Source organism: Rhea pennata, chromosome 2, assembly GCF_028389875.1.
Source record: "Rhea pennata isolate bPtePen1 chromosome 2, bPtePen1.pri, whole genome shotgun sequence".
NCBI lineage: Eukaryota > Metazoa > Chordata > Aves > Rheiformes > Rheidae > Rhea > Rhea pennata.
This window is the reverse complement of record NC_084664.1, coordinates 80,869,430-80,941,518: the sequence shown is the minus strand read 5'-3', so window position 1 is coordinate 80,941,518 and position 72,089 is coordinate 80,869,430.

The following is a 72,089-nucleotide window of genomic DNA, read 5'->3' as shown; positions in this document are numbered from 1 at the left end:
GAAGGTAATAGATTTTCATTACTTCGACTGTCAGAGCTATATTTAAAAAGAAGATAATTGGACAAGTTCTGTTATACGTTTTAGACAGGAAAGTCCAGGTAAAAAGCAGGACAAAGGATTAGACTTCCAAGATATTGAATCAAATTGCATAGCTGCTACAAATCTACCTCTCAATATTTTCATTATAGCTGTGTTTGTACAGTTTTTTTGCCATGAGTCACAGACAGGCAAAAACAGGAACCTGATGTTAAAAATTACAGCTGTTCACAGAAAAATAAAACGTACATATTCAGGTAAACTACTTTACACTAATTCATGTAAATAATACCTAACAGGGAAGAAAGAAATAATATTAGCACTGAAAAACTGAAAAACAGTTTAGATTTATATTTCATTTATATACATATTTTTGGGGAAATCAAATTTCCTGTTAGTATCACAGCTAGCTGGTAGGACCCTTTTGATAACTGCATCATGACCCTCTGAACTTTTAATTGTTCACATAATTATTACTGATGCTTAAAATATAAGAATTTTTTCATGACTTAGGCAGACACGAAATCCAAGTTCAGCATGTCTTGTCACAGTCTTCCTGCCTTGTTTTTCAACTGGTAGATAAGGATTTCCTTCTACATTTACTATTTATCATCAACCTTAAGCTCTCCATCCTCTTAAAAATGTGAGGCTGGGCAGCACGACAGGATTAGATACAAAGCCATCATAAAACTGAGTACTTTTTATACTCCAGAAAACTTAAATTTTTCAGTTAGCATAAAGCATGAATAAATAAATCTCATAAAAGAACTGCTATGGCTTGAAATCTGTATCTGTTTATACTGCCTTTGAAGGAAGTTTCTATCTTATTGCCCATGCTACACATCTTCAAGGTGAGATCTGGATGATCTAATGAATGAAGCTTGCCTAGAATTTGTACTTACATTATTAAATATATTTTTCCTTGACAGAGTGTTCTAGGAAAAAGATACAAAACTTGTAGGAGAACTTCTATATTTATAAAAAGTTATTCTTCAGGCAATATTTATCTTCTGGTCCACTTCATATTGAACAAACAACTACCTACAGAAAAAGAAACATGAGGGTTAGCAAGAGGCATAAATTTACTAGTTTTGAGGTTTATGTAACTTTTTTCCTTTCTCATGATGAAGTAATAAACACCCAGTAAAACTGCAAGCTGATTTGTACATTCAAGTGCATTTTTGTACATTCAAGAGCTTCATTATCAACTTTGATTCCAGAAAATACTGAAAGCATTTAAGTTTAAAAAGGTGTTTTGCAACAGTTCACAGTAATATAGCTTATCTCTATGATGTGAGCAAAAAGGCATTTGAAGCCATAGTGAATAGCCTCCAAAACAACAAAATGAGCAGTTCTTGTGTAATTGGCTGTTCAAACACAAGGTTCACACACCAGAAAGGTTCACACTTTATGACATTTGACTGATAAAATTCCTAGGATTTCTTGCCTCTTAGGTAGCGGAGACTGCAGCTGGAAGGACAAGGACAGGAACTTGAGCTTTGAACAGTTCCTTTGAGACAGAAGAAAGTGAAATTCAACATCTGATCGGAAAAAAAAAAAAAAAAAAAAAAAAAAGCCCTACTTGAAAATGCATGTTCTACCATCTTCTATCATCTTGAAGGCCCTGACAAACCAGTATTTCAGAATGTTCAAGTCTTATTCGATTGCGTCAAAGAGAAAATCTATGATTTCTATAATTCCAGGCTCTTAGTATTAAAAACATGGAAAAATATAGATATTCATGAGAGAGTTAAAAAAAAAAATCTGGATGTAATTCAATTGCCTTCAACATAGGAATTCCATCTACAATTCAACATTGCTTAAATATATGGAACAGTATTTGGAAATGTGGAAATGCAGCTGGATCTTATATTTGTCACTGGAACTGAAAAACAGCCACATACAGTGGAATGTTAATCTTATTTCCTCCTTTGTCTTATTATATGACAGCAAATGAAAAGATTTCTGAGTACACATGATATAAAGTAACACGATATTCTATCAGTTGAGATTTTTTTTTTGGCTGGGGAGAGATATAACTAAATAAGGAATAGCAGCTAGAAGCAATTATGTAAAACTCTGAACAGTATTCCCTAGAAAGCAAGATACATACATTTTCATGTCTGCTTCCATTTGGTGTGTTCATTTCAAATCCAAACACTTACCAATACAAATAAAAGTTCAATTTTGTTCAAACAACACTTCCTTGTACTACTTCATATGGTAACTGAAAAATACAGAAAACTCAAACAAATTTAACAATTATTTAGCAACAATGTAAATACTAGTAATTTACTCACAGTAATGGGTGTTTTCCTGATTCACTGCACGATGAAACTCTTTTTGCAAAGAATAACAATGTTTGTTTCTGCTTTCAGTCTTGAAAGCTTGTTTATGCAGAGCAATATTTCGTCAAATTCATGATTGGCATGTACTATCCTGTTGTATTTTGTCTGTTAAGCGCTTTTCAAAGATTTTACTTAAAAGATAGCAGTAGACTGCATCACATGCAGTTCTGCTGAGATTAACTGGTGTGCCCATTGCATTCACCCTATGGGCTCAACAGAAGTGTCTTCATCCTGTAAACTGGAATACACGTTACCTATGCACACACACACACGCACACACATTTCACCTTACCTACTGCAAAGTGACTGGTGGATGGATTCTTGCTTGATTCACTATGAGCTACACAATGTACTTATGGTGCATTATAGGGAAGGAATTAAACCTACTGGATGGAGCAAGGAGAAAGCTAGTATGACAGGATGACATTTAAGAAAGCCATGCACACAGAGATTGGTATTAAGGTTTTCTCTTACAAACTGGAATTTTCCACTTAAATTTGAGGAAGCGAAAGTCTGGGAGTGCCAACTAACCAAAGTGGGTGAATGTGAGCCATCAATATAATGCAGTCCTGCAAATGTAAATGTGATTCTGATCCAGAAGCATATCAAAAGTGATACAATGGTATTAATAGCAAAAATACAAGGTGCTGCTATGACCCCAAATGAACTCTGAGCACAGTTTCGGTTATCCACGCTCAAGAAGACCAATTTAAGCAGCAGCAGAGGAGCAGAAAACTATCAGCCTGATTAGGAGACAAGAGGATTCAATTTATAGAGGAAATGAGAAAAGTTCCATTTATTCACAGTAAAGCCCAGAGGGAATACTTCCCTGCCTGAACACAGGAGATGGTAACTCCTAGAAAGGAAATGAACTAGAAAGGAAACAAAGCTCATGGACAATGCTGTCATTAGAAAGAATGGATGCAGTTCAAGAAAGGTGCCTAAGTAATCAGGTTCTGGAGCAGTCCTGATGTAGAAGTAACAGAGGCAGAAAGAGCTGTCTAAGCACTAACAGGGTGATTAGATTAATTATTAATAACTATTAATAATTATTAGATTATTAAGTTCCTAAGTTTATGTTGTGTGTCAGGCCAAGACTAGGACTAAAAGCGTATGCCTAGCATGGAGTATAAGAACATATACACAGTTTCACCTGAGTTCTGCCCCATCCTACAGCCATTTGTCTCCCTGAGACTTTCTAGATGGAGATGATTTTGAAGCATTGAGTAATTCTGAACAGAATTCCTGTCCACAAACTTGTCCAGGCTCCTTTTAAACTCCAGCCAGACTTTCAACATTGATAACATCCTGCATCAAGAACTTTCTCTGGTTAATTAAAAGCTGTGGAAAGAACCATATCTTCTAGTTTGTTTTGAACTTGCTACTGGCTAACTTCATTTCATCCTCCCTGATCCTTCAAGAAGAAGTAGTAATGAATCCCTTTTCTACCCATCTCTCATGATGCATATACACCTTTTTTTCTCCTTCTCTTTTCTGTTATTTCTTTTCTGAAATGGCCAAAAATTTCTACCTTTAGTTACTTCTTGTGTAGAAGCTTATTGTGCTGATCTTTAATCAGAGTCCTTCCTCTGATCCCAGAAAAACTAGCTAAAACATAGCTTCTATGCTGAAGTTCAGAGCTACAGTCCACACATTATTTTGAATTTGGCCCTAAACAGAAGAAATTCTACATTATGATAGTAGACAAAAAAATGTAAACTTCTGAGGATCTTGAAATTTGCAACCTCTTATATCATCTCTTTATTACAGAGGATGAAGGTTTGGGGTCATGTTGTAGAATCAACATCTTACATACAGAGAGTAATGGTTACTTTGGAAGAATCTTTCCCTTCCATGTTGTTGCACGTGTTGCGTACAAGACTAGTCAACGCCATGTGCTCTAGGAAGGCAAGTTACTCATCAGATCTTTATGGTAAAGTCATCAGTGTTCCTTTATTACACTGAACACTCATTTTAGCCAAATTAATTAAGTGACAATACATCATAATGACAGAAGAAGAACAGATCTCTGTAAAGGTTTTGTTATGGCAAGAGAATCATCACTTATCCCCCATCTTACCTACTCCTGACTATTTCATTAAGTTTAACCTTGGAGAGAAGTCACACTAAGTCACACTAAGTCACACTACTGTAAACCAACAGTAAAATGTAAAATGGCACTAATAAATGCAGACTATCCATGGAATCCTCACGAGTCTCCCTGAAAGAAAGGCCCTTCATCTACTAGTTCAGCTGCTTCATCATTCACAGCACAGGAACAAAGTGTGAAACATATAGGAGTGCTGGATTTTTTGACTGGTACCTTTCGATTTTTTCAGCTTATAGAAGTGTTTTGCAGGCATAAGCAACATATTAATGAATTACCTCCTTGTGTTAGACTACTAACCATGTGTTACCAGTTAATCAGTGAACTCATAAACCTTTGAGGAATTTGCATCCCAGTTCCAATCAAAGATAATGTGCTTTTTCATTACCATTTCAATAGATCCTTTAGACAAGAATATAGTAAGTAAAACCACTAATCTGCAGCAGAAATAATAGATGACTAGAAACTAAAGTGAAGTGCTGGGTGATAACCCCCAGAGCGATGAGCTTAGTGAGATATGGAATGCCTTGGCACACTCTTCATTATGAAGATACATGATCAGATCAGCAACTGATAAGCAACATCCAATGACAAAATATCAAAGGGACTCTCAATGTTGTGATTGAAGAATATCTCCCTGTATTGTTATGTGCTAATTTAGGCCTTTTTCTGAACTCAAGAGCACCCTTAAGCAGGCACAGACTTGATTTCTTTCCTCTAACCCAAGAATTTCTCTTAACTGAAGTCATTTGTTCACCAACTGTGTTCACATTCTGTTTAGTACCAGTACGACTTTCCTCTTCAAGTTTCCACAAAGACAACTGACTAGAACAACTCTACAAACCTATCTGCAAAGGCACATACAGAGACACTACAGCCTGTCCTAATCCAGACATGCCTCATGTGAGCTTTCTCCTGTTCTAGCCAGCTTGTGGCTGCAATAGGATTGTAAGCTCTTTAAGAGAGCACATACATTTGGTCACAAGATGATGCAAATGCAGACTTGCAGCTCCTAAACCAAAGTGAGTTAAACACCTAGCTTGCTTTGTAAATGTGTAGAAAGGACTCTAGTCATGCAGCACCCATCTCTTCTTGTATAACTTTGCCCAAAGACCTATTTTTTTACAAAAGTATCATTTATCTACCTAAAGGTACTTAGCCTGCAAAGCAAAAGACTAAAAGGAATTTTTACACCTGTTAGGAGTTGCCAAATGCAGCAGGCCAACAGAGATGAGGCTGCCACAACTCCCTGTGTCCAGGTTCAGCCAGTAGCCAGGCTGGAAATGTATTCCCAATAGGTGCGTGCAGACACACACATACACACACACAATGTATATGCCTATACACCCACAGATAAAAACAGATAGAAAACATAGCATTCACGCAAGTATGAACAGCACAAGTGGTTGCATTCTGTCCACCCTTCTGGTTGACCACAGTAAAAGCCAGTTAGTGGAAAATATATACAAATATATAAAAGCATACAATAAGAAGCCCTCCAAAAGCTGGTCTATCCATTTGCACCTCCTGCGCGCGCACACACACACACACACACACACACACACACGTGCACTGTAGATCCCTCTGGTAACTGGCCTTATACGCTTGGTCTATCCAATAACATCCTCTGCTCTCCTAGTTGTCTCATGCACAGAAACACATATCCATGCCAACAAATTTCTGCGGTAGCTGGTCCAGACCTGTGACCTTACCAGTAGACAACCCCCAGACTCCAAGGTCTCTCCAGAAACTGCCTTGGACCCCCCACCCCCCCGGCCCTTCCAGTAGCCAGCTCTTAGACCCCTTTGGTCTCTCCAGAATCCAGCCCAGACTTACGGCTCCTGTGATACCTGGCTCCTGAGCCTCCTATCCTACTCACTGCCTAGTCTGGCTCGATACTCAATAGTGATCCCACCCTGACATACAAGCCCACACAATGTGCATGCACTCGAGCCTCTCCTGTTGCTGGCAGAATGAAGAACGCCTTCACCCAGGGGCGAAGAAGAAAAGGAGCTTAATAAGAGGACAGGACAGACTGCACTGATCAGGTGCAGGGCATGGCCAGACAAACGTACAGACCAGCAACCTGTTTACACAGGACCAGCCCCTTTTAGCCTCTTATCTCTCTGTTGTCCCATTATTGTTCCTCCCCACACCATCTCGATCCCTCTCTTCACCCACCTTTGGCTCCTTCCCTAGACGTCCCATAATTAGTCCTGTGCAATCCCCAAACGCTGTTCCCCTGCATCCCATGATGTGTCCCACACCCCTTGGCAGTCCCTCTCTTAGTCTGTAAGGTGCTGTGCAGAGCCAGTCCAGATGATGGGTGCCTCCTTCAGGCCATGGGGCTGGTGGCTCCCAGGATAGCCCCATCTGCTCAGCCCCAGGCATCCTTCTCCTGCCCATGGGAAATATCTTGCCTGATAAGAAAGTACACAGAATGTGGAAGAGGGGACAGGCTACTTGGGACAATTATAGGAATGCAGTCAAAAGTATGTAGAGATGTGATGAGGAAGGCTAAGGCCCAGTTGGAATTGAGTTTTGCAAGGGATGTTAAGGACAACATGAAGGGCTTCTTCAAATACATCAGCAGCAAGAGGAGGACTAGGGAAAATGTGGGCCCACTACTGAATGGGGCAGGGGCCCTGGTGACAAGGGATACAGAGAAGGAGAAGGCAGAAATACTGAATGCCTTCTTTGCTTCAGTCTTCACTGCTAAGGGCAGCCTGAGGGAATCCTACAGCCTGGACATGAGGGAGAAAGTCCGGAGAAGGGAAAACTTTCCTTTGGTTGAGGAGGAAAGGATCAGAGACCTTCTGGTCAGGCTAGACATCCACAAATCTATGGGCCCGGATGGGATGCACCCACGGGTACTGAGGGAGCTGGTGGATGTTATCACCAAGAACTCTCCATCATCTTTGAAAGGTCCTGCAGAACTAGAGAGGTGCCTGAGGACTGGAAGAAAGGCAATGTCACTCCAGTCTTCAAGAAGGGCAAGAAGGAGGACCCAGGCAACCATAGGGGTGATGGAACAGCTCATTCTGGATGGCATCTCCAGGCATATGGAGGAAAAGAAGGTGATCAGGAGTAGCCAGCATAGATTCACCAAGGGGAAATCCTACTTAACCAATCTGAGAGCCTTCTCTGATGGAATGACTGGCTGGGTAGATGAGGGGAGAGCAGTGGACATTGTGTACCTTAAATTCAGTGAGGCTTTTGACACTGTCTCCCATAACATCCTCCTTGGCAAGCTCTGGAAGTGTGCGTTAGAGGAGTGGACAGTGAGGTGTATTGAGAACTGGCTGAAAGGCAGAGCTCAGAGGGTTGGCATCAGTGGCATGGAGTCCAGCTGGAGGCCTGTGGCTAGTGGCGTCCTCCAGGGCTCAGTACTGGCCCCCATCCTGTTCAACTTCTTCATCAGTGACCTGGATGAGGGGACAGAGTGCCTCCTCAGCAAGTTTGCAGATGATACCAAGCTGGGAGGAGTGGCTGATACACCTGAGGGCTGTGCTGCCATTCAGAGAGACCTGGACAGGCTGGAGAGCTGGGCAGAGAGGAACCTCATAGAGGTCAACAAGGGCAAGTGCAGAGTCCTGCACCTAGGGAGGAATAACCCTAGGCACCAGTACAAGCTGGGGGCTGACTTGCTGGAGAGCAGCTCTGCAGAGAAGGACCTGGGAGTGCTGGTGGATGACAAGTTGACCATGAGCCAGCAATGTGCCCTTGTGGCCAGGAAGGCCAATGGTATCCTGGGGTGCATTGGGAAGGGTGTTGCCAGCAGGTGGAGGGAGGTGATCCTGCCCCTCTACTCAGCCCTGGGGAGGCCTCATCTGGAGTACTGGGCTACAAAGATGATTAGAGGGCTGGAGCACCTGCCCTATGAGGAACGTCTGCGAGAGCTGGGCCTCTTCAGCCTGGGGAAGAGAAGACTGAGGGGGGATCTTATCAATGTCTACAAGTACCTTAAGGGAGGGTGTCAAGGGGACAGGGACAAACTCTTTTCAGTTTCCTCGTGTGACAGGACAGTAGGCAATGGGCAGGAATTGAAGCACAGGAAGTTCTGCCTGAACATGAGGGAGAATTTCTTCCCTGTGAGAGTGACAGAGCACTGGACCAGGTTGCCCAGAGAGGCTGTGGAGTCTCCTTCTCTGGAGATCTTCAAGGCCTGCCTGGATGCAAGCCTGTCTACCTCTAGGTGACCCTGCTTGAGCAGGGAGGTTGGACTAGATATCTCCAGAGGTCCCTTCCAACCTTACTGATTCTATGATTCCGTGATTCTATGATTCACACCTTGTGCAGCTGTGTGTTTTCCTCTGAATTAGACTGATACTGACAATCCGCTCAAGTTTCCTTCCTGCCTAGTCATAAGATCTTAATGCTTTTAGATTAATTCTAGGTTCAGTTCTATGATGAATAAACCTCAATCATCTCTCTGAAGGCAGAAAGTGCATTCACCAATTAATCATTCTCTCTAAAGTTTAATTGCTATCTTTTTTTTCTTAGTTTTCTAATTCTTTTCATTTTACTCTAGAGCAGTTGAGTAGGATAATATTACAAGAAGCACACAAAATATTAGTGAAAAATAAACACAGCATTCTCACCGCTCCATGGTTGGTTATGACAATGACTAAAGCAATGCATCTTATACATGGTCACAATGATATGGTGTGAATAAGCAATCATGTTTTAAGAGACATTTCCCTCTCTCTCTTTCTCTCTGTAACCTATAACATTGCTGATATAATAAAAACACCTCAAATTCCCTATATTTTTACTGATATGTACAGAGAATAAATACATTGACTCTAAGTATTAATGTGATTTTTCTGTAATGATAATATTGACTCTCCAATTCAGCAAATAGCATGATTAAGCATGTTTTTTTCGCTTCAATCATTATTCTCCTCAGTCAAAACTGCTGACAATAGTTTTAATTAATTTTATATAAACAGGTTGAAAGAACATCAGAAAGTCAGGTCCTTAGAAAATGGGTAAGATGGAATTTGGAAAAATATGAGATCCTCTTCCTCCAAAGAAAAAGTACATGTTTATCTCTCATAAATACTTTGGTTCAGATTTCAACCTTTGCTACTGCATAGATGAATAAAGTGAAAATGCAATAGTAATAACAAATCACTGATTGACAACTTAATAAATGCTTGGCAGAAAAGTAGAGCTTTCCTTCATATTATACTGAATTCCATGAAACTTTATCAATTAGGTCTTCATGGAACCACTTTTAAAGGGTGAAGGCTGACTCATTTGCTTTGAAGTACTTAGATAATCCATGTGCTTCCAGGAGTATGATCACTTATCCAGAGATTCTGTGCAGACTCTTTTATCTACAGCCATACCACTAGCTGCCCTTTGGAATGGCGCAATAATAGCAGGATGTTTGAAAGCACCTTGCTTTTACAAAACAAATGTGAATGAACACTGTTAATGGTACAAGTGTACATGCATGTGTAAACAGTCACTCAAAATAAATCTCTTAACAATGAGTTTTGTTATTTTGGTGCTGACGCCAAAATACTTCAGTAAAACAGATTTTTGAAGCTGAGTTTGAAATTTTTAACACTGAGTTTTACCTTTCCATTCACTGAAAAAACAAGAAATATATTACAAAGATTTGGGATTTGGGTTCTATTGGAGCATCTTAAATGCAGAAAACACCTGGTGCCACAATGCAGAACTATGTCCTACAATTCAAAAAATTTTTTCTCCTAATAGCTCAGTATACTTTATTTCTCCTTTCCTCACCAACCATCACCTTAATGAAGTCTTATCATGAAAGAAAAAAAGCATTCTGCCTTTCTTTATAAGCAAGCCTTTCTTTATAAATATAAAAATAATTGGATATGTAAAAAAATAATTGCCTTATATTGCAGAAGCCAAGCAGTTCAAAAACTGTTGTACTTCACCCCTACTGAAACCAAATCTGTTCCCCGTTTGGCACAGGTGTCCTTCTGAGCTGCTAATTCAGCTATGTTAAGAGAAATCATTATTTTGCCAAATGCTCTGTCTGTCAGGACAACCCATGTTCATCTAAAAATGGTACCTTTAAATGTAAGAATATTGCTCCATGTCTTCCCCCTTTTGTGGATTTAAGATATATCAGCCATTAAAAGTATTTGATATTTTTCTGCTTCTGTTATTGTTTCATTAGACTTTCTCAGAGAACGGTTGTCAATATCTCAGCGAGTACTCTTCAACCTCTTTGCTACATTTACTAGCGTATCACTGTAGTGTTTCCCTTTTCCAGCACCTGGAGGATGGTTCTTTAGACAACGCTCTTCTATTGTACCTTCAGACATAGGAAAGGTATTCTGGTAACATTTTCTTGCAGGTGGCAGCACAATCAACCAATGTTTTCTCAAGGCAAGGCTGCTAACTGAAGCAGACAATCAACCACGAGGGACTAGAAAACTATTTGGAAAAAAAAGGGATAGGACTGCAATTTTCATAATCAGTCTTCGAGTTCCAGTTTGACATTGAACCGGTGTGAAGGAGCTGCAGCACCATGGTATGCTTCCTCTTTCTGTGTTAGGGCAGTCCACAACGTACAGTAACCAGGTACTCCAGACTTTAAATCCAGCCTCAGAGCAGCCTCATTTTAATCTGCAGAGTCAATACGACCATTGATAACAAAATATATTTTTACAGGTTCTCTTCTCTACAGCTACTGCAACTATTTCTTATTCCCCATTATTTAAAGCAGAAAGCATGAAGCTGACCCAACAACCTTCAGGAAAAAGATAAAAAAAAAAAAAAAAAACAAAAAAAACTTTAGCTTGTACTTTAACTTAGTGATTGCAGAATCATGTAGACTAGAAAAGGATCAGTGGAGGGCACCTTGTCTAAACCTCTGCTCAAAGTAGGGACAGTTTTTAATTTCATGTCTTGCAGTGTGCTTTGTAAATATGCAATTATCTCTCTGGAGGAGTAATCTGGTTTGCTTTCTTTTGCTTAAATATCGCTATTGACTGTTAGCAAAGCAATCTACATTTTGCAATTAAATATATTAACTAGGAATACCATATAATCTCATTATAGATAAACTGAATTGTATGAGGCAGGTTTAGGAGAGTAATACTCTATGGCAAGAAGAAAATTTTTTCTTATCTGATTTAAAAAATATTTAGTACTATTATGTTAAGTAAATAAAAAAAGCTCCTTTTTCAGTTCAGAGTCTTTCCACATCACATCCCCAGAGGTTCTCTGTTCAGGGAAACATCTAGGTTGAAAAGAATTATATTATCCATCAAAAATACTTAGAAAATATTAGCTTGGTCCTTGAAACAAAGATAAGTAATTCAAAACTTGCAGATAAATTAAGCTGAGTATGTAAATAAATACAGCACACAGTGACTTATGTAAGAACTTGATACAAGTATCTCAGAGAAATTTCTAAGGAATTTCTACATACCTTTTTGTGAGCAGATTGGTCTGTCCCACATGGTGTCTCAGCTGACCAGACCCAAGCCAGCTGTGAACCCTAAGCTCACCGGCTCCCCCCTCAGCAGCAGACACAGTTGCATGGCTTTGGCTTGGAACTGACGGACAACCATGCAACATGGAGAAGCCGTACGTAGCTGTCACATATTTTATGGATATTCCTGCTTTATTTCAGAAGATGTTACTCCAAGTCCCAACTGTTAACAGGCAGAAGAATAAATGCAAAAATTCCATCATGACCCAGGAATATCAGTTACTACTGAATGTTCAATGAGTTTTTTACCCTTGTGTATCCAGTTTTGCTTTAAAATGGACAAAGTACTTCCTAAAAATTCCTCAGAAGAAAATATTTTGCCTAAAAATTTAGGCCACAAACAGAACTATACGCTGTCAACGTACTGACAACCTCCTACACATATTCAATAAGAAATACAGCTCCCAGATGCGAACAGAATTAAGAGTCTTCACTGAAGATGTCTAAGAGTCTTCAGTAGAAGAACAACTCTAAGTCTTCCCTTTCTGCATCGAACACAGTAGTGTGAGAAAATACAAAGATACAAGAAGCACTTTTACAATGTTTTCAATGTCTCAGAATCCCCAAGAGATACCAATGATTCAGATAGACAACATCCAAGCAAAAGTCAACACACAATGCAGAACATTTCTCTTTGTGTTTTTTAAAATAAACAATATTTTCCGGTTATCTTCTCATTATTTTGGCTTATTTTGATATACCAGAAATTACAAACATTTCAGTCCTGACCGTTGTAGATGGAGGGGTTTTTGCTTCATGGCAAAATGCTTGAGGAAAACGCGGATTTGATTGTTATTATAAACAGTATTTTTCAACTTAATAATTATTCAGGAGACTAAATTCTGAAAAACTGTTTAAAATTAAGATTTTTAAAGGGTATGACTGTTCAATTAGAGAAAAGCAAATGACAACTAATGATGTAAACTCAAATGCAAATATAGTTCTCTAGTCCTAATTGAATATTTTCAGCAAATTCTTTAGTCAGTATTCTAATTCTGATACCCTCCGATTTAGTTCCCCCCCTTATTAAAAATATCACATAATCTACTTTTTAGATTGTAAGTGGTGGTACACTTACTTATAATTACTTCAACTTCCTTTTACCACTCATAAGATATTACAGATATTCAACTATCTTTTGACTTAAATACGTGATATCAAAAAACAAAAGTAGAAAGGTCATTTTCATTAAAAAGCTAATTTACATGACCTGATCATAAACAAAGTGAGTCATGAGGCCTTCCACTTCTGCAAATAGGTGAACGAAGTTGTATCCGTAATTACTACTGTGTAGTGAATTGGAGTTGCCTCCCGTCCTGACTGGCAGTTACATAAGCACACATAGTTGTAATTAAAGAGGAAGGAAAGTCATAGACATTCGGAGGAAGACCATAGCATTTGATTGCCATATTCTTATATTTAAACATTTTAAAGTAGATAATCTAGTTTGCAAAATAAATTATAACTGATACATGAAAAAATCTAGTAAAAATTCACATTTGGCTTCTGTAGCTCATTACAAATTCTGAATATGAGTGTCCTGTATGTCCTGTAATACTTTTTGTGTTAGAATTATTTCAGAAAGGGTGCACATCTGCAGCTTAAGCAGGGAATTTAGGTAAATCTGGGATTTTGAGGGGAATGGATTTACTGAGACCAGGAGTCCAGCAAGTCCCTAGGCCCACAGATGCTATGAACACCCATGATTTCAGCAGTGGGCAGGAGCAGCACTGTACTTACAAAGTACAAAACTGGTTACATTCTGCTCAGGAAGAACGGTTAAACTTGCAATGATCTTCACACTGCTATCTGTGAAGCACAATCTAAGACTTTATTTCAATGCATTTTCAAGGATATAATCACTGTTTCTATGATATGTTATCCTATAAACACAAACACAGGTTATTACATTTTATCAACAATCTGAGCAAGCCCTTCAAATTCAACATTTAACTCCACTGAATAACATCCAGCCACATTCCATATTTCTGTGCTACTTTATGAGCTTTAAACTAAATTGAGAAAGGCATACATACATCAGTTATGTTTATTTACTTAGTCATTTAAAGTTGTATGTAAAATATACATATTCTATAAACATATATTTGTCTGCCTGTTTTACAAAATATCATTTATCATATACTGGATATTTTCTACAAAAAAAATCTATTTATTTCATGAAAGTAGATGTAATATCTATATATGTGGAGGGGTTTTAACACTTCTTTACATACAATTGTAACAGTACTTGTAACACAAAGTAGGAAAAATGATCATCTAACAGATTTTGCTGAAATATAACACACATGAATGTGAAGGTCTATGAGAAGTGATCCTTTTTATCTTCCATAACATACCTTACAGGGGCAGGCGGGGAGGAGGCGAGGTGAGGTTTAAAAACATTTGAAATTGCAGGGGTTTGACTGGCTCCTTGAAACCCACAGGGTACATCATCTGCATGTTTAATGGGGCAGGCAGATTTCCGGAAGCACGCCACTGTCCAGCCAGTCCCTAAGACAATCTGCGCAGCATCCATAGTGTCCTTTGCTGGCAACTTGAATTAATCTTTTATGTTGCCTCCTCACAAATTTCTTATGCCTCTGCAGCCAGTGTCAAAAAACAGCACTTAAGTTATCTCCTCTGTACAACGCCATCATGGCAAGGGCAGAGGGGAAAGCTGGAGGCTGCATGAATTTTTCAGCCCCTCTGAAGTAGATAAATTCATGCTATTATGTCAGTTCACACTTAGGTCACACTTGTGCCTCCCTGAGCTGTTCTCAAGGGCACTGCGGTAAGTAATACTATGACAGGTGGCTAATTCGACCTTGAACCTGTCCATGGACCCACTTTAACAGCAGTACAGAGGTAGTATTTTATTCTGAATTAGATTTAACCATGCAGTTTTCAAATCAGCTAAGGTTTATATTTTTATTAATATATTTTTATAGCTTAATCCTCAGAAAGGAAGTGTAAGTCTAGGCTAAATACAATTGGGGTCTAGTGCTTAAGGACAGAAAAGAAAAAAACCCATGAATTATATTAGACTGTAGAGCTTCTTTTGCACTGAATTCTGATCAGGAAAGATGAGAAAAATAAGTAACAGCTGTATAGTATTAACCTATTAACTCTCATCATGCAGCAGTAATCAGCTACAAAATAATTCCTGAAAGAATTATGATTCACTTACCTCTCAAGCTAATAAACTGGGAAGGAAGTAAGCATAGATGTAGAGGTCTCTAGGGCATATCTTTCTGTATATTAGACATGTAAAGAAAAGTCCAGATACAAACTTGGCACAAATACTCCCTACGAGGATTAAGCCCAAGCACAAATTCTTAAAAGCACATCCATGTAGACACAGAAAACATTTTCTCTTTAAACACAACTCTTAAATATAACATCATTTTTTATTGGAACATAATGAACTACACTGTATTGATAACTGGCTACTCCATCTGGCCTAATCCTAGCTTTGTTACATTGCTTTTGAATCAATAGATTCATTCACTGTTCTCATATCTAGAAACTGGAAGTTAAAACGGAAATTAATTAATTAAGGTGGAAACTAATTAAATGTAAATTTCTAGATATGTCTGAGAGCTATAGAAGCAAACCAGCTGTACCAGCTCTGCTCTGACATTAGGTCCCTGAAGGTCCCTCTTTGCTCAATTATTGACTGGCCTCTGTGCTCACGGATGCGAAGAACTGCTATTGTCCACGTTATCTCCCTCTTGGAGATTTTCAGCTCATGAAGACAACCACGATCTGTCCATTTATCAAACTTTAAAACAAACACTTCTCATGCTGTACTTCACATTTGGCAGGAAGTCCTCAAACTCACTGATGAAGTTACCACATTATTTTCAAGACGCTGCTTAAAGATCTCTTTTGCCACAAAGCATACAAAACTCCTTAACAAGGGTTAGATTGGCAATGCGCTATAACTATTTCTATCACGCGGACTAATGTTACCTCTTTGGACAACTTTATCAATGTCTACACCGTGCCAAACCCTTATCTCTTCCCTTATAAGGGACATGTAGAATTACCAGCAGGTAATTAAGGCAGGAATTTTCTGACCCACAAGAATAACGCTTCATCAATGGCCTCCAGTGTCCGTCTGCCTGTGGGTTTCTAGTTACACTCTTCGGGGAAAACATAGCACAAAGAAGACACAAAGAAAGCCCATTGTGCTGGAGAGATCAGTCAATAATGCGATACTTCAGTGACTGTGGCTTACGTGAGCCTGCCTGTATTTGCACTGCAACTAGTTAGGATGTTACTGGCCGTCTGAATATTTACTTAGACCCTCAGTGGATTTGCAGCCCTACTGAGTTATTCTAAAGCCCACGCTAGTAACTCAGTATGAAAAATAGTTACAGAAGAAACTGGTCTATATGTGCACTATCTTTGTAATAGGTTCTTAAAAAGTGTATTTTTTCAATTACAGGCCCAAAGTGAGCATTAAAATGGAGAGCAACGGAAAGCAGAGTTTCTGAAATGAAATGGGTTTCGTCACACAAGAGATTTATCCCTTTTCACACATCTTTTTGGTATTCCATGAGAAAAAAAAATAAATATGAAATACAATTTGATATTTATCCTATTCAACTAAAATGTTTTAGAAAATGCTCAAGTGACAGGGTAAAACCATTCAAAATATAGGTTTCCATGTTACTCCATGCTGATTTCACTTACGCAGAGGCATTATTAACATTCATGCAAATAATATTTTCATTCAAGAAATGGCAAAAATGACACTTTCTTTTCACACTTTCATATAACTAATGTGATTTTTCTTTGCTTGAAATAATTATAAGACCATAAAGGATGATTGAACGTTTTATTTTACTTCACACATATATATGAAATGAAATATATACTTCATACTGCACTTCATGGTATATACACGAGATATTTTAGACTTAATTCACCGTGGCAGGGAAGAACAGGTACACACTTTCTTAAACTATATCAATAATTTGTTTGTTTACATATACATATACACATATAATTGCAAAAAAAAATTGGACATCAGTAGTCTCTGATTTCTATAGGCCATACCGCATTTAAAAGTTGACATTAATCAATATACAGTCAGACTGCACATAAGTAGTTTGTTTCAGACAAAGTCTGACTGTTCTCTGCTATCCGTGCCTCCATCAATGAGGCATACTAGACCAAAAAAAACCCCACAACAGATTCCTGATATAAAATCAGCCTCTAACTCCATACAGCCTTATGGTGACCCCCAATCCATTAATTCCAATATCTTTAGTGTAATTATTTAAAAAGCTGAGAGGTGGGAAGATTCTATAGAAAAAAGCACTACACTAGAAGTCAAAAAACATGAGCTCTAACTTGTATCTCTAGGCTCTTGTTTGACAAGTCACTTGATTTTTTTCTGTACTCCAGTTTGTGAAACAAATGAGTCTTTATTTTGAAGACTTATGGAGACCTTCCATGAAGAAAATAAATAAGGTACATTTTCTACTATATTATGCTTCCACAATACAGAGAAACAGAAATTTTAAAAACTGCTCCCCAGAAGCTTCTTCAGATCCAGTAGCAAGTCCTGTTACTGAGGCTTCAAAAAACCTAGGGGCTGGGATAATGTCACTATGTATTCAGACTCCAAGGTTTTGTCTGAATGCCTTCAATAATCTAGTGTGGAAATAAGGCATTATTTTGTAGCCATGTCTGCAATAAAATCTGAGATGTTTTAGCTGAGGATGAAAAAAAAAACAAAACAAAAAAAAAAAAAAAACAAAAAAAAGCAAACAAAAAAACCCAGGTCTTTGACAATGCCAGCTTATCCATTTTGGTATAGAGTGTGTTGCATTTATTTTTAATTATAAATTTGGATGATAATGCAGTGGTTCTAGATGTCAACTAGTATTACAAAAATAATCATAGTAAATAATTAATTATTTCATTCTGCCCGCCTACATTCAATATTGCCTATAATCCTTTAATTAGTGTAGTGATTGTGGAAAGAAAGCTTCAGTGTTGACAGGTGAGGACTTGACACTTGGGTGACTTGAGTTGCATGTGGATACAACAGGAGGTACTGGGATTTTTGGTACTTTCACTGCTCAGGTTCCTTTTAGATAACCAATAAGGGCAATTTTAACTTTAGGTATCAGTTTGGACGAAAACTTCCACTTATTTTTCGTTTTACATCAGAAAACTTAGCTCCGTCCAGCGTGGCTGCCTGTCAATCTTCCCAGTAATGGCAAATGAGCATGCACCTCTGATGTTCACAAGAAGGAGATCAAGCAGAATAAGGACAAAAATATTTAAGCTCACATAACAACTACTGTTTGCTTTATCATTAGGATAAATAGATATTTGTATAATCTGTTTAAACTGTTGGATTCTGGAGCATAGACAGCAGCTTTAGATCAAAAGAGCAGTGCTGTCATCTGCAGCACACAAAACTGCCTGGGTAAGCCACTGCTGATGACAAAGAAAGCCCAAGTAAGGGAAAGAGAAATTTGCAACCTTGTTGGTACTCAGCTGTCTTTTACTGTCTAACTTCTCTCCTCCTCACTGGGCATGCTGCGTTTCTCCTTCCAGGAGATCAATGCAAACGTGAATGGATCATTAGCAGAAACGAAAAATAATCTCTCAAGCAATGAAATACTTCCAGGGATATGACAATGGTCTATTTTTGCAAGCTGAGGCTGAAAATACACAGGTAGGACAGAAAGGTGGAAGCAAAATGACTCCACCAGTGACTCAACCTTGCAGAAAGTTGTCAACTTGATCCATATAGCAAGCCTAAGTTCTGACAGCAAGCACCATCTCAGCAATTATAATCCTTCACATAACGGTTGCCAGAATCTCATAGGAAAAATTTTCAGTAGATTCCTCCCTGACAGTTACTAATTTGCTCACTACGCTTATCTGCTACAAAGGTTTCAAGTCAATTCTGCAGCTCTTAAAGGGCACATTAAATGAACAAGACCAGACAACTATGTATCAGCGCTGCCAATATCACAGAGTAGAACGTGTAGTTGTCTTAACATGGCACTGAGCCCAATTTAAGTTGTCCAAACTGTGCACATCTATCTAATTTGAAAAATGCATGGAGGAGATATATGGCTGTCCATACTGACTAGTGTGGATAAATCCCAAATTACTGAAAAATATAGTAGTAAGGCAATATGCACAGAAATTTCTAGAGAAAATAGGATTCTAAAATTCTTTTGGACTGATGGTAATATGAAGGCAACAAAAACTCATAGTCTTTTTTTTCAAGCAAAGAACATTATTTTGAGCTCTGTTATAGAAATTTGCTACAATGATCAAAGCAAAGTTCTGTAATTTTGTGCACATATGCATTGTCAAAAGTAGTTGGTGATACTGCTTATGCTCTTTAGTATGTGTAAAAGAGTATTTCATATTTGGGATCATATTGAAGCACCACACTTTGTTAACATCCACAGCATATTCCAGTTATGAAATATTCTAAGACAAATTCTTTGCAAAAGGGCTACGTCAGGAAGTCAGAAAAACAAATCAGCTCATCAAATAGAGTCAGCCAGAATCTGCTTTACAGCAAAGCATTAATGAGAAGAATAATGTGTGTGGCCCAAGAGAAGATCTTTGTTCTACCAGGGGCTTGATAACATATTCCTCACAATTTAACTTCCTATGTATCCCAGCTGCTGTTACAAGGTTCAGGTCATTTGCTCATTCCATCCTTAGACAGGCAGACTAGGCTGGCTTCTGCCAAGGCCCCTCGTTGAAACTACGTGACTCAGTTCCCTCAGGAACAATGAAGAGATGCTGTGTAGGAGCTTTGCATTAGTACACAAATATTACAGTTACTTTATCACTCCATGAACACAGTTGTCTTCATTAATAACATTTTTTTTTTGCCTTCCTGTCCATTTTCTTAACCCGTGTTACTCTTTTATCTGTAGTCATTATCTCAGTTATTGGAATTTTCCTTTTCTAACGTATTTAAGCCATGTTTGGAATCCACAAAATTCTTTTCAATACTCTTTCATCACTCTTTTCTTTTTTTCCCAAAGAAAACTCTTGTCTAGAAAACATTAAAGAAGATATTCTTTAATCTCTTTTGAAATAACTTAAATATGTACTTCAGGGTGAACATGCATTTGGCTTTAATCTGAAACATGTTACTTATTGTGTTGCCAGTCTAGAAATGACCACTGACCACTATTTTCAGTTTCTTAAAGGTATTGAATCTTCCTTAAAAGTTTTCACTAAATATGGAATGATAAAATAATAATTCAACTTAGGAAATAAAACAAATATTCTAGCTCTGATAGGAATAATATATGAATTTAACATCCAAATGGCAGTAAGAGTGCTTTTTTATTATTATTATCTTCTTGGCTGTCTGCCTGTTCATGAAAAAATGTATTGCAGATTACTGCTAGAGCACAAAATCTGATACAAGACTCCAGACAGCTATTTCAGTTTAGAAATTAACTCAGATTAATGTGGCAATAATTGCTGAAGCTTAGTTACATGTTTTTGCTAATTAAAGACTGAGGGAAATGCCATAAAAGGGACAGTGACATTTGTTAACAAGAATATATTTATAATTTGACTGTTCCCGTTGACCTCTGAAAAGGTTCAACTACTACAGCTGTTGTGTGAATTAGCAAATATATCAAATATGGGTTATTTTTTGTCTTGATTAAAAAAAATCATTTCACTCTCTTCTATAAGGAAAAAAGTAATTAATTACTCCATATATTTTAGAGTATTACATGGAAGCTTTATGAGTTTTAATCCTTGTTTTTACGTTTAATTGTCTAAATTAACAGATTTCTTTTCCTTGTATGTGTCTGGCTTACAATATTTCTCTTTCTAGTAATTATTGAACCTTGCTGAAACAGTATCAGCTGATTTTGTAGAGGATTAACACTCTCAAGACCACTACATTTCCTGAAAAGTATCACCTTTTCTGTCAGTTGTATATTTGGCAATTATGACTACAATTTTTAATTATCTGTTTTGTAAACAATAAGTGTGTGATCTTCTTTCAAAAAATACAAATGCAAAATAAGATTAAAAACATTATTAAATTATTTTTCCTCTTTAATTAGAATTAAATTCATTATTTGCTTTAAATAATTTAATTTAAATAGTATATCCTTGGACTGACATGTTCTCTTATTTGTTCATATGATCAAATAAATTATCGTCTTCCCTTCCAAAAAGTTGAAGTAAATGTCATTTTATTTTTACCTAAAGGTTTAAAACCTCTATTTACAGTTCTACAACACTGAAAAAACCAGTAAGCACAAACTGCTGTAACACCATAATAGCTCTATTATCAAAACAGAGGCAATGTATTTTGTGGAAGGATAGTGGAAGGATGTTAAGCAGTAGAAAGAGTAGTGCAGAAATTCAGGAGATACTGTTTCTCTCCTCTGATTGTCAGTCATGCATGTAATACGACTCCTTGGTCCTACTTTCTCAGCATATAAAGGAGTGACTTCAGGTTAATTTAAAAGATTATTTATAAGATCAGCTCTCTGTAAACTTGTTAACTCTTATATATGTTTACTGAAGACAGTCTCTACAATTCATATGGTTCAGACATGTGACATTTTAGAACATACGCTTGCATACTGGAACACTCAAATGTTGAATCATTTCTGGTCAAAAATGCATTTTAGTGTAGGGAAGAAAAAGAAGCCAGTAAGAGCAAAAGATGAACTGACCTTTCAATGTAAAAGACATAGCAAGAGAGCAGAGAAAGTGATTCTGAAAGAAAACATGAATCAGACTTTTATTAGTATTACAATTCCACTGTTAGTACAGAACATTTCAGTCACTCTATTGAAACAAGAGTTTCATTGTATTTCAAGAGTTTTGATGTTTTGATTTGCTTTCATGTAGGACATTTCACACCATAGTAAAAGCCATAAATATGTCTTTGTGTCATAACCTGTCTACAATGGATTTCCCTCCCCCTCCCCCCCCCCCCGCCACAGGCAGAGAAAAATCTGTATCCTTAACCTGTACAATAGAAAATGATTTTTAAAACAGCATTGTTCTTTTTTTCTAGATGTGCTGCAAGCAATCCAGAAATTCAATTCCTCCTCAGAAGTCCACTCTAATTTTCTGGCCTCTGTCCTCTCTTGAAATTTCTTACACGGACTCAGAAAACTTCTCCAGAACTGTCATAACATTGTTGTTGTTTATATAAGAAATTCAGATATTATAAAAGTTATATATTGACCAAGTATTCATTTTCTGACTAAATTCAAAAATTTCTCAGTACTAATCTACTGAATCTCCTGTTACAAGTAAGATCTCTTCAGATGAAAAGACCACATATTCTTCAGAAGAGATACTGTACATCTTATTCTGTGGACTGCACAGGCCTAAGCAACAATCTTTGTCCTACAAATAATCAAAGTACTGAAAGGAAAGCTGAATACGCCCACAGTGAATTAAAACTTTATTTCTAATGAAAGTCTATTACCTAAACAGACAAACAAGAAAGACATTTTAGCAATATACTTAATAAACATCACAATGTAGACACATCCTTCAGCAATACACGACGGGATAACACGTCTGTCACGACACTCCAGTTACAAAAGGGTTAAGTGGTTGCAGCACAAACAGTGTTGACATAGTTTACTGGACGTGTTCTCAATACGCAGGCAAATACTGAATACATTCTATTTATAACATGTATCTGAGCATCAGTGTTTCTCCAGTATTGAACCGCAGAACTGTATTTTTTTAAATAGTTTTCTACTGAAACTTAAATTCCCAGATGGGGCCTTCAAAACTCACAGTGAGAGAGACTTATTTCTAACATTTACCTGTTTTAGTAATGATCTTTCAGAGCAGCAGACATCTGGCTATTGGATCCCCAAACTTTATGAGTTTCTAGCACTAAAACATAAAGCTTTATTTAGAAAGGGAATCTGGGAGAATTAAAAAGTACATTGAAGCAGTGCACAAAACATCTGTGATGTTAAGAGTGACTCAAACTGTAACTACCTGGCTGCAGGGTACAGCAGCACAATGAAGCACATGCTTGCATCTGGACGTACCTACAAGGTCAGCATGTTCGGGGTTCCAGGCTTCCAAGTACCTTAGTCAATGACATCTTTTGAGAAGATGCTGGAGAACTGTCTGCACAGACAAAGCAAAAGCAAGCAACTAGCAGACAACAGGTCTTGCAGATTTCGCACTTGTGCTGTACTCCAGCCATCTCCAGCTGCAGTAGGTAGCAGAAATTCTATGACTGTAGCTATCAGGCGCAAACTTTTTAGGTGTCTGACAAGGACTACTCTATCTCTGCTTGGTATTGAAACAATACATGCCCATAACAGTGAGTTACCACCTCAATGAGCTGCTTAAGGCAGGTAGGACTTGCAACTAAACACTGAGCAAGAAAAAGATTAGCATATGTTTGCATGAGGTGTTTGGTGTGCTTCTTGAACTGTCAAGTGGTCTGTGTGCTCTGAGTACACACCTAGCACAGCAAGCAGTGCAACGGATCAGAGATCCAGTCTGCTCCACGAAATGCTGAGCTGTTGGCATTTTTAAAACAGATCTGCCAAAATATAATTACAGATATGAGCGTACGTACCTTCATTGGAGACTGGGTATCACTTCCTAATTAACTGGGCAACAACTAAGTAACATCAAGGAAAGTTCCAAGGATCATCTTTCTGAGACTTTGCCATATTCTCCCATTATCATGCCTTGTCCTGATTTTCTATTCTAATTTCACAGGGTGAGTAGTTGGTAATTTTACACTTTTCTCTTCCCTAGTAAACCAACAAGGTTGACTACAAAACAATAATTAAGAAAATATTTACTAGGTAAACAATTCTTTGAGTGGAGTGACAATTCTGTTATCAAATGGAATAAATCTAATAATAAAAGCAAGTCACTTCAGACTCTTGTAATAATGTATCATTCTGTGGAGCAGCATCAGAAAGAATTTCTATTCTAAAGCTCTTCATTGAAATCCAAGTGACAGGAGTTAATCCCAGCAGAATTTCCCTTCTGTCTCTTTCAGCTTCAACATGTATTTTATTCAGACATTTTTTGACTAGCACACAGCCCTTTCTACTCTGCATGCAGTTTTACTTTTCTGACAGCATATATGGTGTCTCTAAAAATGGCTGGAGCCTGGTAGGAAGAAGTAAGCATCCAGAAATTGAGGGATGGGCAAGGAGGCAACCACCCTTGAATGAGTACCTAAATATATATTTAATGTATGTGAAAAATGAAAACCAAAAAGGTCCAAATGAAACCTCAGACAGTACTAATCAGGTTGTAGAAACTTTATTAAAGATCCAGGTAAAAGACTTACAGCACTTCCGGAAGATTTTACTGCCATAACTGAAAAAGAAAGTCCTTACATTTTGCTCCCATGCTATCTTTTCCTCATGCAGGTAGTTGTGGCTACCCAGTGTCCCACTAATGCTAGTCCACACAACACAATGCTTTGAATTTCTGCTTCTTGACTGTGACTCTTGCCCAGTTCCATTTCCTGACTTCATTGGACAATATGAGAAGGAGAGAAAAGGGGATAGTCACTATAGGGACTAAGAAACCAAACAGCCAGAGACTAATTCCAAAATTCTCTGACATGAACTACAGAATCATTTGTAATAATCATGTTTCAACTAGGTCAACCTGCTCCTGCAGAAATCTTAGCCTGCGGGTGATGCCCTCTTGGCCACTCATGCTAAACTCCTCCCTGATTTCCTATACAGACCATGGTTAGACCGCCTGCTGTTAAATAATTCCAGTTTGAGCACTGATGGAGGTTTCGAAGCAGAAGATACTTCTCATCTGAATTATCTGTTGAGTAAAGATAATAAGCATATCAAACACTAGTACACAGTATAAAAGCACACGACAGTACACAACCATCCAAGCCCAGTCTCCAGAACTGCATTCTCATGGCAAGCCTTACACACAGATCCTAGGTCAGATCAGTTCCTTTGTAGACTGCATCTGTGAAGCACTACTTGAAGAACAACACTCAACAGGTGCTGTGACAGCAGCTAGTAACTGCCCACAAACCTATGGGAAATGGAAAGGCTCTGGAATCAGCCCTACTGACCTGTGCAGCCCCACAGCAGCCTTGGAGGAGGTTTAAGGGATGAGATCAGGTCCAGTTTGCAGCCAGACTCTGTATGTGGCAGGAACCCAAGCCTGATGTCCAAGTTCCCACAGCCTCAAAAAAAGAACCTGTCTAAAAACTGATACACTGTGAATTACTGGTTAGTCATTGAACCACAGAAACTGAGATTTTCAATATGATACGATAGATGTACTCTACGAGCTGCTCCTCAACTTAATATGCATGTTCAAGGCCATCTGTGAATGAAAAATTGTAGGCATACAAAGACAGAAATTAAGTCATTCTGAATACTCACCCTTAAGGATCTATCACTAACAATCATTTGCTAGGCACTAAAATCTTCTGCAGTAAAATCAAACGAAACTGCACTCAAAGAGCAAGGATGAATTTAAAGCATTTTTCACGCCCTGACACTTCCTACTCAAATTAAGTTCTTTGTATTCATAGCACATATTCCAACTTGTCATTACATCATTAACTGCTAGAAGACAAGGCAGACATGGAAAAGGTCATACATTAACACAATGTTATCTAATTTTATTCAGTTAAAATATTGATTGCATCTATAGTAAATAAGTTAGGCTCAGGCAGCCATTCTACCCCTGGGCCTGTAAGGGTTTTACATTCATATACATGGTATTTTAAAAAAGAAAGTATTTGTATTCCTTTTCAACGTCAAGATCATAATATTTCTGTCATTAAATTATCTTTTCTTGTTTATGCATGCTAATTATGTAAATATTACGTAATCTTGTGTATAACTGCAAATTAAATAATTATTTCAGTTCTGGTTGACACAATTGATCCACTGGAGCAAAGATCTTTAAATTACGAACTGAACTATTACTGGTCTTTGAAGTGGTTTTAAAAACCTTATTTGTTTATGGAAATTGGTAAAGACTTACACCCAAGCAGCAGAACAGACAATGGAACAATATGAAAGGAAGGCCAGAACACAGAGAATCAAAAAGTATTTCTTTCAGTACCAACTTTATGCTTTGGGTAATGCTGTTACCAAACGACTATGTTCAATGAGGTATAACTGTCATTTAATAAATGGCAACATGTTCACTTACTTATACTAAATTTTGCTTATTTATCTCATATCCATATCTGTGAACATAACCACTCGATAACCTAAAAAGTGCTTCTATATGTTAGAGACAAACTTGTGGGATAATCCATATTTTTTAACTCTGAATTTAGTGTGGGACTATTAGAGATTAGCAGTTCTCAGAACTAGTCATGATGCCTAATTTTATTCTTGTTTTTGCTAATAAGACGTACTTCTTCACTGCAGTGAGTAGATCTACTGAATAATATAAGGTTAAAATTAGTCAGGGTAATAATTTTCCTACCAAGTCATCTAACAGTTACAGTGCCAGAAGGTATAATCTACTTCATATATGTGTTTTTACTGCTAATACTCAAATTTCTGGGCTATCAAGAGATAAAACGTTAGAGTGTTCCACTATAACTTTGTTTTAATCCTCAGGTTTTCTTTCACAGTCTACCACTGGATCATGACATTTTCCTCAGTAAATCTCATAAACCTCTAAAAGGAAGCAACTTTATAAACTGAGGTAACTATGAAAACATATTTTAAGATTATTACATTTTGACTGAGATAGAGGATTCATTTCTAGAGATTAATTTATCTTCATTCATCTTTCTTTGGTATTTGCCATTGTGAACTGAGCAGAGATTACCTTCTCTCCTGAAATGTACTTAATATGTACCTACCCCATCATGTCTCACTCTAGCCTCATAAATAGCCAGAACTTTTAAATTCACAGATATCTGCTTCTCTCAAGCTCTGAGAGGACTCAGTTTTCCAAAAGTCAATTTTATGTTGTTTCATGTACACAGACATTAAACTTAACGACCATTAACTTGACATGAACTGGAGGGGAAAGAAGTCATAGTTAACACATGTAAAGGACAGCAACAACTACAAGAAGCTTTGAAAAAGAGGAAAGCAGCTCATCTTGATTCACACACCTCCTCTCAATCTAATTGTGATATACCCAAGGCCAAGGTCAAGTCAAATTTCAGATTAACATGCATTACATTAATAGAAATTAGGATATTTTTGTACCAGTCATTCTGCTTACAGTGTCTTGAAAACTCAGTCATCTTGTTTTAAGAGACTGTAATGAGTAATTTACTCTTAATTACCCTTCTTCCTTTTTAATGAATTGTCCATTGAAAGTGGCAAATTTCCTCAGTTATGTTTATTCCTTCAAAGTATGTATTCATTTTTTTCCAGAAAAAAAGTGCATCACCATGATGATAACTTCCTACAGCTTTTTTATATTTAAGTAGTTTGGCTATTTTTTGTCCCATTTTTGGAAAATAAAATTTAATTCTCTGAATAAATTTTTGTGACTGCTCATGGAAAAAAGTATTGAAGTTTGTAAGAATTCTTAAGAAATCCTCTTTCGTGCAGACTGATCTAACTTATTCATTAAAGTTTCATTATGAATATTAGCAGGAAAACTTAAAAACAGTTCATAATTACAAAATTTTATTGATTTAGAGTTTTCCAATTTGTAAGTGTTTTATCAGAGTTTTCTCAAGCTATATTGTCCATATCCTATATCCCACTGGAATTTATTACAGAAAAGTTGCCTAAAGGAATGAATAGATACAAATGAAAACACTAGAAAATCTAACTTTATCCATTCTCCTGCCTCTCCAGGTGACATTAAGAGTTTGAAGAAACACTTCGATGAACAGTGAGTACCTTCCATTGAGAGATTAATGTAAGAACTTCAATTTTATATTAATAAAGCTAGTAAAAATTTATGCTACAGTGTATTGTCTGTAGTCTTTCTATTTTAATTCATTAAGTACTGTATACAAAAAAAAATACTCTCTTGAGAAACTAGGACAGCAGAAAGAAGTTTCTGTCATATCATTTTTCTTCCATTTAATCTTTTTTTGAAGAAAGTGCATAGATCAATGGAAAGTGTCCACCCTAGCTCCAGCTGAAATTGAGTCTGAATACATATAACTTACCTAATGTTTGCTAACTGTTGTAAAACTGCCAGCCTAAGCAAGAGTGGAGGGAACCACATTCTGCAGTAACATTCTGTTGTACAGGAACTCTGAAAAATGGTTGAATGAGATGAATTAACAGGGAAAATGTTTTATATACAGCTCCATTTCCAATTCACTTCCTAATCCAATTGGCCTTAGTGATCTAAGATCTGAAAATCAAGACTTCCACTATTATCCAAAGGCAGCTCTTAACATCATGTTAAAGCTCTACCTGTTATCAGTATATTTACAGTATTTCCTATAAATTCCTTATTAGGATTTGACATATTAAGTCAGCTTTTATTTCTTTTGTATATCTATATAAATATTTATCTTCTCACAATAAATAATTCAAATTGAACACTTTTAGAGTAAGTATACTTGAAATCAAATTTATCAAGAAACAACAAATATCACCTGCTTTACCTGTTTCACAATCCTTTAATCAAGAATATTAAGAAATATTTCAAATTACATTGGCACTTTCAGAGGAAATATTACCGACAGAAGAATCAAAATTATTACAATTCCAAGTCTGCAGAATTAATTAAAAAATCCAATTTCTTTTTTTATTATTTTTCAGTTGTATGAATTAGTGAATTGTTCCAGGATTGCCAAGGTCTGAGGACTTTAAGATGAGCCTAGTTTTACATAGTGTAGTGCTGAGATAAGCTTGCCTGAAGATTTTTTGTTTTATTTACATCTAAAACAAGTTAACTGCAAAAAACATCAAACTAATGAACCTCAGGACTCAAAAACTCTGTGCAAATTACCTATGAGCTGAGATTATAAACTTTCTTACAGAAAAAGAAAGGACCAAAGAAAGGAAGGATGAAGGAAAGGGAAAGTTATTAGCCCCCACCATAATGTTTTGGTAGGAATTCCCTTAAAAATAAATAATGGTACATTGTCCTTCTAACACTAGATGTATTTCACAAAATAACGTATTCTTGCAAATAGCAGGCAGGCAAATAAGCAAATAAATAAATAAAATAAAAGGAGACCAGAAATCTTTTCCTACTTCTTGTTTTAGAGCAAGTTGAAGTTTGATGTTTTTCCTGTGTAGCAGCATTTTCAGTAAACATGCGGACAGCCAAGGATGAACAGCTTTCTAGTACTGCAGATTTGTAAAACTATTTGTGTGTCTGAACCATCAGAGCTCCAATGGTGCAGATGAAGACTGAGGTTACAAAGAGCATTAACTGCTGTACAGAAAATCTAGCATTTTTTTCACAGCTCTAAATTTCATAATTCAAATACATATTTGTTTTTTCAGGGAAATGCAGACCTTAGAGTTTGGGTATAACTTCTTTGTAGTAAATTGGTTTCTGGATAAACATTTAATAATCTTTAAAAAATGCACAGACATTTGAAGCCAGTGTTTGCAGTTATTTTGAGCCAGTATTTAGAGTTATTTTAAATGTTTACCTAGTATATAATTGTTTAAAAAATTATTTTTCATTGAAATTTCTTCATTGCAAAGTTCTCTACACACTGTATCTGAAGCCTCTATAATTATGCCATCGAGTTTATAATCTACTTACTTAATTTAAGAAGCAAAACTAGAAGCAATTTGATTCTTTCTCCAGAGTAAAATAAAGATACTTTAAAGATCCTCTACTAACTTCAGAGGTCAAGTTACCACTTTGAAAAACAAAGACTGTTAAACATCACTGTCTTGAGGGCTAGTTAACTTGTGGTAGAAGTCAGTAACAACCATACTCTTTACAGAGAGCCTAATCTAAAAATGCCAGGTTAAACACAAACATTGTTTAATACTGAATTCTACTGCCAACTATTCAAATTGGGCAATGTTTGCAAGCAGTTCATTTATTTGGAACAGACAATTGAATCATGGGATATTTTAAAGTTTAAGCATGTATCAAAGGTTCAGAGAAGACTAATCCTTGTTCTGTTGAGATGAAGCTTTTTAAAAACAAATTATCAGTCTGAAACATACAAGCTATATTGAATAATAGAAATGAAACAGTTTTTGAAAACAGATCCAGACCTACAAATGAGTTTTGTTCTTATTATGAAATCACAGACATTCTACTGGGATCAGTTATGGGCAAATGTAACATGAATAGTGAAATTCAGAGATCTGTGAAACTCTGATAGTGATCTGCCTTTTAAAATACAGTCACAGAATTTTAATGATATAATTATATTTTTCTCTGCTCCTTCCTCAAACCTGAATATCTGTAAGGAAAAGGAAGCACGGTTGTGTCTTCCATTCCATTCCAGACTAGACTAGACAATATTACAATAAAACATCTCATAGAGCTTCCTGATCAGAAGGCCATTGATTTGGTAAACAGAGAACCACAGCAGCAAGATGATGATAATTTTCAAGCTTATTTATATTAAACATCAATGGTGATCTCTCAAAGTGGATGTAAAGGATCAGAGAAAGCTTGTAACTTTCTTTGCATCAATTATTCATGCCAAATTAGTGTTTCTTCCTCTCACCACTGCAACCAATAGCCACCACTCTGCATGCAATTAAATTCAATGAGCTGAAAAGGAAGATATTGGCTGGAAATACTGTAAGTGGCATTTCCTTCGATCTTTCAGTGAACATAGATCTCTTACAAGAATATATTGAGAAGGAGTAAAAATAGCTTTCCTATGGTCACCTATTGGTGACTGCATAAAGGGCTGTAGAGCTTAGGAGCTGCAATGTTCAGAACAGATACTGCAGAGTGTAGACCAGAACCAAGCTGACTGATGAACTTCAAATGCAGCACAGTCACCCAAGATGTTCCAAAAGGTACATAATTGATTGTTCTGTATCGAAGTTGCATACTTTACATCTCACTGCACTGTTCATTTTTTTTAAGCCATTCATGATGAGCAACCAGAGAATTTGAGCCTTCCCTCTCTGCTGCATCTACCTCCCTTTGGATGCACACAGTGACAAAAAAACAAGGGAGAAGTGATGCACAGTATTAAACCAACACGTTTAGTACTCTCCTTACCAAGGTCACAAAAGACTAGTAAATGTTTTAGGTATATCCCTGTAACTAAACAGAAAAATAATCTTGACCATCCTTTGCTCTTATCTGTTGCATGCTTTGGTCTCTATGCACTCAAATTTAACGTCTCTTCTCTGCTCCCCCGCCCCCGCTCCCTCCCTCCTCCATTCAGCTCAACAGGCTTTCTACTTCTTGTTCTGTTCCTTCAATTGCTTACCTGTACAGATTTTCTCCTTTTACAGAACAGTGTAATCTGAGCTTGCTATTATTTTATTTTCTCCTCACATCTGTTTCCAATCTATACAGCTGACTAAACTGCATAATTTTGTAATCTATGCAAAGCTATGTAAAGATTACATTCCCAAATTGTACAGTCTCTATTATCATTTATTTAAAAATCCATTAACTACGAGAAACTGGAAAAAGAACAGGGTAAACAACACCAAAGCGAAATTCCTTTCAGAAGTTTTATAATTTAGTGCTTACATTTGAGGAAACAAAACTGTTTTTTCACTCAGTAACTGCAAGGTATGTGCCACAACGCTTAGCAATAGGCTGCCCATTGGAAGCCTTTTTACAAAAACAGTCTGGAAGTTTGATGTTTTCGGAGCTAAAGGAACCCTTAGAGAAAGCAGAGGGAGGAATTCTTCCTTAAGGTAGGACAGGTAGCAAAAAGAGATCACGGGAGTAAGTAAAAATCTCTCTTTCTTCAATGTTGGTATGACCATAATTTCATCTAATTTATGATCAAGTCAGAATATTTTCTCAGATATGATGCTGGTACCGGTCAGCCATCTTGATTTTCCCATTTTTACTTTATAAAGCCACATTCATGTTATACAGTTTATTTCTTCATTTGTTAGTATAGTTAGTGAGTCGAAGTATTATTTACCCTTCTCTGTGTGGTCTGCATCTTTTTTAGCACATGCCCTCTTATGAAAGGCAATTGTTCCAGAGCCCTCTAAGTCACTGTCCTGAAACACAGAACAAGTAAGTGTCATAGCAAGAGTTGGATTTTAATGGCTTCAGTTTTGCTGAAAGGCAGCAAGTTACAGCAGCCCTGGGAATTCCTTGTAATGAATGGAAATAATTCATTCTATCAAAATTCCAAATCAACAATCAGACTCTGTTTTCTTACATATAAACTATGTTTCTTAATTTATTAAGGTTTCTAACTAAGTCTGATTAATGAGTCAATATCCAATGTAGCATATTAGAAACCATAGGGAGCCCATATTTTAGATCATCTGTAACTCAAGTGCAACAGAAAACTGCTACTGAACTTTTATAAAATGACATGCTGTTGCCCCTTAATATAATCACAACAGAGCCAACAAATTTTTTAATCCTTTAAACATTTTCCCCACCTATGTCCCTGAACTCGATGCAGGCCAGAACAAAGATAACACAGACTACTACAAGAGAGAACATTTAAGGAGCAGACAGTAAGAATGAGGTACAGCTCTTTGGATGCAAGCAGTTTAAACGAGACAAAGCTGCACATGCAGCTACAGTATTGATATCTTCAGGGATAAGGCCGGCAAGCAAAGGGTCTGGCGTGATGTGAACAGAAGGGACATCGTAATCAACACACCAGGGCTGAAGTGGGGTCACCCTAAGCATACACACGCAAACGAGCAACTGCCTACAAGGGCACATTAGGGGGTAAGCTCTCATGTCCTCGCTGGGAAACCAGCACAGCGGGGTGCCTCTCTGAAGTGCCTGAACACTGATGCACACGGCAGCAGTGGGGAACAAACGGGAGGAATGAGAGGTCCGTGTGCAGTTACGGGGCTACGATCTCTTTGGGATCACGGAGATGCGGTAGGATAGCTCGCATGACTGGAGAGCTGTGGTTGATGGTGGATACAAGTTCTTTAGGAAGGACAGGCTGGGAAGACAAGAAGGGGCTGTTGCCATTTATGTGAGAGAAAAGCAGGAATGCATGAAAGGATGGGTGAGGAGTGAAACGACCATTAACTACTGGACATTTTTACAGAAAATTACAAGAAAAAAAGCCATTAGACCGATATATGCATTTTTACTGTCACAACTTCAAGATTCTTTTTAGGGGGTGAGGAGAAAATCTGTCTTGGCAATAGTCACAGGGATTGAGCTGCAAGAACAATACACGCTTACAAGGCTACCATGAGGTCCCTTAATATCTCTTTTTCAATGTCTGTAATATGAAAATAATAAGCATATTAAAAGGAAAAGATCATGAGGAAGAGTGCCTTTATTTTCCTCTGAACTTTCAAGGTGGGTATGCATGCAACAATCAAAAAATTAACTAATTCCTGATTAGCACTGATCAACCAGTGACAAGCAAAACAAGAATATTTTATTTAATAATTTTTGATCTGCCTTTATCAAAAGCATATTCATATTTTTTAACACTCACATCTACAGCACATCTAAGTATATGAACTGCATATTTACGACAGTGTTCATGTTCTTTGGCACTCAACTACACCATATCTATCTCTATGAAATGCATATTTATGACACACAGAACAGAAATTATTTTAGTTCATGTAAGCTATTTTGAGTGTTGACAGCAGTCCATGCACATGGCTGTTTTCTCTCAAGCCATTTAAATATTTTGGCAATACAATGAATATTTTCTGAGTCTAATTAGTTGATTAGTTTATAACCACTTCTAAATTAATAAACAATAACAATAATTTATTCCTAAGAGGAAAGAGGAAAGTATTCCTTTATGTTTAATAAAACAGAAAATCCATTTCCATACTGTAATCATTTTGCAAATGAGGTGCAAACTAAGTCTTTGTAAATATCTGCTTTCTGAGTTAGGCAATGAGTATAAACAGTGCTTAGGAAAATATTCCTTCTTTTTCCATAAGTATGAATATATTACTTGAAGAGATTGCTGTTTGCTAATATGTAGGTTTTTTTATGCCTTATGAAGTTTCTCTTATGAGAGGGAGAGACATCTGTCTTTCAGGTATTCTTACTCTTCTTTTATATAGTACATTTGGTAAACATTTAAAAGCAGTGAGGGAGCTTTATCCAGATAGTTTTCCAGGATATTTAGTTAATACTTCTTTTCAAACAGGAAACTACTTTCCTAGAACTTTCTCTCTGATATACCTCAAAGATGGAAGTGGCCCACAAAAACAAATTTGTAAAACCAAAGAGTTTTGGATTGTTACTCTCTTCAATCCTTATTTTCCTGATGCTCTTGTTCTTTAGAGTTTAAAACTTCAGTCTGTACTCAAAGAAAGAATTCCACTATTATTCCTTTCTAGAACTCTTCTGATCAAAATCTCAATTTAATCATAAATTCTCAATTCTCAATCTCAATCATAAAACAATTGCCTGAAACAAAGACAGGTTAAACTTATTTGAAACTATTACTTTCTGTTAAATGGAGGAAAAGTAAAATCAAAATAATCTTTTTTGCTAACTGCTTAGATCCATTTTTAAAAAATGAAAAGACATTCTATTCCAAAATACAACACAAGCATTAACATTATTGCTTTTTTGGTAACTTAAGAAAACATTATGTGTAGCAATTTATATAGAATTTAATAGGCAACTTGACAGTATTGCAGTCATTTCCCTACAAATCTATGAAGACAAGAATCATTTCTACAAAATGCCTAACTACTTAGATGACTAAGTTAATGACTTTAAGATCTGTGCAAGGTTTAGAGGGTTTTGAAAACTTAGCCTCAGATATATTGTAAGACTTTCTTACATCCTAGTATACACGGGAAAGAAAACTGAAACAATTTATGGCTTCATAAAAATAATTATCTTTAAAAATGAGCTAGATGTTGTGCCAGTTCCCTTTGCAAGAATAAAAATATCCAAGACAATACACTTTCTTAAGATGCAAAGGAGGATGGGCAGAGTATTACAAAATACTTTCCTTATTTTTCCCTAACTGACTGCTACTGGCATGAGACAAGATATTGGTCTAGATGGGCCTTTGTTTTACTCATTTTTATATCCTTAAGAGTTATTATCCTAAACTGCTGCATTAGAATGTTTGAACTGAAATAGCTACTAAAACCATCCATAAAAGTAATAAGCCAGTGGAGGGATGACAGAAGTAAAATTCCAGACAAGCCTTAAGAAATGCATCTTCTGCTTCAAAAGCAGAAAAAAAAAATAGAGGAGCGGAGTTGAGAGAAAGAACAGAGTTCTCTCATCAAGCATCACATTTTGACGCTCCCCAAAAGCTGAAAAAGTGGTATGAGTAACCCACAGCATCAATCCCCAGCAGATATCCAAAAAACCTAGCTCTCTTGTAACAGCCTACGGTGTTCAGTCATTTGAAATCACCTTGCTTAAAATATCATTTTACAAATCACTGATCTGTGTGATGCTAGAAGGAAGTGTACAGCGCAGAGTAGGTGATGGGAGAAGCTGGAGGTCTAGAACTAGTGCAGGGGAGAAACAAGAAGTGCATATGAGGAACTGGAGGAAAGACTGAAATCTGAAAGGCTGATTTTTTTCTGCCTTGGTCTGCTGATGGTTCAGTACCAGGATACTCTATTTCCTCAAATTCTACTCTTCTGATAACTCTTGTTACCAAACATAAAGTGTGTGATCATTAATTGGCTCAATAATGGGAAAGCTCATGAAAGCAAATACAGGACATTCCCATATAATTTAATAATTATTTTTAAATTATTGTAGTTATGCATTTTATTATACATATTATGATTTTTTAAGATTTTTAAAATTGGCAATTATTTTTACACATATTTTCATACACAATACCCAAGGAAACTCTGCTCCACAATGGCCTTGATGTAAAGAATGGCATTTACATAGGTTGTAAGATAATCTAGAGCCTAGTCGTAAGCCAAAAAAAAATTACTACTATCAAAATGGTCATAGTAAAAATAGCAAAAAGATAGTCTTGCTTTTGAGTTTCAACTATGGTTAGTTGTGAAATAAAATGAGGACAGATAAAACAGAGCACAAATTATCTCACATCTCTCAGCCCTGGAGTAGCTTTTACCTTGGAGATAGTGTGTCCATTCACACTAAAATTTTTAAGTCTTACTTCCCTCCTGTATTAAGTACGGACAGTGCATATGCTAGCATCAAGGTACAACATACCAGAATACGAAGCATTCTGTTCTTGCTTGTTCTGTGGCAATTACTGTGACTGTCAGCAGAATTTTCTACTTCCACAGTAAATTTTATTACTAGTAAGAAATTAGACAAATGTACTTTGGGTTTGACTCTAAATAACTGAACTTTAACTTCAGTTGTTACATTGCACACTAGTGTACAGAGATACTTGTTCTGAATACACAATTGCTTCAGCTATCTGTCACAGCTATGAACTACAGTATTTTTGTATACAGGCTTTCCTGCAATGTTTACTTGTCATAGGTCTGATGCTACACATACATAAACAGTGGTTTACACAGAAAATAAAGGAAAGCATGGCTACAGCAGGATTTCTCACTGCAAAGGTGTAAAGGTGCTAACATACCATCTTTGGTATGGTTTGGGCAATTCGTGCACATTAAATTTGATATTTGTGTATAGATTGATTACAGATCATTTGTTTGCTCTACCTAATTTAAACGTGATGAGTGTGCGTGCCTGACATCCTGCTTTATTCTTCATAACATCTATAAAGAAAGATTACTGCCATGTGCATTACTGGCATATTAAATATCCTCTGAAAGGCTAGTTTAAGGTTATTTCATAAACCTCTGTTTAAATGACTTCAATCAATGGTGAAAATATGCAGGGAAAATCAAACAAGAGATTCCAGCAATAGGATTAGACAGAATCCAACGTTAAGATGCATTGAACAGTCAGCTATCCATTTCAATCACAGGGATCAGGTATGAGAAGCTCGCTCTCTGGTTATTAATTCTTTTTAGGAGCTTTCTGTTTTCTTTGAATAGGAGACATCCAGCTATGAGTTTAGAAGCACTAAGAGGAGGGAAAGATAAGCCAGCTTCTCTCATCACACACAGTACATGCCCTCAAGCAAAACAGTCTGATTGATACAACCTAAAATTTTTTCAACCTTTAATTTCTTTTACCTTCTTACCAGCATATGAAAGAGAGGAATTTGACTAGGGATGCAAAGAGCAAGATACACTTTGTTTTATTATGCAGTTGAGGCAGGAGACACTCAGGAGATTCAGAATGTTCTCTGATTTAATGCTCCTCCCACACCACTGCCTTGGCCATTCTGTGGAGAAGGCAATATTTCCACTGCTTTTTGTTAAATGTAAAGCTTCATGCAATTCTCCTCCATTCCCTTCCTATTCTACTTTCTTGTTAACAGCTGTGAAACCTAACAGAGGATCATGTGTAACTTGCTGAAAGTCCACTGAGATCATATACAAGTTCAGATCCAGCTAAACTGAAGGAATTTCAAAACAGACATGCATCATTTTCTTGTAGTAATTTTTATCCAGGCAAAATGTGTGTAAAATAACTAAGTAACATTAGGTAGGAAACAGCTCAACACTGAAAGACTGCTGATCCTCATCAGAAGTTGTCAAATGCGGTTACAGACTTTTTATGTGATGACAATACACAAAGTCCTTGGAAACAACATGTCATTCTCATTAATTACAGTTTGACTACAACCAGAAAAATCAAATCTACTTAACCATAAAAATCTCTATCACAATATTATGTTTGATAACCTGGACATTTATCGGGAGTTTAAGTAATTAAGAACTCCAGTAGAAAATACAAAGACTCAAACAATGAGAAACTATTTCAGTTATTTCAGTACAGAAGATTAGGTCAATGGCTGAGTAGAAAACAAAATTTTAATTGAGTCCTTTACTAAATACTCTGAGATAGCTAAGCCAACATAACAAAAGAGAAGAGATTCTTCAAAAGAGGACCTAAAAGATATGAAATAATAATAAATTGTCAGTAATAAAATCAGGTTTTGCAGCAGAATATAGTTAAATATTGATGTCACTAAAATGTCAACAGTCCATGTTGTTCAACATAGAAGAGATGTGGAAAAAGGAAAAAACTGTAAAGTAATAACATGTCCTGATAATACAAAATTTATTCAAAACAGTTTAAACTAAATTTATAGTGAGGAGTGGTTGGTGCTACCAGCACCATTCAGGAAGATGCTGAGTCCATTAGTGACAACAAAGAAAGTAAAATACACCATGAATTATGAAAATATGAATTTCTTATTCTATCAGAATAGTGATAGAAAAGTATAACTCTCTTCAAATTAGACAAAGATCACACCAGTTCTGAGATAGTTGTACTGGTCCACTCAAAACTGTATTCAGAAACACTGGAAAACACTAGACTAATGTGGACAGGTGGGTATGCAAGGGGCCGGTTAGACGCTGGAAGTGAGCACAGCACCATGAGGCCCAAAAAGGGTCCATGGAAGTCACTCAGTGATAGAACTGGCAATGAAATTCAGTGCCAAGAAACACAAAGTCATTTAGATCACTCTGAAGAGTTATATAGCAAAAGAAGAAATCTCTGAGAAATACAGCTGATTTGATCAGCTGTAAATTTTGTGATTTGGGCTCCTACTCTTACACTCTGTTCACAGCTCTCTCCTTTCTATCTGAGAGACAGTATCAAATATCAGACATTCTGGGACCTTTCAAATCAATTTCTCTGCTGGTCAGGATAATGTATCTACTATACCATACTTCAAGCCATTTAATCTGAGTGACACAGTCTGGTTTTAATCTTTTGGTTTGCTTTGGTCCTCCTTTTAAAATTATGTCTAAGCTTTCCATGTTTAATAGAGTATACACTAAAACAGCTAAAAGGGAATGATATGACTCACTATCGATAAAATTGTCATTCCCTCATATTCACTCTAATGTTTATCATGGCATTACTGTTTGTTTTGCATGAATGATTTCTACAATAGTGACTCAATTTGTGTCGATCTGCATTTTTACACATCCTTGAACAGCTCGTACATTTTTTTCTGAATATTACAAGTGCTGCCAGTTACATCTTCTTTCTACAGAGAGCACCAGGTCTCTACAGGGAAATTCAGAGACAACAGAACAAAAGCATCAGAAGCTTATTTAAAATGCTCCTGTGGACATTACCAAAGTAATACATATTTGAAGTTTTCAATGGTCAATCTTCTGCAATATACAGATAATTCTTTCTCATATAGCAGGAAATGAGAATTTGCTTCCAAGAAATCAAGCGTGCACAGCATGCTGGAAGCAATGGTGACTTGCTAATTAGTATCTTGCACTGTAAGAAACAAAATATTATATATTTATTTCTACCATTTCAGAATCACATTTTCCACTGCTCAGACTGTTGGGGAGATGGGGGCTAAAAATCACAGACACATCTCTAGTTCTCTCCCAAAGACAGTCTGACAGGAAAGAGAAATGGTAGCTCTGGAGGCCTGGTGGCAAAATCACCTCAGTGAGAGATGCAAGGAGAATGCAGATGAAAATCCTGTCCTTTCCCCTTGGGCAGCATTACTTTAAAAATCTCTTGGCACATGCTCAGAAACAGTTTCTACATTGTGGGAACTCTAGCTTTCTCTAGCAGAAAACTCAAAACAAAGATATACTGGAAACATGAATATGTTCTTGCCTACAGACAGTTCAAGTAATCTATTTCATTTCTAATTCATTGACAGAGCACATGCAACTTTTTATATAAAGACTATTTTGTTGCAGTATAAATGATATTCTTATTAAAGAAAAATAAACAAAGTTGGTTTCTCAAATATTAAGAAAATATTCCAATAATGCAAAAAAATGTTCGACAGGTGACAGTGAATGAATAAATCTCAAGGTCTTCGAAATGAATTTTATCATCTAGAAACGGAGATGGGTTTAAGGAGGAAAGATATTTGTTCTATAGTTGTGCTAACTACTACTCAGGAGAAACAACATCTGTCACGAACTTACAAATGTCTATTTAAAAAAAGTCCTTTACCTGAAACTTTACAGTGCACAAAAAAAAAAAAAAAAAAAAAAAAAAAAAAAGTAGCATTCCTTTTGAGTCAATGGAGTTATCTATTCAAGATGGGATGATCCAAACAATGAACAGCCAGGACATCACAACTCAGGTCACAACTCAATCATGGCACCGAGCAACACTTTTAAGCTGAACAACACTGTTCAATCTGCCTCAGAATCCAAGTGTTCCCAAAGGTATCTGGCTTCACTCAGGCTTCACTACAAACAAGTACAGTGTTACCACAGCACAAATAAAATAGTCTTTAATGTCTCCTGTTCTTAAATAAGATTAAATACTTTCTATATCACAATCAAAGCAGCCTATAATGGCTTTGTCTATTAGGTCAAATCAGACTCCAAATCAAAGGATGCATGCGTGAGTTATATAGTTAGAGGATGAGTATCTGTTAAGGGAAGTTATTACTTAAAACCTTTGTTTAAATCTTTTAGAGTAGATCTTTCTGAGATATATGGCCCTAAATTAGTCTGGAAAGCTAGGTAGGTAAACTGTTAAACAATGTATTACATTCTCTTTTAGTTGTGAAAAGATACATTGCTGGATTCATCCATTCATTTTGATTTTTTTTCTTTTAATTTACCACAAACTGACTCTCCTTCCCCCATCCCATGTTTTTATTTCAGACATCACTTGGAAAGATTCTGCTTAGCTTTTGGTTACAATGCTCCAGTTCAAGGGTATCATTCATGGGCTGGAGGATGCGACCTGGCTCCAACTCTAACACTTTTTATGGGGTTACTCCGTTAGAGCATAGTTTCTGAGCAGTTAAGCATTCCAAAATCTCTTAGTAGAGCTTCTTTTCACAGAATGTTCTGCATAATGGTAGCCAACATTTTGAGCATACATTCAGATCCTCAACTTGGGGAAATATAGGGATTTCTTCACATTCTGGATACGTGCCTTCAACACTGAACTAACAAATTAATGACTTTTATTCCAAGATCTTTGCAAATTTGACTTAAAAAATGGAATTATGAGTTACACCGAGAATTAGGAATACAGAGTCCTTACAATGACCTACATAAATTTCTTGAAGAATCTAAGCTGTAAGTTCTAGGGTAAGTACTAACTTATCTCTTTGCAACCTGAGGCTGAAGCTGTATATTTTTGCAACAGATGATACTTCTTTATATAGTAGTGTATGATGCCTTTGTTCATATCTCTTTCAAGCACTGCTGTGATGCATACAGTATTCACTGACTCCCCACCGTACTACAGCTTCCACTATAGCTTCCACTACAGCATAAAAAATTAGAAGAAACATACTTTAGTATAAAACTCCATAAGTGGACTTCTATTGTAAAAATCACAGCCTGAAGTTCTCAGGGAAATAAGAAAATCACTGAACAATAGGTCTGATTTTAAACCCTATTGATTTAAGTGAGATAATAAAGGATTATATATTCAAAAGAATGTGAAAAACAGTGAAATACTGTATTACAGATTGTTTGCTTGCCTCAATTTGGAAAAATATAAGTAACATTTCATTGCTTATTCACTGCATTCCGAGTCAGTCAACAAAAATCACTGGAATTATTCTGGATTTATATCCCTGTAAAAGAAATCAAATTAAAGGCAAAATTACTCATTATTGCAGACCGCAGCACACTGTTAAAAATAAATCTGTAGCAATAATTTATGAATCCCTTGGCATCACAAAATCATCTGATATCATTAAATACTTCACTAAGCAAACAATATAAATTTTTTGAAATATTCAAGTTATCTGAGGTTATCTTTCAATTTATTTAAAAATTGTAAGACTGCTTTTCTGAGTGGGACACTTTCTTCCTGCTAAAGATCTGTGTCATGTAATGCATTACATACCTCTAAGATTTTAACAAATAGTTCAGGTAACATGTTATGTTTACCTAACGAAGATAATCTTGGCAAATAAGACACTACATTGCAATGCAACATAATACATTTCTCAAGCTTTGTTCGTGGCAAATGTAATTTCTCCTACAATACAGTAAAACTGCTTTTCTTCTGTGAATTTATACTGAGTATTAGAACTTATTTTGGGGAGTTGGTGACAGAAGCATTCTCCACATCCATTTCATCTTTCTCTAGCCTTTGTTTGATCATTAATTCACTGTCTCATCTGATATGCGATATGTTCCACCACCATTTTATCTGTTCATCTGCTGACTGCTTTCCTGACACTTTGCCCTCCAGCAATACTTGCTCTGATCGTCATCCAATCTTTTGCTAAAATAGAACCACAGCTTTTCAGCTTTGTCTCTCAGATGTTTCTGCTGAATGCCTACTGCACACCAGCTGTTGAAGTATCTACCCAACTTCAGTTCCACACATTTGCTATAATAGAAGTATAGGCTTAAAAGGGAAAATGCGCAAAGATGATTATTTTGTTCCATTAGCACAGACTGTTTCTTACGGTCATGTGAATCATGAACCAAACTAATATCTACATATTTTTGGTAGATTTCTGTTCATTTCTCTTTTGAGTGTTTTTTTTTTCTTCTTCTTTTTTTTAATAGTGAACACCACCACACACATATATACAAAAGAAGGTTGCATTTTCAAAATAATAGAAGGAAATTTTTAAGTATTAGGCAAATACCACAAATTATGTTGGATATTCATCTAAATTTAAAGATAATTGATTTTAGAAGTGTTTGTATCACTTTTCTTTCTGAAAGTATCAGTGCTAACAGATACTTCTACAAAGGTTCATAGAAATTAGTATCAGAGTTGCATATGAAATCTTAAAGAGGGGGACATTTTAAAACTGCAGTATTTGTGCCTCTTGTATTCAAACACTTGCCCAGCTAGGGAACAAAAACTCTGAATGACTGATCTGTCCCATTGAAACTAACAAAATCATAAAAAATCAGTAAATTTCACCTGCACAAAGCTTAAGACTTAAAATTAGATCCTGATATATTTAATTACACTAAACAACAGAATGTTTAAAAATTGCAAAGCCAACATTTTTCCTTCAGAACTGCTTTAAAAGCCCATATCCAAGACTGGACCAAACCTACATCCCATATTGAAAATCAGTCTCTTCCTAGAAAATTTGACAATCAGAATAAGCAAATAAAAACAGGTAAGAGCCAAGGAAACTGAGGTGAAACTGAGTTCTTTAAAATGTTGAATAAATGTGCTTGGAGACATTTTGAAAAGCCAATAAGGAAGTTAAAAGTAATATGTATATTTTTGTTATGGAACACTTACTAGCTCTAGTTTCAAGACTGCTGCAGATTATCTCTTATTCTCTTCTGCGGTTTACAGAAAACCCTTTGTTGATATCTGAGGTGTAGCTCAGCACAAAATTTATTGAGTAGCTAATGTAAATCAATATACTAAAGCAATGCAAAACACATATAATAACTGCATTAATATTCTGTTCTGCTCCCACAAAATAGGACTGGTATTCTAGCAGCGATTTATATCAGTTATGACATCTGGCCTAATAACCAAACTATAGAATTATAACACAGAGAAACCTCCCTGCTGTTTTCTTTTTAAAGTGTGAACAAATCTATGCCACATAAAATAGAGGTTCCTCAGGCTGGGGAACTGATTTAACTCACTGGCAGTGGCAGAGCAGATCTAGACATTCAGCAGGCAGTGTGGACTGCTTTTCTGGCTCTTTCTTTACCACACAGGAATATACTATGGGACTGAGATGGCTGTCAAAATGTGCAGCTGAATGAATCTCCCCTTTTGATTCCTACATGGAAAGCTAGACTAGCTGCTGCGCTGGATTTCTTACCATAATGTTCCAGAAGTACTAGAAATATCTATCTTGTCTGTTCAGTAACAGCCAAACCAGTTATTCAGGTCAGAAATAACAAAACAGTCACCCTAAAATTTTTCATTTCAGTTGAAAAAATCAAACTGCCTTGTTCCTTCATAAACATGAAATGATGACATTATCAGCTCTCATAAGCTGCCCATAGGTTTACTTTTCTTCACAGTTTCAGATGGAAATTGACAGTTTAAAGTGCAATGTAATTAGAAGAAGACCCAGAAAAGTGAACTGAGAACATCCCTCTGAAATAATAAAAGTCAAGACTGGCAGATGGAGCTTTATAACTCCTCACATTTTTGAGAGAATACACATTGCAAAGACAACATAATTAAGACTTTGCAGAAATTAATGCAATTAATTATTCCAGCATACTATAAGATTACAGCACAAATTACCTTCCTTCAACATTTCAGTGATGACTTGCATCCTCTCCAGACGTGAACCTATTATATCACTGATTTTTTTCCTTCTCAGAACAACAGAAGTTCTTTTTTTTTTTTTTTTTTTTTTTTTTTTTTTTTTAATCTCTAGGTAAAATATTATTGGAAAAATTGCTCTTGCCATTATGTGAAAAAACATATGTCAGTTAATAATTAAATATTATCTGAAGCACTGATTTCCATTTTGCATTGGGACATCACAACCATTTTATTTTTATTATTCTGAAATATACTTTCAGAGGAGTCAGTGGGTAAGGTACTTATATATGACAATTAGAACAAGATAAGAATTTTCCTTCAAAATTGTTACAGAACGTAATGTTACTACTAAGCCTATATTTTCTCCATGGAAAAGTTATTTGGTAGAGCTTTTAGTATTCTGTAAATTCATCCAAAATTAACATTTTTATTTCAGGCCATTGGAACACCAATTACCACTTGCCTCCTTTTGCAGTACTATTCAGGTCATGATTCACTCTAACTATGGGATTCTTCTGATGCATTTAGATATTTTGTTCAACTATGAGTTCCTAGCACATACAAAGGAAACAGGAATATGTGACACGAAGTGCTATTTCCCACAGTGGACCATCAGTACAAGCAGACAGTGAGTGTTAATCTCCTGGAACATCTTTCCTCATGGTACCAAAAATGAGAAAAAATGAGTTACATATAGAGATATGTACTCTACTCTACTCTAATGCTGCTCATTGTGAATTTAGATTAAATTAGAAATATTTTAATGTGATCAATTCTATAAACATTTTCTTAAAAGAGAAAACGTAGACGAAATTCAAAGCTTATCTACAGTTGGTTCTACTTCTTCATGAAAATAAACCTCTAGAAGGAAGAATAGAATTTCTAGAATAGAAAGGGCTGAAAATAGACTTTAAAGCTTGTATTCTACTGCAAGGAGGAAATGAAAGACATGTATTTTTATACAAAATAATATATAAATGAAATATAAAAATATCTTGTAAAAACTACTGCAAGAACAACTTCAAATAAGAGATCAATTTCACTCCACCAAGACTAAGGAAATACCTTTTTACCCTGTAGTAAATGCATTTTATTTAACCAATTGTTAAATAAATAATAAATGCATAATAAATAAATAATAAATAAATGTATAAATAAATAATAAATGCATTTTATTATAGGCAGAAAAGTGGTTATTGATTAGAAAATAATCTGCAATTTGGAAAGCTTTTGGCCTCATTTTGGAGCCTTACATTAGTACTGTTGAGAAAAACCTTATCTCCATGATTTATAATCCCAGATTCTCAAAGTTAGTACCAATAAAATTAGTTTTCATTCCATGGGCCTTAGACATGAGACATGGAGACAGAGAACAAAGAGGAAAGTGGCCTCTGTTTTTCCCCATTCTTTCACTGAACACACTAATGTTGGGAGTATGATTGCCCGCGCTAGGAAGTTCATGTGTCTAACACAGCAAGCACACACCAATTCCCTGCCCCAATGACAAGCACATAAAAGCTATAGATCACAAAGCTTAATGAGGCATCAGGACTATTTAAACTGTATCACTCAGCTGGGTTGCTCACGGCGTAATGGCTTCCCGTACAGACCAGCAAAGGGAGTGAAAACTAGCGTTAATACAATTCTTAGGAAAAGCCTACATGTCCTGAAACAGTTCTAATTAGTACCAAGTCATCACAAAAGATATATACCTGTTTTACCATAAACGAGAAATTACCTGTCATTCTGCAGCTGATGTTTTAACTGATGATCAGCTAAAAAATGGGAAAAAACCTTCTAGGATGATAGGAAATAGAGGCTGTGTTTAGACCTTGGCAGATTCTAGACAGGATTTAGCTCTTTGACTTCACAGTTCTGTGACATATACCTCATAAAACTAAACAAATCATTTACAAACTATTAAGTGATTCACTTAACCACTTATAATTAGAAATATGGATTATAAAACTGAAAGAATAGTTACATGGAGATATAAAGGGGCAAATTTGCATGACCCAAATTTTCATGCCCAAAAGGAAGCTAAATCTAGAGGTCTAGTGTTAACAAACAAAAATGCAGTACATCTTCTCCAGCTGCAGTATTTTAAATGATTTAAATGTCCATGGCACAGTATATAACCTCTAGATAGCACTGCAAACAGGTAAGCAGGCATGCAAGTATGAGAATGAGAAAGTGCTCTCATATACACTTTTCACCAATTGCTTCCTTAAGAGGAATGAAAGTCTGACCATTTATTTTCTGAAGTATGAGGGCAGTGAACAATAATGAACTTAATCCCTAACAATAATGCATTAATCCACTATTTTTTCACGTTGTTTTCCCAAACCTTCTTTGAAATCAGCCAAGTCTTTTCCACAGACATTAAGAAAAGCATAGTGCCAAAACAGGGAAGGCGGGAACCTGCTGAGGCCAACAGCAATAGCAAGGATGCGTATAAAATATTTACTTTCATGTCATTGCTTCCAAATGACCTTGAAATAGATGTACAGCAATGTCACCCTAGTAAAATGCATATTTAAGCTAGACAACTTTATAAAAGCTGATGCTTGGCTTTGAACTCAAAGTTGAATATTGTTTCTAAACTTAATATTGGTTAGCAGTATTTATATTATATTTATTTATCATATATCGGATATCATATATCGGATTATATATCTCCTTGTGGTCCTAGCAGTAGGCAAATTTGCAGTGACCAAGCTCACTTCGAGCTTTGATGGATACCACAAATACAGCTGAGAGAGATAAACCCAGACATGGGCAGGCATCTTGAGGGAGAGACCAGATGCATGGGTTTCCACCTAGGGTGTGGTATCTGAGAGGCCTGGCCCTGTAGGATTATCTTGCTCCACAGAGGATGGCATCCTCTACAGGAGCACAGGTGACAAAGCTACTTTAATTACATATGACACAGAAAACTCTTTGAAGAAGACATTTATGTTCTCTGATGTAAGTTTTTGACATTTTCTTGCTCACTTTGCTTTCAAAATGTGTAATTGAAGGAGAGTTGTATCTTTAAAAGATGTATTTTTTTAGTATTTTGCATTGTAGGCATCTAATAAAATGCACAATCAGTCTCTCAAGGGAGTACAAATCTTACCAAATATACTTTGCTGCTATTTATTATAATATTAAAAAATACATAGATACAACAAAGGTTGAGAAAACACTGTTTAAAAATATTTTATTTACACTGTATGAATTGTTTATATGCATTCCCATAATCAAGTAGCACATCCCATATTATAAAACAACAATTTTATAGTTCAAGATGCATTCATAAAGTATGCATGTAGAAGTGTATAATATCGTGCTTTATACTATACTTGCCAGCCAACTTGGAGCAAATTATATATTTACTGTTTTACTAGCTAATTATATAGTTGCTGTATTAATAATACATATATCTCAGCTTTTTTCTACAATATAGTTTCTTTAATGCTCTCTCTATGAGTAGGTTTGCTCAAAACTTAGAACAGTATCAGAAGTACTAGTAGGTTTGCTCAAAACTTAGAACAGTATCAGAAGTATTAGGAAAGTTGCATAAAGTTAAGAATACTGTAATTATCAGTTTCCTTCTTCCTCCACTCTTTTCCCTCTTGTCCTCATCTAACAGCAAATATTTGTTTTATAATGGTGTATGATTGTAAAAGGAAAAGCAGTTATACAGAAGGATTTTAAGGCATATAACGGACAAGAAATTCATTTTTCACTTTTAGGTTCGAAAGTGGTGAGGGCAAAATAAACAAGTATGTTGATCCATGCTGCAATCCTGCACACCACCCACTGTTTCCAGCAAAGATACCTTCCTGTAGGCTGCTGGAGCTGAATTAGAGCATGTATTACAGTTCTTGATAATATGCTCTAATTATTTACAACTAATTAATTGTTTACAATGGCATTACAGTTCCTGATAATACCCTCTATTGTTAAATATTTGCATTCCCAGTCGGAACTTTAAGTACATTTAATTACAGATCAGTAGCTCTGCCTATCTGATTGAAGAGGTAGGTATCTTCTTCTGTTTAGAGAATTATAGACTCAGATTAAGTTACCTCAATTCAGCCTTTCATGAACTAAACTTAGTGTAATTGTTCAGTCTCATTTTAAAGCATTCTTGTTGAACAATACATTTTCTCTGAACCTTAAGTTTTCCATTTTCTTTTAAAAGCATGGACATGAAAACAGGTTTCTTTCTTGCAATACATGCATCCACAGTGAGTAATTCCACAGATTTAATTTCAAGAGAAGCTACATGCAAAGTGCAGTATTAAATGCCACTAATGAATGTAGAATCAGGCCCACTGACAGAAACAGGAGGGCAATTACTGATTTATGCAAGATTTGCTAAATCAAATCCAACACTGGCAGCCTAAACATACTATCTCAGTGCATATATTTGATCTTTACTTGTTGCCTATTCTTAAACCTTACTGGCATACTTTATTATTATACATGTATTATTAAACAATTATTATACATGTATTATACATGTATTATTAAACATCACTACATGTATACCAGTACAAGCTGGGGGCTGACCTGCTGGAGAGCAGCTCTGCAGAGAAGGACCTGGGAGTGCTGGTGGATGACAGGTTGACCATGAGCCAGCAATGTGCCCTTGTGGCCAGGAAGGCCAATGGTCTCCTGGGGTGCATTAGGCAGAGTGTTGCCAGCAGGTGGAGGGAGGTGACCCTGTCCCTCTACTCAGCCCTGGGGAGGCCTCATCTCGAGTACTGCATCCAGTTCTGGGCTCCCCACTACAAGAGAGACATGGAGCTACTGGAGAGAGTCCAGCATAGGGCTACAAAAATGATCAGAGGGCTGGAGCATCTGCCCTATGAGGAAGGGCTGCGAGTGCTGGGCCTCTTCAGCCTGGGGAAGAGAAGACTGAGGGGGGATCTTATCAATGTCTACAAGTACCTGAAGGGAGGGTGTCAAGGGGATGGGGACAAACTCTTTTCAGTTGTCCTGTGTGACAGGACAAGAGGCAATGGGCAGGAATTGAAGCACAGGAAGTTCCGCCTGAACGTGAGGGAGAATATCTTCCCTGTGAGAGTGACAGAGCACTGGACCAGGTTGCCCAGAGAGGTTGTGGAGTATCTTCTGGAAATCTTCAAGGCCCGCCTGGATGCAATCCTGTGTAACATGCTCTGGGTGACCCTGCTTGAGCAGGGAGGTTGGACTAGATGGTCTCCAGACGTCCCTTCCAACCTTACTGATTCTATGATTCTGAGTTTTCCCGACACAATTAAGAGATTCTTGTTTGGGATTCGTTGCATCATGAAATAATATCAACAATTTTCAACTCTTAACAACAGAATGGTTATTAAGAGCAGGTCCAAAATACACTGCATGTTGAAGATTTTGTTTAAAAGCGGTCAACTTATTATAGGAGTTGTGTCCAACCCTGTAATTTCTGTAATGAGCTGGGCTATCAAAAAGGTATAGGGACATCATCTAAGCATACAAAGAAGGAATCAGGAAAACTAAAGCTCAGCTGCAGTTAAAATTGGCAGTGGAAATTACGGATGAGAAGAAGAGCCTCTATTTGCACACCAGCAGCCAAAGAAAGGCTAAGAAAAATGTATTTCTATAGCTAGGGGATTTTATGACAAAGGACAGAGGAATGGCAAAGGTTCTTCAGAGCTTCTTTGTCTCTGTCTTTACCAGTTAATGTCTGCCCTCAGGCCTCCCAGGTCTTGAAGCCTCAAGGCAGATGGTGGCATATGAAAACATGACCCACAGCACAGGAAGAATAAAATGGAGATCATTTAAGTAAACTGGACTTACACAAGTCTATGAGACCAGATGGGTTGTAGCTAAGGTGGCTGGGGGAGGGGCTTCATGACATCACTGGGAGGCCTTGCTCTATCATCTTCAAAAGTTCATAGTGACTGGAGAGGTCTACTGATGACTGGGAAAAGCCAAATCACATGACTCTCTTCAAGAAGGATGATCTGGGAAACTACTGGCTGGCTTGGTCTGACATCAGATTTAGCAGATTTACTAACAGAAATTCCACTTGACAAGTCTGATTTCTTCTAGAGTGGGATGACTAGCTTCACAGTTGAGGGGAAAACAGTGAACAGTGTGTACTTGGACTTCAGCTTCATAGTACCTTTGTAACCGAATTGGAGAGATACAGACTGGATGGGCAAACTCAGGGTGGGTGAGAAAACTGACTGTACCACCTAGCTTAAAGAGTAATCAACACCAGCTGGAAGTTCAATCGATGGCTGATTACAAGTGTTACTACTCAGGAGTTAATACTGATAATGCTTACCATCTTCATTAGTAACTTGGACAATGAAATAGGATGCACACTCAGCAAGTTCTCAGGCAGTACTGGATTGGGGATAGTGGTCAATACATTGGAGGGCAGAGCTAGCGTTCAGAGGGTAGATGGGAGAAATGAGCTGACAGGAACTTCATAAAGTTAAATAACAACAAATTTGAAGTTCTGCATCTACGACGGGCCCTGTGCAACAGAACAGGCTGAGAGACAATGGCTTACCAAGCAGCTTTTCAGAGAAGGTCTTTGGGGTCTTGCTGAACAAAAAGTTGAACATGAGTAAATAATGTGCCCTTGCAGAGAAGAAACCCACCAGCGTACTGGTCTTTATTAGCAAGAGTGTGGCCAGCAGGTCAACAGAAGTGATACTGTCCTCTATTCAACAAACATGAGTCTGTGTATGGAGTACTATGTCCAGTTTTGGTCTTCCCAGCACATGAAAGACAGTAATATATTGGAACAAGTCCAGCAGACAGACATAAAAATGACTGGGAGCTGGAGAAAACGATATACAAGATGCTGAAAGAGCTCAGTTTACTCAGCCTTTAGAAGAGAAAGCTTGGGGGATTGGTAACTATTAACTATAATGGATAGCTACAAACAGAGACAGGCTCTTTCAGGGATGCGAAATGGAAGGTAAAGAGACAACAAGCACAAGGAGTAGCAAAAGAAATTCTGATTAGTATTTGCTTGAACATCACAGTTGGATCCAGCCTCAAAATTAGCCTGTACTGAGGAAGAGGAGGGACTAGATGACTTTCAAAGTTTCCCTTCCAACTTACTCTATGAATCTAAGTTTTATTTAAATATTTTAAGCCCCTTATCTTTGCAAATTATCCCAGATTTTTAAATATTCTTATTTTCTGATTAAGGAGTCACCCAGCCAATTACAGGCCATGGACCTACATGAACTATGAACACAAACCTGAAGTTTAATATGAAATTGTAAACATGCATGTGCATATATACACATGCATATATATAATATTATTTAAAAAATAAAATAAAAATCAAGCTATCAATAGATACAGAGTATATTCTATCTACAACTAGAAAAAATGCTGTGCTCCTCACATCTTCCACTGTTATCTTGTTTAGGCTTTTTTAGCCCATTATACACAACCTTTTAAATTGTGTTTGCATACAAACATGGTCTTTCTAGCCACAATTGCTTTGCAGTGGCCAAAGTGTTCACTAAAAGAGAAGAGAATAATTTTTTAAAAAAGAGAATAATCCTTCAGTCAAATGAAGATTATTAAAGTCAGGCTATAGAACCAATACCCTGATATCTCCACAGCCCAACAGAAGTACTACCTAGATTTAAACAACTTAAAATGCATGTTCTCCCCACAATATGGTCAGCTCTTGTATTGAGTGAATGTGATACCTGAAACAAGTTTTGTCAGTGCAAGCAGGAAGGCTGGAAACCTGGACAGAGACTGGGAGCTCTACTTTCTCTCTGTCCTGAGAAGAAATGCAAGAATTAAAATCATATGTTTTCAGTGGTAACTAAAAAAAAGAAAAATCAATAAATTTGTCTCATAGTTACCAAATGTGAATTACATTCTTCAAGAGACCTCAATAGAAAATTTCACTTAACAATGGCATTACAAAGTCCATCAACAAAACAATAAATTTATTTGAATCAGTCAAATTTGATACCAGAGTTTTTCTACGAGGCTTTCCCCAAGCCAATTCCACTCACTCAAAAAAAATAAAAAAAAATCCTAAAAAATGCCAACTTCCTAAATTTGGAATTCTGCTCTCAACAAGATAAAAAACATATACTGTTTTCTCTGCTTTTTTTCTCTAAAAACTATGAGATAACGGAGTTACAATCTAATGCTGCTATGTCTAAAGTCTACAATTATTGGACACACTCCTATTTACACCAGTGTTACTATAAGAATTTGGCTCTTTATAGAGATAGATTTTTGTTTACGGTTCAAAAGGGAAAATATCATTTGATCTGCAGCTTTTAAGTAAATGATTTATGTAACATTTTCTGACTATTATAATCAAAATGGAAGAACTTATACTCTGCACAGTGATCTAGGATCCCATTTATAAGCCTCATACAACATTTAATAGAATACTGGACAATCAATCCAGTAATTGAGACACTGATGACTAAATTATACAAACTGTGAAAGATTCATAGCTGCACTGCTGAGGCTGGATTTCCTGGGTACAGTAAATATCAAGCAAGTTCATAAATTCAGCCTACCAACATGGAGAAATGCAGAAAAGAGAAATAAAAGCACCATGAGTAAAACATTTCTCTCCTAAGAAACATGATTTTCCCATCTCATATTTTATTCAAGAATGCACTCCAAGACACAAAGATGTATTACACACAACTGAAATTAAATTTATTTTAATGGAATCCATTTTCCATCTGCATCAGGAAATTAAAAAATATTTGTCTCAAAATATACTCCCTGAACATCAGCTTTTTTTCTGATACAATATGGAGAAACTGAAAGTGAAATCACAATCAATTCCCATTTCTTACAGACAAGTAATAATTCAAAACAATTCTGACTAGCCTCAATTTAATTTATAAAAACTGCTAATAGCTGTTATATTTTAGACAATGTAAAATGATAAATAGTTCTTAAGGTAGAGGGAAAACTAGGAATACTGCACTATTCCAGTATATAGTAATGTGGTCTCAGTGTTAGGGCAAAAGCCTAGAATAAGGGAGTCAGGTTTATATTTGCCAAAACTGAGCAGAGATGCCTTAGCACCATCGTGCTAGCATAGAGCTTCTTCATTTTTCTTACCTTTTCCCTTCTTCCCCTGCAAGTTCACTCTGAGAAGCAAATGCTACTGTTTCCTATAGGCTGGCCCAGCGACCCTTCCAGATTCAGGCACAGTCTTTATGTGCTTCTGTAGAACAAAAAGACAGAAACTGGTTTCTGCAACTTTCAAGTACACCCGAATCACAAAAAAAAGTTGTATGAAACCTTCGCTGGAAGTTCTGTCATGGATCTGAGTGGGCATTCAGAGCATCACTAGCTAGTATTAAGAATGTGAGTCACCACATCGATCCATCCACAAGTGTAGTTTAACTTCTCTCTTGCAGGAAACCCTGGGATTGGACCTCGCCCTTCTCCCAACCCTGTCTGCTCACGGGGGATCACTTTGTAACAGGAAAATGTGAGTAACTTCAGCCTCTGAAACTTTCCGTTAATTCCTTCTTTAAGGCAAAACCCACAAATTCTTAAATGCCAAAACATAAGAAAAACGTTAAACAGGAAACAGAAATGTTCTCTTAAACAGTAGTTTTGCCTTCTTTAGTAAATGTACGTTCAGGCAATTCTCTTCTGTGACTTTGCCTGTGCTTGATCTGTTTTCTCAGTATCAACTTTCAACAATGGAGGTGCAGACTGAGGCTTTTAGTAGCAGAAAGGCACATGGTACCATCAACTTCTTAAGCAGAGCTTTGCACTGAGGTAAACAGGATGTTCTGCGTAAAACTGATCTATTTGTATATAGTATGAGCGGCATACATTTTCCAGTGCACATACATGGTTCTCAACAAATAAATCAGTAATAGCCACTTAAGAACATCTTATAAAATAATCTGAATTTACATATTTTGCATCAGTATTATGTTTTACACCATTTGACTCAGTATTTCCTCACCTCTGACTGAGAAAATTAACATTAGAAAATTGTCAGGTTTTTAGGGGTTTTTTTGTCTGGCTTAAGGGTTTGTTAAGTGAAAATTTGTTTAACATTTCCCTTCTGCTTAAGTGTTATACTCCTGCAATGTTTCAGTTTTTTTCTTCTTTCACTATAGGCACTTTAAATTATTTTTTCCTTAGTAGTTCTCTAAGAGCACAGACTTCTTAGTTGACTTGTTGTGTCATGTCAGGCTATCCTAGAAGACAAATAAGAAGCTGCAACCCAAGGTTAAATTAAAATATTTTTTAATATGATAACTTATTTATTTAATAACTACCAGTTATAACCATATCTAGAATAATACTATTTTAGTATGTCTAATCACATACAAAATTCTGTAATTTCTTTATATAGTTCACGTAAAAAATGGTCTTCATTTTCAGTTATTTATGTATGATGCATCAATTGACTAAGATGTAGTATGTTGGCTACTCCATTAGTAATAAAATTGCAACATGTTTTTAATGACAATTTTAATTTATTTGAAAAAAATTAATGGGATACTTCTGGATTTTTTACTACGTTCACTGTATTCAATTATTTACTCGTTCAGAAATCACACAAATATTAACATATTACTTTTGCTGGTTGATTTGAAAAGGATATAGTTATTTCTGATGACATGTTTCTAAGAAGAGAGTAACAGACCCTGCAGCTGTTTCCTCTTAAGTTAAACACCAAATATTTACATTCCTTGATTCTCTCAAAAATATATTCACAGACACTCAAATAGAAAACTTAGACAGAAAAAATATGTGAAACTTGTTCAATCAGGGCTACCTGCAAGCATCTGATAGGGATATCCCTGTGATCACTGTGATTACAGACCAAGATTCAGAAGATACTTCAAGTTGAAAAGACGTCATACACCTATTGTGTGAAAGATAAATTCCTAACTGAAGACTGCCCTTGCTTCAGACATAACCAAAGCTGATACTGAATATCATATAAGAATGTGTGCATGATTGCTGTAGTCTTTTGGGTAGATAGTAAAGCATAAAGTAATGCTGTGTTACAGTATCACTTGTCATCAGCAAAAGAAATAAACACTGATCCAATTAGTTCCTTCAGCTGGACACACAAATCATTTAGGAAAGTTTCTAGATTACAAATTAGAAGAGACAGAGCTTTACTTTTTACTCTGCAGTTTATTATAACAATAAATTCTGCTTTTTCAACTAATTCTTATATCCACAAAGTTAACCACTGCAATTGTATTTCCCATTAATTATTACAGTAGGACAGTCATACTCACCAGGTACTGTATGTAACCAGTCATTTTGCTGTTTGCAGCTTGATAGGAGCAACAGAATAAACAACTACGTAAACAAATAATTACACTCTATTATCTGCAATTATGTTGTAGGAACCTTCTTATAGCTTTATTTTAACATGACCATGTTTTAACTTACCAGTAACAAAAAAAAAAAAAAAAAAAAAAAAAAAAAAGAAAGAAAAGAAAAAAAAAAGAAAAGGAAAAAGCCTGCTTTAAACAATCTTTTTTTCTGGCCAGAAAATAAAACCAAATGTTGTCAAAGGTGTTTGCACTGTTGTCTTTAATAAAAATATATTTTTTAGATAAAATAAATAAGCATACTAAACTATATCCTGAATCCTGCAATGAATGCTGTGAGAATAGAATGGACTCTCTTCTTGGAGTGAAAGATACTGATGGTATCACTGAAATACAACTTTAAAACAGATATGACAAGACATTGGAAGAAAAAGGAAAAAATCCCAATGTTTTCACAAAGCCTATATCCTAAAAAACACTCCGCTCAAGTAACTTTTAGCTCACCTCAAATATTTCTCTCTGGTAGGTAAGTAAAGCTATACAATTTTAGATGAAATATGCACATATTATTTGAAAGGTAACAGCACTGGACATGAAAATAACGTTATTGACTGCAGATATAACAACCTGACTCTATTACAAACAGTGCTAGACAATGACTGCCTGCCTGTAAGTTTTATTGTTTTTAAATTATCAGCCATTTAAATTCAAAAGTCAGCATTTCATGCTTTGATAGATTCTGTAAGAAAAATGACTGATATAAAAATCATTGTATAAAACTGTTTTGAAATTTAAAGTTAAAAAAGAAGGAAGGTGTTCAAACAATTTCTTACTCAATGAACAAGGCCTTGTATATATTAATGGAGATACTGTAAAATGAACTTTTTAATAGTATCTTGGTAAGATTCACTATGTACTTATCTAAACTGGAGAATAAAAAAACCCTCAGATATACCATTACAGCAAAAATGACTAGTTATCAGGGGAGCAAAGAAAGACCCAGTTACTCAATCATATCCAACTTCTCTGTACAACATTCAAGAACACTTTTCTAATTACAGATTCCTATCTACTGACAGTTCTCATCTGTGCGAGCCACCAAAGGTCCAACCACTGAAACATGTGGTAGAAAAGATTCACATAAATCTTGTGCAGAGTAGCAAGTGGAAGTGCTCTAGCAGGTATGTATCTGAACAACAGCCAGACCCCAAGGAAATCTCTTTTAGATGATAAACATTCATAACTTCCTATTTATTTGCCATTTTTTTCCTCAAAATAAGAAATAGTGCCTCTTTCCAAAGAGGATCCCTGTTGCAATACAAGCAATTCTCAGATGAGAGTCATATTCAGATTCCAAGACATGTGAATTGTATTTTTATTTAGCTCTTATTTATTTAGCTCTTATTTATTTAGCTCTCTTCAAACAAAATTTTGAACTATCCCAAATGTTTTCTAATACACTCTACCTAAACAGTGGTTAGGCCTGTGAAATCAGCAATCCCAAAATAAATTTCACCTTGTCTGACTAATCATCTAAAATTTAGGAATCCATTTGAAACTAACCATCCAGACCCTCCACTACGGCCAACACAAGCATTTCTCGAAGTCACTTCATCCTTTCTTTGATGCCCCAGACAAGTAGAAAAGCTTTCTGCCTGCAGATGCCATTCCCTCTCCATTAAGTGAGACCTTCAGTATTCTAATTAATAATGCCTAAATTTTAGAATAATTGCCCAAATTTTAGCTAGCTAAAACTGAGACAAATCCCAGAAAGTGATGTTAGATGATTAATGCCTTTTTAAGAAAAGAAAAAATACTACTCGTGATTTCATCTCCACTTCACAGTTGTCTCTCTTTGGAATATTTACGTTCTTTGCTTTGGGGTGTTGGTGGTGGTGGTGTTTTTGTTGTTGTTGTTGTTGTTGTTGTTGTTGTTGTTGTTTTTGTTTTTGTTTTTTTGATATAGTGCATGTTTCTAGAGAGGATGTACCTAAGCCATACATGTGCTCCAAAACTGACTGAAGAAAGTCATCTACACTTCCTTGCAAGGTAAAACAGCGAATTAGAGAATTCACTCACTTAAAAAGACTGATCCAAAACTAACAAAAGATTTTTTCACTTCACATGATGAATAGGTAGTCTGGAAAAGAGTCACAAGAGAGACTGAGGACACTAAAAGCTTATAAGAGTTGCAAAAGTAATCGGATTTCTTTTTTTTTTTTTTTTTTTTTTCCAAGCATTTGTCCATAAGGATACTAAGCACAAAGATACATACTTTGTTTCATGCAAGTCCCTGAAAAGCAGATTGCTGAGAGAGTAATCAGGTGAAGCATCACCATATGCTTACTCTGTTCTTATATTTTTGCCTAGGCACGTGCTTTTGGCACTGTCAGAGAGGCTAGCAAGCTAGACAGATCTTTGGTCTCTGGAAGTACAATCATTATGTTTTTATGTCCGTTCTACTCTACCCCTGGCAGCACTGGGTACATAAGCACTGTGCCAGGAATACTGCATTTGCCTCACTGGAAATTCTGCCCAGCTGAACCCAGATTTTCTACACAGCTGTGAAGGAGGGGTATGGATTCTTTATATAATTCAGTATTAGAACTCCCCTGTTGGTACTCAGACTATTTCCAGTGGTGTGAAAGAAGAAAGGCAGCAGGAATAGAAACTTCAAGGAAGCTGAAACCTTATCCTGGTAGAATATGCTCACTAGAAAGTTATTTATAAAGAAAAATGAGAAGTTGTGCATAACTGTGGAGGTTCTCTACCTGTTCTGCTAGCAGCATACAGCTTAAGCCAATTCCAGCTGAACTGCAGTATCAGACATGTATAAAACATATGAGTATTTCAGTCAGTAGAGTATCAGATAGAATCACCATTAGGGCTGAAGAAAACAATGTACTTTTTGCAGTTCTTCAAAGTAACACAATGCTTATGATTATTTACACAGACTCAGCAGAAAAAAATCATAAAAATCTTTAAAATCTTTTGTGGAATTATAATCATTTTAAGCTCATTGTGATGCAGCCTTTCCTACAAGATAATATAACTAATATGAACACTCCTCTGCCAGCTTCTCTACATCTATATGGGCTTTGCTAGTTCCTTACTTACCAACAAACAGGCTGCCATTCATTCCTCATTGAAAGCAAACCACTTCCTCCCAACTAGGACATAACTTTGGTATTAACAGATTCTGATTCTAAGGTTGATACATTATAACATGACATACAGTGATATCTAAGGTCACATGAATTTCTGAGAATAAAGTCTATTCAAAAAAGAAAATGAGTACCCACCTGACCTCACTGGATTTTTGCTAAACAACCAGAATGTTCCCTCTTTGCACCAAAGAACCTATATAGATATAAAAATGTGTGTATTTATGTTTATATATTACACATATTATATATTATATATTTTATTGCATTATATATATTGTGTGTGTACACATCTTCTTTCAGTACTGTACAGCCATTTACTTAATTCTAAGAATGGAGCAACTCCAACTTAAGGCATTCTTCTTGAAGATCACTTTCTAAGAGAATCCTACATCTGCAATGCAGAGGCTGACATCTATTGAGTAATATTGAGCTTCAAGAAACTTATGCAAAACATCTTAACATGTTTTTCATGGATTAGAAATAGTTTAACAACATAAATAATTATCAATTTAAGACCTACTAGCAAACTTTCAGCTGATGTGTTGGAGATAGCATTTCTATGGAAATTCAAAGGAGGAATTAAACATTATCCCAGAAACAGACCACAGCTATTTCTCAAAGGAATATGAATCGTGAGCAGCTGGAGGAATAAGTCTTGCAGTAACTATCTGCATCAAGAATAGCAGCTCAAATTTGGTAGCTCAAATAAATCTCCCTCTAACAGATGCTCATATATCCAATGTATTCTGTGTATTAGTAGTCTTCTTCATTTGCTACCTGCAAGTCCCATTAACTGAAATGGGAGGCTTGCATTCACATTGGCATCCATCTTTATGACCATCTTTGTTCCCTGTAACATTCAAGATTAGGATTACAGACTGTATCTTCCAAATATTTAACTGGATAGGACTATGATTTTCCTCAATGTGATTATGCAAATTGAAAATCTGAGGCCAAGTGAATGGCTTGTCCTGCCCACATTCTCTTTTCTGTGAAAACAATATGCAGTTAACCAACTTGCCTAGTAATGTTACCCTAAAGCATTCAATCAAGCCTTAAAACAGAAGTCAAAAAATTCTGAAAGCTTTTTCTAAGAGAACAGAAAGCAACATGTTTTATTTTCTTACATGTTTTGAGTTATAACCACTTAGTTAGACTTAACTATAAGTTAGACAGAAGGTGCATTTTTCCTGAGGAATGCTCCATCCTTTTTTTAAATACACATGGAGTGGTATGATCATTCACTCATCCAGGATTTGATAGAACACCTGCACATTTTTTCCATCTGCTAGATAATAAGGGACCACTTGTCTGGATCTCAACTTGAATTCTGAGGCATATTTGTTTGTTCATTTATCTAAAGCTGATGAATTTCATTATTGAACACTGTCTTGTTTATCACAGCTATCATGTCACAGGTTAATTCTACTTACTGTGGTCTTGACACCATATCTACTAAATTATTGACTATTGTGCACGCTAGTCTCCCATTTTGTTTATTCGTAGTAATAAATCTTCAACTTTGTTTTCAACTAAACAATGCAGCACTGCTTAAGTGACTTAAATGTCACTCCAAGGGAAGAAGCCTGCAACTGCATCAAATTATTACCTCCCAAAGCAACATTGCTTTCTAGTATTCTATTTACTTCAGAAAGTTATAGCATGTTCTATGAACAGTAGTAAATTTTCTTCAGTTTTTCGGGATTCTTCTATTCATAAAGTCTAGTTAAGTTTGTTCAAAGTTCTCCAAAAAACCCTCAACCTGATTAATTAACCTTTCAACTTCCATTTTATCTGAGTAGTCCTGGAGACTCAAGAGAACCCTATGGCTGGAATTCTACTTGCTCTACTTTTTTAGAGTAGCATCTCATCATAAAGCTTCTTACATTTAAGGCTTATATTTTAGGGGCAGTTATACACATGACTCTGAGATGATGACAGTAAGGAAGGGGAATTCTGCCCTAAGCAAAGTTGGACTCTGCGATTCTGTAAATAATGATTTTTACTTGTTAGAATTCTTATGAGTGAGGAGAAAGAGCCATTTACACTCACAAGAGATTGTGCTCATGTGACCACAGTGCAAATAAATCCAGAGGACCCTCCACCTTCCATCATTTAAAAGTCTAACAGTATTCCATATATGATCAGCCAATGCTTCACGGGAAAGTATACATCTTTGTTAGTCCACAAAAGTAACTAGTGCTGATTTTAAAAGGGTTCTGAAAGAAATAAATACTGATTGCCAAGTAACTACGTAGCACGTCCAATATTGTGAAGATTATAAACTGGTATTATGTTTCAATTCCAATTAAACTATATTGAAATTTTTAAGAAATATTTTTTCTATCCTTAAGAGAAACTATGCTTCTTATTTTATCTATAGAGACTACTCATAAGACACAAGTCTCATGTATTTGTGTCCTGAAAATCATTGGGCTTAAATGCCATTCTAATTTATCTACATTCAGACAAATCAGAAGTTTCTATATATTACTTAAGAATAAAATGATAAAGACTCATCCTAGTTTACATTGTCATGTCAGTCATGTCAGGTCAACATAATGAGCAGTTAAACATCCTCTGTTAATAGTTCCATAATGCATATGCACACATGCATAATATCTGAAAGAATAATGTCAGTGTGGAGCTTCACTGTACACAGTAGTAAGCTGTAACATTGCAAAATTCACATCTGAAGTACTTTACTGAACACACTGATTTGATAGACTGTCAGAGAAGTCTTGGTTGGAGATGTATTTAAAATTCCATTGAAAAGCAATTTAAAGAAGACTATGACTAAAAACAGTTGGCAAATGAAATGGGAAAAATAGGTAACTTTTACTCAAAATTTTCTTCTCATTAAAATATTTTACATACAATTGAAACAAAAATGTAGAGTTAAATTTAAGATCTCTCACTAAGTATTTCATCTTCTTGACCTAAAAAAGACGAAGGTCAGGAAAATGAAAAGTCTCATGGAAAACATAGTACAATTGGATCCTTTAAGGATGAAGAAAGAGCTTTTATTTGCATTTACCTCACTTATGTTAGGAAAATTATGGTCATTTCTGATTAGGAAAACAACAATAAAACTTAAGCCGCTCCATCTTCAGAGCTGCTTTACATTTTTCTCTAAAAAAAAAAAAAAAAAAAAAAAAAAAAAAAAAAAACATTAAGAATACCAGGAATGGAGTGGCAGATGTCCGCCAGGCTAGCAGAGCCAGGGCCAGCAACTGTCAGGCAAGGTGATAGTGACAAGGCAGGTCCCAGGGCAGGCTGGGCAGCATGCTGGGGGCCACAAGGTCCATGGCCAAGCACAGCATGGCTGCAGTGTAGCTCAGGGAAAAGATCAATGGGGATGTCTGAGCTTAAACATAAAGAGGAACCAGTCCCCTGCTTCTCACAGGTCTTTTTCCACCAATCAGCCCTGAGGTCCCACAGCTACACTGGGTCAGAGCTGAGCTGAAGAATGGGCGGCCAAAACCCAGGTCGCAGAGGGCATAAAGTTTTGCCCTGCAACATGCTATCATATCTCCTGGTTTAGAAGCAAAACAGAACAATGCTGCTGTACTCATATGGCAATTCAACACGCACTGGTTGGGCCATTTGGCAGACTCATAGACAGAGAGGGCTGACAGTTCTCATTTTTATTTTTTTTTTTTAACTGCCTCACTATAAATCAGTGCTCAAATGTCTCAAAGGCATAATCTCCATAAATGACTGTTCGAAGTCATTCATGTACTCAAATGGGAGAGTACCTTCACTCAATATAAGGTTTCATACCATATATAATTTTCCATTTAGAAAAGTCATCCATTTGACTAAACAGAAGTTACTTCAATTCTACCCTGGCTAATCCAGACTACTTGGATGATATCATTAAGCACTCCAAGGAAGCAGTACATAGTAGCAAAAGAAAAGTATGTGGAGTTCTAATATTTTGCATCTTTCCATTATCCCACTTATTCAAAAACATGGAGTTAACAGACACTCTTTTTCTAAATCCAAATAATCTGCCCTTTAGAACTCTCATTTGCTTCAGTTTAAGGAGAAACTTCAAATTATGTTTTCCCCTTTTTGGAACTCTAAACTGTCTACAAATTCTTATCTCCTCAAATGCCTTGAAATTCATTTAACAATGCATCTGAACTTGTGGGCAGATTTCAGAAAGCAATTTTAGGTATTGGAATGAGAAAGTTAATAGTGTGGAGGGGTGTGGAATATTGTACCTACGGAAATATGAATCTTCTACAGGGATTTAAACTGGTATACATTATTCTTCCCTAGACAAAATTTTAGAGAATCAGAACAAAAATAAATGCAATCTGAATCTCACTGACAGCAACTTTAATAATTTAAGACAAAACAGACTAACACCTGGGAGCAGTAAGCTTAGTATTCAAATATTCAACTTCAGACATCTAATTTAGCTAGCTAGTTTTCCAAAGGCTTGTCATGTTTGGGTCTTGAGGGTACTAACAGCCCTTACTAGCACTGACCTGCCTTCCCAGAGCCCTACCCCCCACTCCACCACTTCTGTCCACAGGCCCATGTTCCCATTTCATCCCAGCCCAGGGCCACCAGTCCCTGCCTGAGGTAACTGTACTGCGAGGGTGCTGCAGGGGCCAGCAGCTCCCTGGGGGCCGCTGCTGGCAGGGACTCCCAGTGGCAGCAGGGCTGGGCCATGCACATCAGGGCCATGGTGGGGTTCAGGAAGGCCCGTGGTTGGGCCAGGGCAGGGCCAGGGCTGGGCTGGAGCCCGCACCACTGCAGCATCACAGAGTAGGGACTGGCAACCCCAGGCTGTGCTGAGATGGGGGTCTGAGGCTGGGCAGGGACCAGTAGGGCTGGGATTGCCCCTGGGGACCTGACACCTTGTAGAGTAAGTTGAGAAAGAGGCTCTTCCAGCAGCTGATTCAGAGCAGCAGCCTAGTTTAGGGCTTTGAAAATTCTTCTGGAGAGCTACCTCTTCCTATATGGAATAAAGGTCACTGCAGAAATTACTGTCTAAATTACTGTCAGTTAGGTGCCTAGCATGACACTGGCTATGGTCTCCATGGATGACTTTCTACACCTGTAGTCTTTAGGTGCTGTATTGCCCTGACAGTGCAGGGATCAGAACCTGCTTGTCTGTATTATTTTGGAGTATATAGTTTTATTATAATTGGACTAATAATAACTGCTAGTTGTATTTCTATTAGAGTAAGATTTTAATTAGGCCAACATAAATTTATGGCTCCACACATAAGGCGTGCTGTCCACAAGATTTTGAGTTTAAAAAATCTAATTTCTTTTGGACTACTCATTTTTAAATGTAGTAAAAAAACCTTACTGAATCAGAAAAATAGGCAGATTCAAAGGGTGAGATCCAGCCAGCCTAACTAGTTATCTAAATAGCATTCAACCTCTAGATATCTCATAAAGTGGCTGACTAAAACTGCCTAAAATGTCTAAGCCAAGGTTTACGCTCTTGTTAGGGATTAAAACAGAATTTTTGAGCTACCTGTCTGGCATTCAAAATGCAATAAAATTAGCATTCACAGGAAGTATGTCCTGAACAGTACTTAAGTTACTTAATCAGCTGCAATACCAGAAAACTGGTATTTTTTCCAAGATGCAAACTTTGTAATTCAGCATGAAAATTTTATTGCAATTCCTCTATCTTCAAACTAAGCTATAGAAACATAATATTTCAGGAGTAAATAAAGTCTAGATCATCTTCCTCCCCCCACCTTACAATTTACTTTGATAAGAAGGAAGCACACAACTGGGCAGCCCTAGAGTGACATCTACAGTTCAGAAAAAAAAGTAAAAGGAAGGAAAAACAAAGTTGCATCCATTCACCCTGCTTTATATAGGAAAAAAAGAGCATAGTAATAATAAACTGATGCATTAGATGAGAATACAAAAAAGGAAAGCATTTACCACAAAGCACATTTATCAACCAGGAAGACAAATAGCTAACCTGTCAATTTAACGGTTTTGGCAGTAGTTTCTCACCTCTACTTTTTACTAACAGTTCTAGCTATGAAGGCTCAGTCCTGCAATAGAAAAGGAATTTTAGGTAGGTGTAGCCAAGAAATAAGCAGAACAGGAGAAAAAAAGGCATCTGCTGAAGCAATCTTTTTTGTGAAAAACCTGTAGGTTAAGTCGATCATACATACTCCCTCACACTGTGCAACTGTTTAGAGGATGGAGTATAAACACACAAAGAACAGGTTGAGTAGGGATGCAAAAGGTTAAGTAAAATATATTGTGAAGTAAAACTTTACACCATCCATGTAGATAAAATTCCATTATCTTACTGGGTAATTGTGGAGTCTGCAATACTTGCTTCAATGATGATAAGCAGAACCATGAATTACAGCTCCAGAAGTCATGGTTCTGTTTTTAGGTCTAAATGGTTTATACTACTCAGATGCTATTTTATGGGATAGATGTATTTTCAGCACATCAAAGTAAACATAAAACATGAAACTCAAACATTAGTAGACATCCGTGAAAGAAGAAAGCGTAATACTGACTTAAACAGACACCCTTACAAAAAAAAAAAGCATACACTGTTGACTAGGGCAATGATACCATGCAAGGACTGATAAGCTGAGTTGATCTGATGCTATTTCTGGAACTACACACGTGACATTTTAACTCTGAAGGCTTCATCAACAGAGTAAAACTTAGTCATATGCAATTAACTCATATGATATGAGTTGCAAGAACTACAAAAGTCATTAGAATATTCATTAAAAGATGCAAAGAACTGCTGGTTGCAAGATGATTCATGAACACTCTAGACACAATAAACAGCCAGTGATGGCTAATTTGCAACATGTGCATCTATTAGAGGTCAGCTAGCTTTGAAATATGATTCTCAAATGAGGTGAGGATTTCTTGCTAACATCAGGTTGTGAACACTCAATGCAATACTTTATGAGGATTCACAACCACTTTGTGCGTGATTAGAGTAATTGTAGGAGAAAAGACCACTACATATCAAAAGACTTCTGTAAGAAAAAAAAATAGTTTTCTCTTAAAAGTTCCTTTGGCTCACCTTTCACGCTTTATATTTCATTAGTTTTTCAACATCAGGAAACACATAGAGTTCTAATTCTCTGTGGACAAAGATTTGTAAAAGAAAATGGGAAAGAAAAAACAATGAAGGCAGTAGAAAAGATTGGAGGAGAAACAGGAAAAGTAGCACAATAAATAACCCACTTGCAATAGACTTACTGTCCTTGTCAGAAAAGAACAGATGGTTTAAAGAGATTCCAAACTCTGTGAACATGACAGGTTTATTTTTACCGAATGCAAGCAGAAGATGAAGGCAGTTTGACTGAAGGTGAAATGAAGTAATGCATGCTACCTATTTTGTGTCATGTTAACGGCATGGCCAAAGAATGCGTGTGTGTGTGTGTCCTGTCATTCAGAATAATACAGAGCTCACTCATTAACACATGCTTCAGCACAAATCAAGTAGGGCTGCCACAGTTGCCTTCTTTAAAGGCAAACAAGAAGGATCTAATGTTTCTATTCTATGTAAAGAGGATAGAGCATGTAAAGGTGTTAAGTTAACCACAGACAGAATCCTGAAGGAGATTTCAATGCATCTCCTATTTCTCACCGCTTATCTCCTCCACATATACTCATTATCCAGGTTTTCTTATTCTTATTAATTTTTAAAAAAGATATCAAATTCAGAATAAACTTGTTTATTTCTTATTTGCTTTCTGGACTTTGAGCTTTTCAGTCTACTTGCAAACTGAAGGCATCATGAAAAACAATTGCTATTTGTTTAAAAGAAAGCTGAGTTTTCCACTTAATCATAATGTGCAAGGGATGTTAGAACAAAAAAAAAAAAAAAAAATCAAAGATCACAGAATTCCTGAGAATTGCAGACACTGTTGGACTCTTTCAGAAACTATGGCTTCCCATCCTACTCCAGGTATGACCCTATGCTTTTAAATCCTTATGGAGTGCAACTCTTCTTTCCTCTCCTATACAGCATATTATTTTATACCATCTTTAAGTGGAGTAAGAGTTCTGCTTACTGCTTCTCCATCCTTTCTCTGATGAGTTGCTGAAGGTGAGGAACACAGACAGTTGGACAAGAGGATCTCCAGTGGTCCCTTCCAACCTCAACCATTCCATGATTCTCTGATGCAAAACGTTTTCATTTGGACAGGTCATGTTTTAGCCTGAAAAAAAGACTTGCATCATTTGTTACTGACATCTAAGTGTGTAACATTTTCTTATTACCTTTGGGAAGGGTAAATGAAAAATACTCCATCCAATAATCAAGTTAACTTTGTGTGTCTTCCAATGATTGTACTTTCAGAGGAAAATATTTATGGAAGCTTTTCTGGACATCTAAAGGCATTAAACGAGTTTTCAAATTGCTTTTTGCCTTTTTTTTTTTTTTTCAGTTGGGGGCTCATCCTCCCAGAAGAGCGGTGAACACATGTAACTGATTTATTTTAATAGGATCTGTTTGGCACAGATCTAAGAAGATAATCTTGATGTATTGCTTAGTACTATTCCTGCAAGACATAAAGTCCCTGGGGAAAATGAAATGTACTGCATAGAAGCTAAAATCCACTTTACATAATTAAATGCTTTGAAATGGTATTTCCCCCAAAAAAAGGCCAGGGTGTCATGTATTTCTGATAATCCATGAGATTTTTTATGTCTCTGTAGACAAACTGAGTTAAATAGGTACTACTGAATTTAACATGAAATCATATGGGACAGGGGCAGTTCTACATTTCAGTAGAGAAAAGTAGCAATTGTTAAAAAACTACAGAGAAAACACACATGAAAGCATGTAATGGAAGGTATAAGGAGAAATAGGGTGCTTGCTTTGCTTTGGATTATTCTAGCTTTAATTTTTAGTTTAGTCCATTTTGAAAAAATATTTCTAAAATTAAGATTTGCCTTAAAAACTCTCAAAATACATCCTCATGACAATCAAGAGCATGTCAGATGATCGAATAAAACTGAAAAAAAAATTATTGCTCTATGCGACCATTTAGTTAACAAAAGGCTAACGATTAACCATATTTTAGTTATAGAAATAAATGTTTCTTGTAATTATAGTTGTCCATGGATAACTATATGAAATCTCAGATTCTGCTACATTATAAAATCACGTGGTCAGTTTTGCAGGAATTGTAACTGGTCTGCTTCACTAATTTTTAGTAAGAAAATACATTCCTCTCAATCATTTGCCTTGGAGAATGAATGATGATTAGCATTATAATTACATATTTCATTAACCTGTATGTCCTAGTGATACTGATCAACATATATTGCCTACCCTTGTATTCTACATGAATTATTTTTAAGCCTGTGAAAAATTTAGGGATTATTTTTGGCTGCTAAGATTGCAGTATTTTTTTTTCTGTAAAGTCATAATGAGTGGCTACCTGAAATATATATCAGGGTCTCCATAGATGATTACTGAATGAGACATATCAAGCACTGCTGCAGCAATAAAATCCTTGGTCACAAAAGATAGTTATACTAAATATTATAATTCTGTTCTTAAATAAGACATGACAAAACAAAACTCTACATCAACTTGGTGATCAGTATTTTTCAAGCAGTTCTCCCTCATTTTTCTGGTCCAGTAGGACTACAGAAAAAGCAAAAACACCAGCCAAATGGTGAATAGTTTCTGTTCTTACAAGAATACAGATTATTACAGTGTAATAGCTTTACACCTAAAACCCACAAACTCTTGTTTTATGTTGCACTGTGAAGCATATCTGCAAGAACTGTAAAGGAAAACCTTATCTGGCAGCTTTCTACTACAAAATGAATCATTTCACAAGGTGAAAGCAGAAGATGTTCATTATCTAGATTTCAGCTAGACTTTTCAGTGTCTCCAATTACTGCTGGAGGATCATTACAGCCTGCACCCACCTTCTTCAAGCTACCTGGTGCTCAGGCAGCTGCACAGACTGGTCCCATCTCTCCACTTCCCATCTTCCAGAATATGGGTCAGGGTAGATCCAGCAAGGTGAGGAAAGCCATTCTTTCCCTCTACTCAGCACTTGTCAGACGACAGCAGAAGGACCCAAGTCCACTTTGGGGTTTCTTGCACCAAGAAGGTAACAGCAAGTGCCCAGAAGGCCCCCTGAAGGTGAGCAGGCAGATAGAACACAGAACCTACAAGAAGGGTTGACAAAGCTGGCTTAAGTCACTCTGGAGAAGAAAGGCCAAGAGGCCACATCCTGCTCCCTTCAGCTACCTCCTGGGATGCTCAAGAGAGGACACAGCCAGGCTTGTCTCATAGCTCCCTAATGAAAGCACAAGAGGCAACTGACACATGTTGCACAAAAGGCAAATCTTACTGGGGAGGAGGAAACAAGATTTCACTGTCAAACTGGTTCAAACATGGGAATGGACAGCCCAGGTAGGCTCTGCAATCCCCCTCTTGTGGAGATATCCCATGGCAGGTGCACACCATCCTCAGAAGCTACCTGAGCCCTGCTTAGCACGTTAGCTTGGAGCACATACTCTTCCTCCAAAGCTCCCTCCACAGTCATGTAAAACATCCACAATCTTCACATGGGTACAAGGAGATGCAGAGTGAAAGACAAAGTACAACTCAAGGAGATGAGAGCCAACTCTGCTGCATGTACTTCTCACTAAGAGGCAAGAACACCTCAGGGAGGTGCAGGTTGAGAGCAAGTGTGGTTGTAGTCACCCCGAGATGGGGGAGATGATTTATATCGCAAGATATATGAGCAAGACCAAGTGCAGAGCAACAACTCTGCACACTTTAAGAATGGATTTTGGTCTGTTCAAGGATCTAGTAGTCAGGATCCCATGGGGCACCATCCTCAAGGGCAAAGGAACCATGCACAGAGGCTTTTTTGTGCAAAGACAACCTCCTCAAAGAGCAAGAATAGGCCATTCCTATGCCCAGCAAGGGCAGCAAAAGGCCCCTTGCTTCAACACAGAATGCCTCATTGAGTTCTCATACCATAAGGAAGCCTGTGGAAGTGGAGGTGGGCTTGGACCATCTGGGTGGATGACATAAACATTGCCTAGGCTTGCAAGGATGGCATGACAGAAGATGAAGTCCAGCTGTAGGAGAAACTACTACGGTGTGGGAGGAGTGGCAAAAAGAAAGGTTGCTCAGGCGACATCGGCAGCCATAAAAACACAAAAGACCAATTGGGCCTGCTTCTCTGTGGAGCAAGTGACTCAGCAACAAAGGACATGCAAGAGTCCAAGGCCTCCAAGGCCTTCCTTTCCCTTGGCTTTTGCTGGAAAAGTCTGCTCTTCTGCCAACCAGGTGCCTGACCTGAGTCACAAAAAAAGAGTGGACTGAAGCATGAACTCCCTCCCTTAAGAGAAAGGAAGATCAACTTCAAGCTCTTCAGCAAATCAGACACCCCACAACTCCAGAAGAGTATATGGGAAGCATCTGAGGTTGCTGAGAGAGCCAACACTGAAAGGTCATGACAACAAGAGGGAAGTTAGTGGAGGGATGGGCCCTGAGGACTGGAGAAGACCAAGTTCACCCTCATCTTCAAGAAGGGCAATGAGCCCTACACAGGGCACTACCAGCCCTTCAGCAAAACTGCAGTCCAGGGAAGATTAAATACCATCTCCTCACATAAGTCTCCTCAAAGCATGGGAAGGGCAAGACAAATATTGGGGAAAGTCTGAAGGGATCATCTTTCAAAGGGCCAATCCTGCCTGGGTAGGGCAGGATTTTTTGAAATTCAAGAAGTTCACTGCCTCAGGGAACATGGGGAAAGCAAGGCACTGTTTGTCTTCACTTTCACAAAGCTTTTGACAAAGTCTCTCATAGTGTTCTTAAAGTGAAATGAGTGAGATAGGAACCGGAGCTTCTACTATGAAGGAGTACAAAAATTGGCTGGACCTCTAGAGGTGAGAGGCACTCCACTCAGCACTTGTCAGACCACAGCAAGTTAACTGGATCCACTTCGGGTCTCCCTGCTCCAATGACGACATGACCAACATGCAGCAAGTACCTAGGAGGGTCCCCCAGGTGAGGAAGCAGACACGGCACAAGACCTACAAAGAGTGACTGACACTCCAGGTGTGGGTCACTGAAGAAAAAAGGTCAAGGAGGCTCTAGCCTGCTCTCTTCAGCTACTTCATGGAAAGTGTAGAGAAATGGAGCCAGATGCTTTACAAGCACACACAGTGATACGATATAAGAGACAGGAAACATCAGTTGCAACAAGACAAATGGTCTCAGAAAGCAAGACTGTGACCTATGCCTAGTGGTGACTACACATTTAGTACATGTAAAAATGGTAACAAATTTGTAATACTTGCATTGGGCCATAGTCTACACTTCAAAAATAAAGTTTAATACTTTGATCATCACAGACTGTATTTCTCTCCTGAGGCTTCCAATCATTTTATGTGACTCTTCTTCTGCCAAAGAGCATGTACAAGACAGTTTCCTCTAAAAGGCATGACTGGGGAATCTTAAGCTCAGAAATCCTAATTCTGCTCCATTAAGAAAACTAAGTTTCTTATAGGACCATCACCACATTTAAAGTAGAAGTTATGCTATCTGCATTCTCTAGAGTTTCATTCCATCTACTTGTAAAAGTGAATGCTTATCCTTCTTAATTAAAAATGGCATTTATGATAATGTACAAATCATGTTGAATCACTTCCTGCAGTTAAGAGTTCAATTTTTAGCACTTGTTAAGTTGATCTATTTTGCTTCCATTTGGAGAACTATGTATCTGACAATCAAAATTTTGTAATGGCTTTTTCAAGTGTGATTTTTTTTTTCTCAAAATTGTTTTCCTGAAACCATTTCATGTATTCATTCAGCTCATTAGCTATTCTTTTTACAATTCTTAGCTGATCAAGAATGCATTTCCTTTAGAATGGTAAATTTTATTTTATTTTTAGCTTTAAATCATCCTTGCTTTCCATCACATCAGGAAGACTTGGTGTTACAGTTCCCTATCCTTACAATAGATCCAAGAAAGATCTGCAGGTAAGATGCTTTTTAAAGAAATTTCCCAAATTAAAAGACCTAATCTTACATAAACATAAACATATCAGTAACTTTACTCACATTTATTTTCTCTTTTAATCATCATTATTGTCTATTTATTGTTACCCTAATTTTTTAACAATTAGATTATAAAAAAACCAGATAATAACACATTTACTTACATATTTATTCTTTTTTCCTCTCTCCCACTCACCAGTTCTTCATATCACGACAAAGCTGAAACAAGATTCTCTGTTCTTTATAATATTTAAATTTACTGGGGAAAGTAAAGCTCCAAATTTCCCTCAAAGAGAAGTGATTCACCCTGTAATATTGCTTTT